Below are 72089 nucleotides of genomic sequence, written 5' to 3'. Positions count from 1 at the left end.
ATGCTGGCTCAGTTGTTTTTATACAGGCTTGCAGAGAAATTGTGGGGATGGAATATCAGAAATGCATCCTCCTTGTAGAGTGTCTGTCAGTTGTGTGTCTACTGAAAGAAACTCAGGAGTTGTGGCAAGCAAGAGGAGAAATATCTGGGGGTTCTTCACACTGAAACATACCTGCAGTGAACTTACAGACATGGGTGTCAGCTAACACAGAGGTTTCTCTACCAGTGGCCTTATTTCTTCTCCTTGCTCACCCCACCCTACACCAGATAATTGATGACCCAAACAGCTCCTTTAATTTGGTTCCTCTGTAACTCAGCTGCCATCTACTCTTGGGTCTAGCATCTTAGCACGTTTCACTACAAGTGCTCCTGAACAATTTGTTAAGATGCTGTAAAAAAAAATAGAAGAAAAGACCTTTTTTCCTTTATATTATAGCAGTTTATTTTTATTTTTATTGGCTTTATTATTTTGGGGGGGAGGTTGTGTTGTTTAGAGATGTCAAAGGGAAAATAGCACGAGACTGTGTTCAGTAGGCCAGGGTGGCTTTGTCTGGAGGCTGCCCCAGCAGAGGAGAGAGTGGGACTCAGCCCCAGGCACGCAGGGGGGCCAGGCTGGGACACAGGTGGATGGAGGCTGCACTGCAGGCGGCCGGTCCTGCCCACGCAGCAGGGGCTCCACTGGGGCTATCACTAGGGCCACTGGCTGTGGGGACTTGGCCACATGCAGTGTGTGAGTCTGGAGGAGAGGAGAGCTGGAGCAGCTCCATGAGGGGCCCTCAGGGCTGGGGAGTGACACTTACAACAGTGAGGGTCTGTGAACCTCCTTTCTGTTTCCCATTTCCCCACAGTCGAAGCTGCTTTTCCTTCCTGTCCCACAGCTGCAAGATGGGCCCCAAGGTTGTTGGGATGGTGCAGAGGGCAGCTGGGGTGCCTCAGCTGACAGTGCTCCTTACAAAGCTGCCTTTAATAATGGGTGGAATGTCTTCCCAGAAGGGTGGCCTCTCTTTTGTCCTGCACGATTCCTGTTGTGAGAGCACCCTCGTATCCTCGGAGGTGAAGACTGTCCAGTGGCACTTAAAGGAGAATCAGCAGAGTTAGTGGAAATGCTCAGTATTATGGATAATTTTCACAGACATTATGTGCTCTTCTTTATTGGTGAAGTTTCAGGAACCCCAATAGCTGTAGTTATTGACAGTGAGCAGGATATTTTACAAACTATATAGAATGAAAATCCATATTTACTAGTAATTGCTCTTCATAGCCTTTTGAGAGACTGCACTTTGTTTTAAATGATGTCATCACTGTACATCATGAGGGGGCCACTCATTATGAAAATGTGCAATAATGCTCCTTACAAAGCTGCCTTTAATAAAGGAAACAATAGAAACATTCTGAAGATGTAATGTAAGGGAAATAGTTAAATGATTACATTAAATCCACAAGATTAAATATGATGCAGCCATGAAGTGTGAGTTTTTAAAATTGTTCCCTTTACATGCAACATCTAGACCAGGTGGACCAGGCAGACCAATAGAGACTGGGAGGAGGTGGCAGGTTGACGGGCTTGGTAGGGGCGGTGTGGGGTGCAGTGTGGGGTGCAGTGTGGGGCATGGCTGGGCTTCCTTTAGGGTGGTGACTGATCTGACATTAGATAAAGCTGTTGCACTGCACCATGAGCATACCAAATGCCACTGGTCACACACTTTAAAGTGGCTAATTTTAAGTTGTGTGAATTCATCTCAATAAAAATAAAGTGCAAATAATCACATGCACAAAGGGTGCATGTTTTATTCAAAGAAATCTAATTTACTCTGAAATTTAGAACACATGTGCATGTGAATATCAATGCTAATAAAAATTTATCAATACTTTTAAATTTAAATGAACATTTGTAGGTTTTTAAAATGCCATTCTATTGAGACATATTCACACAACATACAACCCATCCAAAGCATGTTGACTGCACTTGAGTGGCTACGTACTATGACATCATATATGGTTGCAACCTGGAATTTAAACAAGTTTCTTAGCATAGAATAATGTTCTCATCAATATTTTAAGTAAAAATAAGCAGTAAGCAAATTTGTATCCACAGAATGTCATGATTGTTAAACAGAAGTATGCAATACTTAATTATTCAGGGTAAGTGTTTTTATTTTCTTCCTAATTGCAATTTTTCTACAGTGAGCTTGTATTATTTTTATAGGGAGAAAACATGCAAGTCCTCTAAGAGCATTTAATAAAATTCATCAATTAAAACAAGAACAAAAACTTCTGAAACCACCGAGTTACTTGCAGAGACCCCTTGGTGGTGGCCGCAGGCTCAGTTTCTGCTACCAGGGAGAAACAGGGAGGAGATGCTTGTGCCTCCACTTTCCAGTATTGCTCTGATTTTCCCCACTTCTAGTGATGGCTATTTTCCTTGACAAAAAAGTAAAGACTGGACATCAGTAAAAATGATGGAGAAAAGAACTCCAGATTCTGCCCCTCCATAAAAGGGATTTTTTTTTAATAGGCAAAGTCTGTCAGAATCAACTTTTTCAGAACTCTGGAAATGAACTGAGGACTTGTGGCAACCGGAGGAATAATTATTCAAGAAAAAGAGCTGATACCTGTTTTACAGTGGTGAAATTTGGAATGGTGAGCTTGGCAGTACCAGTCCCATCCCCCAGAGAAGTACAAAAGTAGTTCATTGAGAACTACAAAACCTGCTGAAATAAATTCAATAAGATCTACACGATGAAACTGCATCACATGTTCATGAGCTGGGGACTTACTACTGGTAAGGTGCAATATTCTCCAAATTGATCTACAGATTAATTGCAATCTGCTCTAGTTTGCTAGCTGTCAGAATGCAACACACCAGAGATGGATTGGCTTTTAATAAGAGGGGATTTATTTTGTTAGTTCTTCAGAGGAAAGGCAGCTAACTTTCATCTGAGGTTCTTTCTTATGTGGGAAGGCACAGGGTGATCTCTGCTGGCCTTCTCTCCAGGCCTCTGCATTCCAACAACTTTCCCCGGGGTGATTTCTTTCTGTATCTCCAAAGGCCTGGGCTGAGCTGCGAGTGCTAAGATGAGGTATGCTGAGCTGCTTGAGCTGTGCTACGTTGAGCTCTCTCATTTAAGCACCAGCCAATTAAGTCAAACATCATTCATTGCAGCAGGCATGCCTCCTAGCCAACTGCAAATGTAATCAGCAACAGATGAGCTTCACATGCCATTTGGCTCATGTCCACAGCAACAGAACTAGGTGCCTTCATGTAGCCAAGTTGACAACTGAATCTAACTACCAGACAATCCCTATAAAAATTCCAACTTACATTTTTCTTTTCTGAGATGGACAGTTTGATCCTTGAAAATTCATATGCCATTTTTGATTTGTGATGTATTGGATTAGCTGAAGGGAATAGCTGGAACTGTTGAACTGTGTTCCAATAGCCTTAATTCTTGAAGACAATTGTGTAATGATACAACTTTTACAATGTAACTGTGTGAATGTGTCTGATGCCCCTTTTATCCAGGGTATGGACAGATGAGTGAAAAAATATGGATAAAAATAAATAAACAATAGAGGGGATAAAGGGTAAAATAAATTGTGTAGATGGAAATACTAGTGGTCAATGAGAAGGAGAGGTAAGGGATATGGGATGTAAGAGTTTTTTCTTTTTATTTCTTTTTTCTGGAGTGATGCAAATGTTCTAAAAATGATCATGATAATGAATATGCAACTATGGGATGATTTCGTGAACCGCTGATTGTACACCGTGTGTGGACTGCATGTGTGTGAAGATTTGTCAACAAAAATATTTTAAAAAGGATATTCATATGGAATTTCAAGGAACATGCACTAGTAAAAGCTGTTGATAAGGAAGAACAAAGCTGGAACACTTATGCCTCCCAATGTCACAACTCACTCCAAAAGTACAGTAATCAAACAATGCTATACTGACATAAGGATGGCTCAATGCAATATAATTTAGGATCCAGAAATAAACCAGTATGTTTATTGATAATTGAATTTTGATTAGTTTGTCAAAATAATTCAATGGGGAAATCATGGTATTTTCAACAATTGGTGCTAGGTCAAATGTTTATCTGCATACATAATAATGAATTTGGACACATTCTTCAGGACATGCAAAAAATGAATATGAAATGAATCAAAGACCTAAATATAAGAGCCAAAATATAAAATTCTGAAGGAAATGTAATGGGAATCTATGTGAATTCAAATTAAGCAACAGTTTCTTACATGTGACAAAAAAGGCATGAGCAAAACAAAAAAATGTTTCACCTCATCAAAATTAAAAATGTTTGCCCGTCAAAGGAAACTATCAAGAAAGTGAAAAGACAGCTTACAATAAGAGAAAATATTTGCAAATCATGTATCTGACAAGGGTCTAGTATCCGGAATATGTAAACACATTTTACATTTTAACAATAAAAAGACAAATAGCCCAGTTTTTTAAAAAAAGTGGGCAAAGGATTTGAATAGACATTTCTCTGAAGAAGGCATACAAATGCTGAATGAGCACATGGGAAGGTGTTCAATATCACCAGTCATTAGGGAAATGCAATTCAGAATGGCAATGAGCTACCTCTTCACACAAACTAGATGGCTATAATTTTTAAGAAATGGATAAAAGAAAATGTTGGTGAGGCTATATAAAAATCAGAGCTCAAATATTCTTGATGGAAGCATAAAATGGTTCAGCCACTTCACGTTTGGAAATTCATTGAGCAGTTCACAAACATTTCACCATATGATTGACATATGGCTCAGTAATTCCAGGCTGGGGTATATACCCCAGAGAATCGAAAAAGTATGTGTACACACACACACACACACAGAACTTGTAAATGACTGTTCTACTAGCTGAGAAATGGACAAACAGGTGATATGTCCATACGATGAAGTACTATGGTGCCCTGAAAAGGAATTATGCAGCAATTCACACTACAACATGGATGAGCCTTAAAACATGGTGCTCAGTGAAAAGCCAGTGGCTGCAGATGGTGTGATCTTGGTGAGGTGAAGTGCTCCCAGTAAGCAGCTGTTTCGGGAACAAAAGTAGTTGGTGGTTATCAGAGGATGGTCTGACTTCTAGCAGGCATGGATTTCTGTTTGGGGTAGTGGGAATGATATGGAGTTAGCAGTGATGATGGTTTCACATAGCAGTGGATATGCTAAAAACCACCCAGGGGTACAGTTAAAATGGTGAATTTTATGTTATGTGAATTGTATTTCAGTAAAAAAAGAAACTGAAAGCTTCACCTTTCTCTCAAAACTCAGGGTCTCACTTTGTTTCCAATCCCTTACAGGCTCCAAAATATTATATGTTCTCCTGTATATTCCAATAAACCCTAATAAGAGGAAATATTTGCAAATCATGTATCTGACAAGTATCTAGTATGCAGAATATATAAACACATTTTATATTTTAATCCTGCACTCTGATTAACTCCTGTTTGTTCTGCACTCTGGATGTTTTTTAATATAATGTTTTAAATGAATTTTTATGATAACTTTTTAATTAATTTTGTCAGTCTTGTGTCTCATTTTTCATGACTTTGCCCCAAGTAGGGAGACTCTGTCAGGCCCCTTGGGAAGTGTTACTGTACAGTCAGCTCAGGAAGAATGCTAGCCTCTGTCCAGTTCTTGATTTGTGAGTGCAGAGAGTGTGCAGGGCCCACCTGTGAGTGCAGAGCATGTGCAGGGCCCACCTGTGAGTGCAGAGTGTGTGGGGCCCACCTGTAAGTGTGGAGTGCTTGAAGGGCCCACCTGTGAGTGCAGAGAGCGTTCAGGGCCCACCCATGAATGCAGAGTGTGTGCAGGGCCCACCTGTGAGTGCAGAGTGAGTGCAGTGCCCACCTGTGAATGTGGAGATTGTGTGGGGCCCACTGGGAGTGCAGAGAGTGTACAGGGACCGCCTGTAAGTGTGGAGTGTGTGCAGGGCCCACCTGTGAGTGCAGAGTGTTTGTGGGGCCCACCTGTGAGTGCAGAGTGTATGCAGTGCCCACCTGTGAGTGCAGAGAGTGTGCAGGGCCCACCTGTAAGTGCAGAGTGTGCAGGGCCCATCTGTGAGTGCAGAAAGTGTGCAGGGCCCACCTGTGAGTGTGGAGTGTGCAGGGCCCACCTGTAAGTACGGAGTATGTGCAGGACCCACCTGTGAGTGTGGAGTGTGCAGGACCCACCTGTAAGTGCAGAGCGTGTGTGCAGGACCCTCAGTGTAGGGCTCGGCAGCCTCCCTGAATGCCCCACCCGGACAGGCTGGTGATGTCCTGAGAGTGTGTGGGGCCACAGCATGGAGCTAGTTTTTCCATCCCTTTTATTATAATTTTAATTATCTTTCTCTGGACAGTGGAACCTAAAAATGAGTCTTACTTTTAGTTGTTTTTGTTTTGGCATGGGCAGGCTCCAGGAACTGACCTGGGTCTTCAGCTCAGCAGGCAAGAATTCTTGCCCCTGAGCCTCTGTTGCACTGCCTGTACTTTCAGCTGTGAACATTTTCCATAACTAAAGGATTTTCCCCAATTATACACATAATCCATGTCAGTGCAAAGTCATGATGACGGTGATGAAAAAGGCTGGCAGTGGAGAGAAGAAAGTAGCCTTGCACGTGATTCTATAACAGGCAAAGCTCTGTCAACATTCTTGTCTATTTTTCTAGTCTGTCTTTCTATCTATGAAAAATATATCTTTATAAATTCCCACATGTTTATATCTAAATGTATATCTAGCTCTCTAGCCATTATACATGTAACTAGACACAGATGACTTTTCTTATAAAAATAAACTCAATATATTTTAGGGTTGTTGAGTTTTCTAGCTAAGTGTTGTACTCATTAATAACTTTGAGGGTGTTGGCACAATTCTTTCAATAGGTTTCTGGAAAGAAATATAATGACTATCCCCAGATCCAGTTATCTGACAAGAAGTAGCAGGTCAAATGAGAGTTCTATTTCCTTAATGTTGTTTTTCTTAAAAATCAACAAATTATGTTCAATAAGGAGGAAATAAAATGCAAAAATTAACTTTCCTTTTTTTCCTAAAATTCCTTGCTTTCACCTAATTGCACTGGGAGACCTGAAAATGGGAACCCGCCCCTGGAGGGACACTCAACCAGGATTAGTGGTGGTGCTTCTGAGGCGGCTCCAGGCCTGTAGACCGGGAGGACCTCCTGTCCTCTGAGCAGACGTCTGCTGGGACCACCTTGGGCCCCAGCTCGTCTTTCAGCTGGGAGCTGGGAGGGTCCTGCTCCAGTGTAGGGCCAGGTGGAGACCAGCAGATGGGTCACCCAGCTGAGAAGAAGGGTGCGGGTTAAAGAGAGGCACATCTGGTCCAGCTTTCATTTGGTCATTCGTTTGGGCACCTTCTGAAACTCTGCTTCTTCCTCTGAAGTGGGCACAGTAATAGCTCCCTCCCTGCTTCCTACTTCCCTTCCCCCTCCCCCTTTCCCTCTTTCCCTCCCTCCCTCCCACCTTCCTTCCCTCCCCTCTTTCCCTCCCTCCTTCTTTCCCTCCATCCCTCTTTCCTTCTCTCCTTCCCTCTTTGAGGGAGGAACTAAGATGGGATGATGGTGTCTTTAGTAGAAGACTGCCCCCATGCTGCCCCTGGGCCCCTGTCAGGAGACAGGGAGGGGTCAGCTGAACCCATCCAGGCCACTGCCCTTCCCTACACTGTTCACTGCTCTTTGGCAGAACAACTTCATCTTCTTTCCTCTAGAGCTTCAAGGGACACACCAGCGATGCTGGTGCACCTGGGCCCTGGGTAAGTGAATATCCCACTTTGGGGGTCACACAGGTGAGGCTGAGCAGGGCCTGGAAGTCACCCAGGGAGACTGAGCAGGGGACTCTAGACCAGGGTCCTGGGCTCTGTGGTCAGTGGTGATGCTGTCCCCGAGACCAGCAGGGGGGCCCAGCACTGGGGACGATGGTCAGCCCCCCCTCTTGGTCTAGCTCTTCTAGATTGCCCTGAGGCTCGGGCATGCTGAGACCAGTTTGGCCAGGTTGCCTGCAGTCAGGTGCTGCTCTGCGCGTGACATGGGTCTGACCTGGCCTGTGGGCTCAGGGTGCCTCCCCCATGGGGCAGAGGCTGGGAGGGGTTGTCACCAAGCCCGGACTCCATGCAGAGGACCAGTGGCTTCCACCCAGGGGGCAGACCCACCTGGGCTCCTCGGCCCCATTTCTGTGCCAGGGGAGGGGGCTCAGGATGCTGAGGAGCCATGGCCCGGCCTGGGCGATGGGAGGCAGCGACTCAGGATGGAGGCACCTCGGCGTCGCCCTGGCCTCTGCTGGCGGACGCAGCCACTCCCGACCCTCGCCCTGGCCGTCTGGCCGCTGACCCCTCCCTGGGCAAGCCTGAGCCCACCGAGCACTCACCACCGCCTTTCCCTTAGGGTGGGCCTGGCGCCGTGGGCCCCCCTAGTTGCGAAGGGCCTTCAGGGAAAGATGTAAGTGTGGGGTCAGGGGAAGGGTGGGGCAGGCAGGACCCTAGGCGCTGGAGCCCAGGGCAGTGTGGATGGTGGGGAGGGCGGTGCCGGGCAGCATGCCCCTCAGGGGCTCAGGGAAGGAGACCGAGTGCCCCTGTGTGATGGGCCGAGGGCGCCAGGCCATGCCCAGCCCCCCATGAGATGGGCCCTCTCTGACTGCAGCATTGCTGTGCACAGGTACATGCAGGCGCCCAGGTTTTCAGCCATAAATGGGCTGAACTGTGGCCGTGTCAGGAGGCTCTTGGCAGCTCCGAGGATGAGCCTGGAGCCACCACCTGCGGGCAGGAGGGCGCCGTGTGCAGGGCGTCCCCACTGTGCACACTCAGGAGAGGGTTCTTCCTGGGTCCTGCTCGGCAAAGCGGGGAAGGGTTCCGGAGCGTTTCTCTTTTCCAGGCTGGGGCCTCCTCAGGCCTGCTCCTAAGCAAGGAAAGAAGCAAAAGCACAAATGAAGGAACGAATGCGCATGTTTCCTCTTGGACGTGGAATGAATTGATCTCTGTTTGCAAACACTGCCCACCAATGGTGAAATCTCATTGGTTCTCTCGGCTGCGAATTGGCAGCATTGAGTCCCCTCGTTGGAACCGTGTGTTCGGCATTATTCTGTAATCACGTGACCCTCTGTCTGTTCCAGGGCAACGCTGGACCCACAGGGCCGCAGGGCCCTCAGGGGCTGAGGGGCCTTCCAGTGAGTTTTGCTTTAGCATGATTGGCTCCTTGTTTCCCCACCACGGCTGTTCAGCAGGCTCAGCCCCGTGTGCTTTAAGAATGGCTCTGTGCCTTCGCAGCTGGTCAGTGGCGAATGCCCCAAGCCCCGTTGTGCCCCTTACACACCCCCAGACTCTTCTCTGGAGCCCACCCCTTCCTAGAGAGCAATTTCCTGGTGCTCTGGGGCCCTGCTCAGCAGCTCCGGTGGGTTGCGGCTGCCCCAGCCTTCCTGCACCTGGGAAAACCCTTCCCTTATCTGAGAGCTGCCTGGGGGAATGTGGGGGAAGAAGGTGATAAAGTATTTATGTGCCTGGTGCTGTGCAAAGAGGAAGACTTACGTTTGCCCCCGTGACCCAGATCCCACCTTGTGGCTGCCTGCGGCATCGTGCTGCTCACATGCTGCGAATGGGACATGGAGCAGAGGGGAAAGACCCGAGAGGATCTGACGCTGCGAAGAACACTTCCCTTCCCCACACTCCCGCTCATCCCTTACCCCAGGGGATTCGCTGATAACAGCAGTTCGTCTATGTTTTAAAATATTTCCAGTACACCCAAAAGACATGCACAGATTTTTTTTTATAACTCGCTTATTTTGTGTGCTTGCATGTGCACGTTTTGAGTGAAAAGTGAAATGAATGGCTGAGGGGTTCGACCTGTGAGCCCACGCGCTGCTTTCGCAGCTCCGCCTGCCACAGCTGGTAGGAGGGATTGGTGGGATTGAAACCAGAACTTTCGGACTCCAAACCCGGCATTCTCCACCCCGCCACTGCCGCTGGCGTTTGCTGCACTGGGGGTCTTGCTGAGGGGGTGTGGCCAGTGTGTTAGAGTGTTCCATGTCCTGAGGACTCACTGGGTGGACTTCATTCCTGCCACCATGCCTTGGGGGCCTCTGCAGCTCATACCAGGCACCGACCTGAGCCAGCAGTGCTGGGGGTGCAGGGTGCTACTGCTGGGTGCTGGTGATGAAGGAATCGGGTCAGGGACATGGGCCTGCGCAGGAGTGGGCAGCTCCAGGCCTCAAGGCATGAGCCAGGGGTCCTGGCTTCTGCTGCAGCACCCCCAGGCCACCTGTGAGCTGGAGGCAGGGCAGTCATGCGACTCATCCATCCCCTTCCTGGGGCCAGGTGGCCCACTGTCCAGCTGCCCGCCATCTTGAGTCCACCCCATTTCCTCCTTCTAGAAGGAGGACAGGCCAGCGTAGGCCCCGCATAGCCCTGACACTGCATCCCTGCTTTCGCTCAGGGCACTCGGCCACCTCGCCAACCCCGGGCCAGTGCTACGAAGGAAAGGGAAGTGACATTTTGGGGTTGTGTGCTCAAGTACAGATGTCAGAGGTCAGGAAGGTGGAGGGCATCCAGTAAAGCCAGAGGTCCCAAAAGCATTTTGTGATTTTCTGTGTTTTTCCAATCAATCCTGAGGCATATCACATGGAATTTGTTCCCAACAAAAAATGAAAGTTTACCAAATACTTTTCTTTTTTTAAACACACAAGATAAGTTATTTCTCTGGCAAATTGGCTTTCCCTCAGCTGGACTTTTTATGCTTTCCTGAGTGCAGACAGGGTTCCCAGCAGCCCCGTGGTGCCCACACATTTAGAGAGACACAGGGTGGTTGGGGGACACAGGGGGGAGCCAGCCTTGTGCTTTCACTCAGAGGGATGAAGGGCAGGCACCCTTGGCGAGGGCAGCCTTGGGGTCCAGGGCCGCGTGCAGGTCCCAGCACTTACGGCTCGGGGTCCCACTCAGCTGCCGTGCTTTCCTCACCTGTGACACCTTCATGGCTGGACTGGTAGGCCCAAGGTCAGTGCCCAGTGAAGGTGCGGCGGGAGCTGCATGTTCCACAGCCTGGCCGTGCCCCCAAGGAGCGGCGGGTGCAGGAGCACCCGTGTCAGTGCCACTGGGTTCATGCCTCAGCTCCTCCACATCCTTCTCAGGCCTCTCTGTGCCTCGGTTTCCCCTTTGTGGAGTGGTGGTGATCTCAGTGATGTGATTCCTGCTAAGCCCTTAGAAAATGGCCAGAGTGTTGGAAGTGCACAGCCTGTTAGCGCCTCTTACCATAAAGTGCCCCCACAGGGCGGACGTGCTGGCGAGCTTGTGCCTCACTGGAGAGTTACAGGCATGAGTGCTTTGGATGAAGGACTGGGGATGGGGTGGGTGGGGGATTCTGTTATGTGCCTCATCTCTGGTTGGCGGGGTGCCTGCCTCGTGCTGGGTGGAGATGCAAGAAGCACAGGCAGTGCCTTTGGGGTCCTGAGGCAGGGAGGAGACCTTGCAATACAGGGCCCCCCATGGGAGTCCGCGAGCTGAATGCACAAACCCTGTGTGCAGGCAGGAAACCATCGGGTGAGAGGCTCTGTGCTGACTCACTCAGTGGCCCGAGGACAGTCTAGCAGTGAAAGCAGGTCCTTCCTGATTGGAATCTCTCTGCGCCGTTGCCCTGCCCTGTGAGCCCCGGCCAAATTGTTCCCTCTACTCCTTCCTCCAGGGTAAGAATGGATGCCCTGAACCCCCAGGAAACCCCGGTGCCCCAGGAAGCCCTGTGAGTATCTAGAGGTGTGAAGTGAGGGGATCAGGGCAGGCTTTGAAGGGATACGTGGCTCATATCACAGCTTGTCTGGTTTCGACCCCTGGAAGCACTAGGAGGGATGGATGTGGGGTTTGAGTGTAAGATATAGGAATGGATGAAGGATGTGGGGTTTGAGTGGAAAGAATTGGCCAAGGCAAGAGGACCCAGGATGGATTTCAAAGAGTAAAATACATATTCAATGCTTGTGGCTCCCTGTGTTTACAGCTCTAGGTGCCCAAAGGGATGAAGCTACTAAAAACGTGAGATAAGTGTAAATGGTAGTTTCATGTTCAGAGGATGAAAGGACAGGGTCGGGCTGACCAGCCTCCCCTTCTCAGAGGACAGGGAGTGTGCAGCCGGCAGAACTGGAGACCCATCTCTCCTGCTGGTGAAGAGGTGGGTGGGGAGTGCAAGGAGGGGAAGTGGGAAGGCAGTAGAAGGAGGGAACAGCCCTGAGCCCTGGTCTCTGGATAGAGGATTTGGGTGGAGGAGACAGCTATTCAGTTATTCAGTGGGCTCTAGGGTTTGTATACATCAGAATTTGCCCTAGTCTCCACTCACCCCAACCCTCTGTTTTTTTTTCCTAAACCTGGCAGCCTGCTCAGAAGGCCACCCAGGTGTGAAGACAATTGCACAGGGCAGTGGGACAGACCAGTCTGTCTTTCCTGGTTGTAGCTCTGAAAGTCCTGCAGCCCAGGACGCCCATCTGTCCCAAAGAAATGAAGGCAGTGGGTCACCCTGGTGGACCTCACTTCCTGTTGGACCAGGGACCGCTGGCCATTGCTGACTGCTGTAGGAACCCCACTCACCATGCTGTCCCACTCCCTGGCCACAGCTCAGGGACCTGCTGTGCCTTTCTCAGCCTCTTTCCAGCCACTGTGGGAAGGGGATCATTCCTTCTCCTCTGCTGATGACCTCTGAATGCAGAAGGGTCACAAGTTCCTGACCCTGCCTGAGTTTGCACCTGACCCCTGGGAGAATGAAGGTCTTGCTTTCTCTCTGCAGGGCCAGAAAGGGAACAAGGGAGAAGGTGGCAGCCCAGGACTTCCCAGCTTCCGGGGTCCCCGTGGGCCTCCAGTAAGCAGTGACCACAGCGTGGCTGAGGTGCTGTGTTGCAGGTGTAAATGTCAGCTTCTGCACCTGTCCCTCCCCTCTGTGTCCTCGTGTCCGTCTGCTCCAGTCAGAGGGGCATGATAACGGGAGATGGCGGAGTGCATGGGTGAAACGCAAGCATGGTCACAGCCGGTGGGATTCTCAGCCCTGGCTCCCTAACAGTGAGACCTGAGGAGCGGGGAGATCTGAGGAATGGCTCATGGTCTCGCTGGGCCTTGGGGCTGATCCCTCAGTACTGTAATCACACCACCTACCTCGCAAGATTAAACAGAATGACCCATGTACAGAGGTCGGCAACGGTGCCTCCATCCCATGTACCCCACAGTTACAAATACTGCACCTGTGGTTGTGGTGGGTTAGCTGTGCTGATGGAACTGGGAGGGATGAGTGGGCTTGGGACTGCAGGTCCTCACACAGAAGTTTGCTTTCCAGCTGGTGCTGGGGTCTAGGTCTCCAGACTCAACAACGAAGGCAGATGAAGCCCATGGGCGATCCTTATGGAATTTCTCGCTGCAGCTCCCCAGTGCAGCAGGGCTCCTCTGAGTGGCTCAGGGACTCAAACATTCTGACTGCAGCTTGCTGTCCTGTTCTGTCTACAACAGCCCACCCAGGACTGCTGGCCGATGGACGGGGTTGAATGAGCTCTCAGGAGTAGAGACCATCTTCCTTCCTGTCCCCCCTCCTTCCTTTTAACTCTGTCCTGTCCAGTGGCCCCTGCAGTGCAACCTGGCCCCCTCCAGGTGGTGAACCCATCCACCTTGCCAACAGTTCGACCCTGAGCCTGACTCTGGCCACGTATTTTCCTTGAGGCTGTTGGCTCAGTTGCCCCTGAAGGTTGAAACTTCCTGTCTGCCCCCTTATTAATAAGTGTCAGCTCCCACTGAGCAGCCAGCCCAGCCTTCAACACCGCACCTGCCCTGTCCTGGCACGCTGCATTCTCAGGCAGGCCTGTGACGCAGGCAGGGTGCCGACACACATAGATGAGGAAACCAAGGCACGGGGAGCTTGGGGAGGGTGTGAGCAGGTCATCCAAGCCACAGAGCCACAGGCGGAGAAGTCATGGCTAAGACCGAGGACTTAGGGCTCCTTCCCCAGGAGGCCCCTCCCTGAGACCATTTGTAGCGGTCCCAGGATCCTTTTGCTGGAGTCACCACTCACCCACTGACCAGGAGCCCAGGCCCGGGCCCTCCATACCCAGCAACGGTGTTTCTTTTCCCTGCATAGGCTGACCTAAGACCCCTGCTTGGGGTGTCCTTGGTCACCAGGACCATCCCCCACTGTCCTTGCTGAAACAGGATGGGTTATCATTCTTGTTTGAAGGTGGGTGTGTGCATGGCACACACTGGTGCTGCAGCCCAGCTGACGCTTTGCTCTTTTCTCAGGGAGAATCAGGAGAGAAAGGAGCTGCAGGGACGAAGGCAAGTGCACCCCAGGCTTCTCTTCCCCCAGGGCCCTCCCCATGGGCATGTGGGGCTGATGGTCCCAGCCCTGCCCAGGGGCCACCTTGACATCCATGCCACAGTCTGAGCAAGGGGGCCACGCTGTGATTTTGCTCCAGGCCTACGAATCATTTCCCAGTCCCGAGGGAGGCATCTTGACACAGCTCTGCAAGTCAGCCGGTGGCATGGCCTGCTAGCTTGGACCCCAGGTTCCGCAAGGTCCAGGCCCACTCCCCCCATCTGCCACCAGGACCCCACTTGGCTCTTTCACCACCACCTCTCTCTGGGACATCTTGGTGGCTCCTCAAGGGCAGTCCCTTGCCATACCGCAGCAGGGTGACCTGTGCAGACCAGGGCAGAAGCTGTGGCCCTTTTGAGTTTGAGGCTCAGACCTGGCAGAGGATTGCATACAGCATGCAGTGTGCAGGGCACCATCCGGCCGCTTGGCCCTGTTGACCCTCTCAGCCTTTTTGTTCCTGAAATGTGCAGGCAGCTTTCCTGAGGACCACCCACACATTTTTCAGAAAGCCTGCCCCCACTCCCCCTCATTCCCTCTTGGGCAGCCCCATTCACGTGGGGTCCCCTGGGCAGGGCAAGGGCCCATTATCGTGGTGGGAAGAATGGAAGGGGAAGTCTGTGGGCTGGAGAGCAGGAGGGGGCTGGTGCCACCAGTCAGTGGCTGCAGGAAGGGGAGGCATGAATGGCCCCTGCGCACGGCACTGTAGGGCACCAGGAGGGGCCGAGGGGCCAGGCCGAAGGTCAATGGCTGCCCTGTGGGTTCTATTGCAGGGTGCCCCCGTAGAACCAGGGTCCCAAGGAGAGAGGGTAAGTGTGGGGAACAACCAGGGGCTGGGGTGGCTGGGGTCTGCCAAGGGGGCCAGCCCAGCAGTTTCTGCAGCTCTCAGAGGAACTCACCAGGTCCCGGAACAGAGGCTCAGCCCCCAGTACTGCTGGACTCGTGTTATGGCCTCTTTCCTTTTCTTCTCCTTGTGTTTGGCTTTTATTTTAAGGAGTAACATCCTCACAATTACAAAATCAAAGGCGGGCATGGAGACACACTGACAGGTGTCCCTCTTCTTGTGTGCCAGCCACCTGTGGCTGCAGTTGCCTGGCTCCAGGCTTGTCACCCAATGTGGCGGTGGGGAGGGTGCAGACTTCCCCAGAGTGACACATCTTGGTGCTGCACTCAGAAAGGCTTTCCTTAAGTTTCACACCGGTGGGGAGGGAGCTCCAGCTGCAGCCCTTGGGGGTTGCTTGACCTTGGTGCCTCCTTGCCCAGCCACTCAGCTGCCTCTGCTGCCTCTGCTGCCCCTGCCCGCTTGTTCCCCCCGGGCCTGCAGAGACTTCATCTCATTTTTCAATTTTCTTTGCGAGCTGATGGCTGTGGCATCCCTCCTGCAGCCCGGGAAAGTGGAGGTGGAGTGGACATCCTGCCTTGCATTCCTGGGTCCTCTCAAGTCCTGGGCACCAGGGCCAGGGAGTGGTCAAGCAGTATTTGAGGCCCCCCAGGGGCATGTCTCCCAGAGTCCCCCAAGCCGTTACTGGGGAGTATGGACTCGAGTTCTATCTAGGAACTGGAGCTCAGGGTCTCTTCTCTAACACCTTGACCACTAAAGCAGAGTGCACCTTCCTCCTGCTGAGCAGTTTAGGGTCACAGCCGGGGGTTACACAGCCTCCCTTCATGCTCCTGGGGGTCCGAAGTGCAACCAGCCCCCACCACAGACAGGCCTCAGCACTGAGGCGCTCTAAGAACGTACATATTCAGAGCCCTGAGCGTAAGACCACCATATACCCTAAAGGGCTTCACACCTGAAAAATGGGTGCAGCCACTTGAATTTGGCTAAACTCATTTTTCCAATTCTGCAGTTTTTTATTGGCATTATAAAAGCAATATAGACATGTTTTTAAACAATATGAATTGTATGAAAGTGAATGCAGTGAAAAATGTGCCTCAGTACCTGTCAGCTTCAGCCCCCACCCATTACAGGGCGCCAGGCCTTTTGTCCCTGCGGAGAGATCCTCTGTGCACACAGCCAGGCAGGCACGTGCCAAGCAGCACCCAGCTCTCACTAAGCCCCAGGGTGTGCTGTGCTCTGGGCAGTGCGTGTTCCGCATTTGCACGGACTTGTCTGCCGGGCACAATGGCATGACAGCACCTGCCTCCTGTCCCGTGGCTCCCGGGTGTCAGTGAGCTCAACCCCTGCCCCTGCCCCTCTCGGCCGCAGCTGGAAAGGGCCGGTCACCACTAAGGCTGTCCAAGCGACTGCAACATCACGGCCTTGGCCCAGGGCCTCGCAGGGCTGGCAGCTGCCCTGTGACACAGACATCAGAGGCTGGGTCTGGCCTTGAGAGTCACTGTGGTTCTCAAATGCATGGATCTGGCACCCAAAGCCTGGGCTGGCAATGAGGAGAGAAGGGTACCAGGCAGGGTTTTCCCTAAGCTGCTGGATAATCTCTGAGGCTGGAGGGGGTTCAGGGCCCCCTGAGAGCCTGGGGCCTCTCTCAGCTGGGCACCCTGACCTTCCTGCTGACACTTTGGAGCTGGTGGACTGAGTCTGGGCACCCACCTGGGCACTGGGGACTCGGGGTGGGTGGACTGAGCCTGGGCACTGGGCACTGGGGACTAAAGGTTGCAGGCTGAACCTTGCCGTCCCTTCTGCCCAAGTTGTGCATCTTCCAGGGCTCTGGGGGCTGGGGCACAGCCCCTCCTGCAGCACTCCAGCCCCACCTGGGCAGCACACCTGCAGTGATGCATCTGCTAAAACATCTCTTTCTTCCTCTAGGGAGATCCTGACATCAAAGGAGACAGAGGTCCTCCCCGTGGGAAAGGCCAGCCTGGGGACCCTGGAATCCCAGGTCACAAAGGCCACACAGGCCTGACAGGCCCCCAGGGACTGCCTGGGGAGAGTGGCCAGACCGGACCCCTGGGAACTCCGGGCCCGCCGGGATTCCCAGGACTCAGGGTAAGGGCACTGGCCCCTCTGGACCTGAAGGGAGCCAGGGAAGTGTGGGCACTGGGATCTGACTTACAGGTCCTGGCTTGTCGGTGGCTGTGTGGCCTGGGGCACATTATTTAACCTCTCTGAGCTGGTCCTTTCTTGATTGCAAAAGGGATGAGAATATCCTCTTCTGACAGGTTTTTCATGATGATTAAGTGAAATTGTGGGTAACATAGAGGGGCTCCAAAGAAAAATAAAAGCAGGTTCTTCTTTGGTTCTGCCCCTGCCTCAGTGATGAATCCACAGACTTAATGATTCCTCTGGCTCCAAGCTCGGGAATTTGAGCTCCTGGATGCTTGGCCATCCAGTCCCTGCCTGGCTTGGCCTCTCTTCTGTCTGCCTGCCAGAGGTGCATTCTTCCAAAGGTTTGCTTAGTGTGTGTGTGTGGACACACGTGTGTGTATGTGCTTGTGTATGTATGTGTAAGCATATTTATTTTAGTGGCAGAATGCTCATGTGAATTCTTAACAGCAGCACACAGGCTTCACTTGTGTAAGCACTGGCGGGAGCTGGCCTCCTGCTGTGGCAACCACTCTCCCCTGGCTGCCCACTGTCCCCCAGCTGCTTGTTGTCCCCTGACCACCCACTGTCCCCTGGCTGCCCACTGTCCCCTGGCCACCCACTGTCCCCTGGCTGCCAACTGTCTCCCAGTTGCTTGCTGTCCCCTGGCCACCTGCTCCCGTGGTTTCATGCTATCCCCTGGCCACCTGTTGTCACCTGGTCACCCACTGTCTCCTGGCCACCCACTCTCCCCTGGCTGTCCACTTTCCCCTGGCTGCCAACTGTCCCCCTGGCCACCTGCTGTCCCTTGGCCACCAGCTGTCACCCTGGTTGCCCACTACCCCCTGGCCATTCACTGTCCCCATGGTAGCCCACTGTCCCCTGACCACCCACTGTCCCCTGGCAGCCCACTGTTCCCTGGCCACCCACTGTCCCCTGGTCACCTGGTCTCCCATGGCTTCTTCATAGGCCCCTGGGGGCCCCATGTCCCTAAGAGCATAGGCTTAGGGGACCACATGGCCATGTGACTCTAGGGCTCAGTGTTCAATTGCTTACCTGGCTTCCGTGGTCAGCCTGAGATTCAGGTGCCCCAAGGGGCAGTATTGCCAGGGCCTGATCTCGGCCAAATCCAGGGGTAGCTGCAGGATGCGCTGGCTTCTGAAGCCCCTGGGCCACGTTCAGCATCCCCCATCATGCTGCTGTGGTGGCGATGGAAATTTTGGAACTGCCATAAAAGACTTGACCAAGAAAGGAAAGAAGGAGGAACTTGACCTTTTCCAAGGATCCATCTCAGGCCAGGTGCTGGGGCTGCAGAGAGGCGACGGTGGAGCTGTGCCTGGGAGACAGGACGCCATGGAGAAGGTGGCAGGTGACATGGGGAAGCATCCAGTGTGGCGGCCCGAGAGCTGCCCTCCAGTTCTTGAGAGACTCCCCATCACCGAGTGACTCAGGGGGACCGCTGTGCCTTCTGGTCAATGAGCTCAGCTGTGTTGCCACAGAGCGGGGAGCTGGGTGGGCAGCCAAGCAGAGGGGCCAGGGAGGCACAGGGCTCAGAAGGGGCTCGCTGTGAGCAGCGTCCTGCAGCTAGGCAGGGGGGCAGGGAGGGATGGGAGCCAGACTTCAGGGATGCAGGAAGCAGGAGGGCTGCAGGGTACAAGAAGGGCGGCCAGGGAACGCACTCCCGAGGCGCGTCTGGTCTCCTCCTTCTGCTTCCCGAAGTGCAGGGAGACCTGACGCCCCTCCCTGTCCCTTCCAGGGAGAGTATCCATCCCTGGACACCCTGCAGCGCCTGGTGCAGGAGGAGCTCAGCCAGCAGCTGGAGGGCAAGTAGCTTGACGCCCCCGAGGCCCTGTGGATGAGGGCAGCCGTGCAGGCAGCCATCCCCACATCTATCCTTGGGTGCTCTGACAGCACAGCTCCAGGAGGCACCCACCTCCACCCATCCACTGCAGGAAAGCTGCTCTGGAGCCTCTCCCACTGTGGCTGTGGTAGCCTGTGGATGCTGAGCGTGTGTGCACCCCACACAGCTTTCCATGCATGTCGCCCTGGGCCACCCTAGTGCATTGCCCCATCTGTGCACAAGGAAGCTGACGCTGCCCACAGCAGGGTCAGGCTCCAGGGACAGTGAGGGCCACTGGGCGGAAGAGCCTCTGGTCAGCTCCCTGGGCAGTGCAGCCTCTGGTTACCCCCCAGCAGTGCAGCACAGGCCAATTCAGTTCAGACCCTGCGGGTCCTAAAGGTTTGCCCCCTTCCCAAAATGCATCCCCCCTGCTCCGCAGACAGACTTGCTGACCTGCTGGCCCAGATGCCCCCGGTACATGTGAAGGCACCTTTAGGCAGACCTGGGCCCCCCGGAGCCCCCAGCAAAGATGAGTTTCCAGGCCGGGTGGGGACCATGGGGGACCCTGGTCTGCCTGGGCAAGGGGGCCTGGAAGGACCTTCTGGACTGATAGGCCCCAAAAGGTGAGCAGAGGCCACAGAGGAACAGGACACGGCATGTGCAGTGCACACTGCGGCTGACCACACGTGTGAAGAGAGGGGCTCGGGGTGTGCAGTGCATGCTGTGGCTGTCCAGGCATGCTTCACTCCATTTTCATTCCCTGCAGCCTGATAACACCCTGCATTTTGACATCATGTAATTTTTCATGCATCTAAGTGGTTTTCATACTTGATATTTTTTCAAAACTATGCTTTTGCTAGGAAAATTGAATTAGATCCCTCCTACTTTTCTTTTCTCCCTCCATGTCTGTTGAAGTTTCTCAGGGGTTGATGCAGACCCCTTCTTCTTCCTCTCTGAATCCAGAACTAACTGAGAATCGAGGCACTTAAGGACCAGCCCAGTGGAGAGTAAATATCAGCTTTATGACTGCAGGAAGTGGCTTTAGAGTTGCAGCCAGAAATGGTAGCTAACTCTCCAGCTCTCAGCTGGAATGGCTTACCTGGATACAGGTGGCTTACCTGGATACAGGTGGCTTACCTGGACACAGGTGATTTATCTGAACACAGATGGCTTATCTGGACACAGATGGCTTACCTGGACATACATGGTTTATCTGGACACAGGTGGCTTACCTGGACACAGGTGATTTATCTGGACACACGTGGTTTATCTGGATACAGGGGACTTACCTGGACACAGATGAGTTACCTGAATACACATGGTTTACCTGGATTCAGGTGGATTACCTGGACTCAGGTGGCTCTAAATGTGGACAGCTCTAACAGTAGGTCTCTCCTTTAAGGTGAGGACTGTCCCGCTTCACTGAGCACATGCCGGCAAGCGGGCAGGGTGCCCTCTCATGACAGGCAGTCCCAACTGGAAGGAAGAGAGGGGCCTGAAGCCAAGGCTGGCCAACCTGCTAATTGTCTACTTCCTGGTGGGGAGGAGGAGCCCGGGTGGCAAAAGGTGCCCTTAATGCGGTCCCAGCTGCAGCCCCCCACTCGCTGAGGCCAGAAGTGAAGGTCCCTGATATTTTCCTCTCCAGCACCTTCCCCTCCTCATTAATTAATTATTCATCAGGCATTTCCTGTAGTGTGTTTCCAACTTTAAAGGCCCTTCATTAAGTTTTGTGTTCCAAGTCCTCCCAAACGTGTTCACAAAACAAAAGATATGAAATAAATGCCAATTACAAGGCATAAAGCATAGAAAGCAACTAAGAGGATGCCAGAATTCTGATAAAGTGAAATAATTATAAAAATAAATGTGAATGGTCTAAAATTCCCATGAACTAGCAGAATTTAAATTTGAATTACAAAAGAAAATATGTGGCATATAGGAAATATGCTAGAAATAGCTTGACAAAAAAGTAAAGATTAAAAAATTTTAGGAGAATAAGTTTAATCAAATCTGTACAATTCTACTTCAAATATTATTTCAAATGTCCTCCCAGAGGAGGATATTTCCTGTGCTTGAGTGAGTGTTCATGTTTATATTGCATGCACACTCAAGTACTAAGTGTGTGAATGTGCATAGGTGTGCACACACACAGGCACTATGCACACAGGTGCTAACTATGCGAATGTGCATAAGTGTGCATGTAACCGAGTAGACAGATTTCTGTGTCTAAACATGCATATATGAACATGCATAGGAGGGAGTGCCATGCACTCTGAATCCACATTTGCATTGCTGCATGTGAGTGTGTGTGCATGAACAGAGCATGAGTTGGAGTGAGCATGTGTGAGCATGGGGCTCTGCAGCAGGCCCTGGTGGAGGTGGCCCCCAGAGGGTGTCATCTCAGGTCCCTGCACCCACAGTGCATGTTTCCCTCCCCAGGTGAGCAAGGAGCCAAAGGAGACCCAGGTGCACCTGGAGTTGGCCTGAGAGGTGAGGTGGGGCCCCCGGCACCCCAGGTAGGACCATGCACTTGTGGATGCCCGTTGTACTTGGCACTGCCCAGAAGGGGCAAGGTCTGTCCCACCCTCCCAAGGTGAGGGGCTCCCAGCATCACAGCTGTGACGAGTGAGTCCCCTGCTCTGGCTGCGTGTGAAGGTCTCCAGGTTGCAGCTTGAGCCCTTCCTATGACCAGGTGTAAACAAAGGAGGTGGGAGAGAGGTGACCGAGCACTGAACTCCATCCCCTCATGGCTCCTACTTCTATTTCATTCTCACCTTCACGCTCACCTGAGGTCATTTCTGAATGCTGGACCTATAGGTAATTTTAGTTTTATTGTTTATACCTTCATAATTTTCCAGATTTCCTACCACAGACATGTGCTGTTATACTGATCAGAGAAGATGCCTACTTTCAACTAGCTTGTAATAGTAAATATGCTTTTAAAATAAGAGGATATTAAACAAAGATGAAAAGGCAGAGCAGAGACCACATAGAAGGGGGAAGTACCTGTACCACAAACCATGAGATGACATGGGGATCATCCCCAGGAGCTCCCAGAGACTCTGCTGGCCTCTGACACTGGTCTAAAGCAGACTATATATTAAATTGCAATTAGCAGAGCCTCAACAGAGTTCCTCAAGTGTATAAAGATATTTCCAAAGGGAAATGCCTAATTTCTGTGTATTTTATGGTGGGAACTAAGATTTTCTGACAAGATATTTATTGAGACTTATGAGGAAGTATCACTGCTAGAGCTATAACTACCATATTTAGCACTGAGCTCCCCAGGTGCCAAAGTGAAAAAGGGAATAAGTGTTTATATATGATGTCATGATACTCAATCAATAGAAGTTTGTCTGTAGGTAATGTTTTCCAGCTTCAAATTCTGGGATATATAAGGGTCAGTTATTTTTTAGCCTCGGTGTTTCCTTCGCTGATTGTTTTACAGAATATGCTAATGTAGCCCAATATGTGGTCCAGATTTAATACATAGATAAAGTGCAGAAAATAAGGATTTGTGTCTAGTTGGATTTTTGGTAATGGACTGTCACCAGTGTCTCCAAGGATCCATGAGTTGGGGCTTCAGCCACTGAGCAGGACTTAATGCCCCACCACCTCCCCAAAGTGCAGGCATCTCCTCAAGCCAGGTGGGCACAGAGAAGCCTGGTTTCTCACCCGCTTGTGAGTGGAGCCCACATTTCTCCCTCACTGACTCCTGGCCCAGCCTGGGCGCTGCTCTAATTTAGTCCACTCATCCTGCCACCTGGCCTTCAGGGGAGCCGAGCTGCCACTCTAGCCAAGCTCAGCCCCACGCCAAGGGGATGGAAGCTGTGAGAGGGCCTGCTGTCCCCAGGGAACCTGACAGCTCTCTGTTTCTCTTGTTGCTTGGGCAGGTCACCCAGGGGAACCCAGCTATGCAAAAGATGGACTTCCGGGGAGCCCTGGTCCTCAAGGAGAGATGGGGCCGGTGGAGCACCCTGGCACCCCAGGCCCCCCCAGACCCCCTGGCTACTGTGACCCCTTGCAGTGCACCTACTTTGCCAGCCTGGCTGCCCAGCCTGGGAACATGAAGGGCCCCTAGAAGTTTCCAAAGTGCCAGGAGAGTGTGGGGGACTCCTGAGGCCTGAACTCAGCCAGCTCACACACGCACTTTTCCTTTTCTTTTCTTTGTCATCTGCTTTTCTTTTACTTTTTTGGGAGACCTCAGAATTATTAAAAATGATGGATGCTGCCGGTCGGCCCAATTGTTGCTGATGGTGCTATTGTAGCTGACATGTTGTGTGTCTCACACTCAGAAGCTTGTGTAACCTCCCTCTGGGGCTGGGAAGATGTCCCTCATGGGTGGGGATTGGGTCAGGCTCTTCTGACAGCCGCAGTGGGAAGTGGAGCTGGTGCTCCTAAGGGTCTCCTGGAGCTGGGAGACCCCGAGCTGACTCACCATGGTCACCTCTTTCCTCAAGGGAGATTTTAAGAACATGAGCCAGTGAGTTTATTTTCTCAGTCAGGCCTAGAGGTGCCCCAGGAGAAATGCTCCCTAAATCCACTTCCTGGAGAGAGGAATGAAGGTGGAAGAGGAAGAACCACGGACACGGAAACCGGCCTCGCCTCTGGTGGGAGGTGCACAGGAGGGGTGCAGGCTCGGTGCTTGGACCACGGCCATGTCTGCTAGAGTGGAGGGCTTGGGTCAGCTTCCCAGGGTCCTGGCTGGTTGAGGACAAGCCACCCCCTGGTCACCTGGCTGCCATGGCTGGTGAGGACCCCTTCACGTGCCCCACCACGTGTCAGTCTCAGGCATGTAACATGTGCGTGAACATCCGTCAGTGTCCTCCACATGGTGGCCATTGCTCGGACCCCTGGCTGCAGCTGGACCATCCGGACACCCAAGTTCTGTCTGCAGATGACTGCACTGGGTGTGTGTGTGGGGGTGACTTGCGGCAGGAACAGCTGCTTCAATAAATCTGAGTTTGCTGCCCTTGGGTCCTGTTGCCGATCCATTCTTCCCTCTGCCATCCATGTGGCTGCCCACGCCTCAGGTCAGCGCGTGACTTTCTCCACAGGAGACCCAGCCCAGGGCCCGTAGCTGCATTGACAGGGACGCCCAACTGAGCTGGCCCTGGGGTGATTTGTAACCAGGGAAGAAGCCATCTGGGGGCCAGAGAGGGTGCCTGAGGGTACAGTTGTGAAGCTGCTGATGGTGGCCTGGCCGCACTGCCCTTGCTCAGTCAACCAGTGATGACCCTGGGGTCGCAGGCAGTGTGTGGCATTACTGTCCCTGACCGGGAGCCACTTAGGCAGTGGAGATGGGACTGAGAAGGGCCCTGGGCTCCTGGTGCTGGAGAGGCAGCTCTGATAGGCAGCCCTCAGTCCCTCACCATCCTGGGGAGGCCCAGTGGCCCATGAATGGACTGACCCAATAATGGGCACTCACACTGCCCCAAGATGACCCCCAAGTAGATTCACTGCACCCCCTGGGTCAGGCTCTGCTTTCAGGGTCTCCCAAGGTGCCCGCCTGAACCCCAGTTGACTGAGGGGGTCTGCTGCAGGTGGGGGGCCAGCTGTTCTCTGGGACTCCGAGAGGGTGCGTCCAGCTGAGCCCAGGGCAGCTATGTGGGTGAGGGGCAGGTGGCCCAGGCATGGTGGTCACGCTGATGGGAAGCCCCACTGCCCTCCCGGTGCCCTTCCAGGCCACACTCTTTGGGTTTGAGTCCATCATACCCATCCCTCTTTCCCGGGTTCGCCTGGAATTTCTGGTATGTGGAAGGGAGCACCCCAGCACCTCGGGGCTGCATCTGCATGTTGGGTGCATTGGCCCTGGGGTAGGAAGTGAAAAACCCAGGTGGAAGGGTGGTGCCAGTGAGGGGCTGAGGAGGCGAGAGCAAGCCTGGGTCCCTGCAGGGAGGACTCCAGGGGCTGAGCCTAGCAGCTCACCCGACGCCCGCCTTGGCTGCTGGTGTGTGAAACTGTCCCCCATTCCCCTGAAGTCAAGCCCTGCCGAGGGCCTGGGCAGCATGACAGGGGTAGGTCTCCCCTTAGAGAGACCCCGAGATGTTGCTGCCACCCATTCCAGCCCCATGGGGGAAGTGCCAGCACAGGGGGGCAACTGGCCTTCCAGCAGCAGACACCTAAGCTGAGAGGCATAAACAGATGCCCCCAGGGTAGGGGAGGTGAGGGTGGAAGGTTTGGCCCACGGGTGCACCTGGTGCTGTGGCTGGGATGCAGCTGGGGGTCCCTGCCCCAGGTCCAAACCCCCCGTGACAGGCTGGGCAAAAGGCTTCATGCAAAGGCTCTGGGCTCGCAGAGGGGGACACAGGGCTTTGCAGTGTGACGGCATGGCAACCCAGCTAGGAGACATTACCCACAGGGACCAGGGAGCTTCTGGAAGGTCCCTGTGTACCAGAGCCAGCAGGCAGCCCACTTCCCACTCAGGCCCAGAGAGGTGCAGGAGCTCAAGCCCACTTCAGTCTAAGGTTGGCGTCTACCTGGAACTTAGGGCTCAGCATATTTCCTGGTGTGTGTGTGTGTGTGTGTGTGTGTGCGTGTGTTTGTGTGTGTGTTCACGTGTGGAAGAAAAGGGGACATTTGTTTGTGTGCATTTTTTATTTCCTTACTTGTCAAAATAAAGATCTGGCTATAGTATCTGGCTATCAGCCACCAGGATTAAAGAAAAGAGCCCCTGCTCTCATCCTAATGCAGATGATGACATTACTTCTGACAGATGGGGAAGGAGCCAAAAGGTAGGGTCAGCCTGTGCCACCGATGCAGAAGCTGGTCCCGACACAGGGCTCATCCTGCTCCCCAGTGTGTTCCCAGCATGCCTGGGGATCACAGCTTGTGGGGGACTTGTTCCTAACGCTGCATTTCTGAGGTTGTGCTCTGGGACCATGCGATCAGGTGCCCAGGGACGTGGTGAGGGAGGGGCTCAGGAAGCCGGGTGGGGGCAGTTTGGGTGTGACACCTTCGGGACGCTCTATCCAGCCACACCCTGTATGGCCTCTGGGTCATCTGGGGCTGCCCAGCTTCCCGAGAGCATCCACCTCACCCCAGCCTGGGACTCAGTGCTCAGGTGAACCCAAAATTTAGCCCAATGCCAACAACCTGAGGGTTTTAGGACATGCAGAGAAGAGGTGCTGCATCCTTTTCATTCTGAGAGACTGGCGGATGCCACAGCGTTTGGAAGAGACAAGGACTTTGGACCAGTGGCCAGAGATTTGGGCTCCCACATGCTGCTGAGCCACCTGGGGTGGCTACTCGCCAGTCGCTGTGGCCAGGGGACTCGGCCTACAGCTGCTGCTCTTCCTGGACCCTGGGAGGCTGCCCCAGGAGGAGGGGCTGGTCCAGTGTCCGGCATGGCAGGGGCACAGATGCAGACAGAGGAGAGGCCCCCAGTGTCCAGCCCAGCTGTCCCAGGATCCCTGGGAGCTTTCCTAGGACAGTCCTTGTCCCTACCCTATGAGGAAACTGCCCCAGAGGATGGGCCAGCCTCCCGGCCATCATTCCTGCACGGCTGCAGCTTGTGGACACTGTCCCCAACTCCCTGCACTCTGCCGCTGGGGCTCTGGCCGGGCTGAGTGTCCATTGCAGCCTGGGGACAGGTGGTCTTTCCCCAGCAGCTCTCCGTGAGAGCTGGACCCCTTAATGTGGTTTAACTTGAATTTTTTTATTTTTAAATCGTTTGCTATTACATTAAATTTGATATTTTTAAACATTTTTATTGTGAAGTAGAACATATGTGCAAAAAAGTAATAAACCTCAAAGTACATGGTAACAAATAGTTACAGAACAGATTTGGGAGTTTGGTGTAGGTTACAGTTCCACAATTTTTATGTTTTCCTTCTAGCTACTCCAAGACCCTGGAAACTAAAAGAAATATCAATACAATGATTCAGAGTCATGCTCATTTGTTAAATCCTGTCTTCTCTTGTTATGATTCCTCCTTCTCCTTTGATCCTTCTCCCAGTCTTCAGGGGTGTTTGGGCTGTGCCCATTCTGACTTTTTCATGTTGGAAAGGGCTGTCTATAATATGGGGAAGGGGGATGGCACTAGCTGAAGTTCTGGAGAGGCTGGGCACTCTGGGCTTCAGGACCCACCTGGCCTGGGAACCGTCTGGAGGTTTAGGTATCTGGAAAGTAAACTGAGTGTGTGAGACTTTTGTAGAGTCCCAGATGGAGCCCTGGGTGTTTGCTGGGGTTGGCAGGAGTGGTTCAGTTGGGGGCTGGAGCTTGCATAGACATAGCCTCCAGAATGGCCTCTCGACCCAATTCAGGCATACATGCTTCAGACACTCCCAAGGGAGGACGACGCTCTTTGTTGACAGTTGGACTAGGTAAGGGTGGGGCTGGGGCAGTGCCCGTGCTGAGGCTGGGGAGGCTGTCCCAAGGTATCCTGCTTCTCTGCCTTTCCTTTCTTACACGTTGGGCACATCTGCTCCAATTCCCCTGCCGACGTTATTCTGTGAAGCCAGTGTTATTTGTAAGTGTGTGCGTGTGGCTGTGATGCTGGGTAATTAAACTCACTTGAAACCACGGGGCTAGCTGGGGGGCTCATTTAGGGAGGGAAGAAGTGTGGGGTTAGGATGCCTCTGTCCCTAAGATACCTGAGATCTGAAACTGTGTGCAAAGCTAAGTAACCCCAGGCACAGACTGAAGCCGATGTCCTCCTTGTTCCCACATCTTCCTCCTGAGGGGTGCTGGGTTGCAACCCAAGGTAGGGGAGAGCGGGTGAAGGAAGGGTCACCAACCCCCTCTGAGAGCTGCAGCCAGACTTGTTCCCGAGTGTGGATGCCACCCCGTTGTTCGCTGGGCTCCTGCCCATGAGCCATCAGCCTGTGGCAGTGGACATGGTGAAGCTGTGTCTGGCTCAGGCTGACCACCTGAAGTCACAGAAGGAAGGAGGACTTGGCCAGAACTACTGAGCTGCCACCACTCCTAGCAGGCCTGTTGCCCAGTGGTCAGAGCTGGGGGCACAGCAGGCAGATGCGAGGCTAAGGCAGGCCGGGGACTGGGTCAGGCCCAGACAGATGCTCACCCAAGGACAGACATGGTGACAGACATGGTGCCAGCGCTGGGCAGACCATGGCCAACTGAATGTAGGAGCCCATGCTCAGGAGCCAGGAGAACCCAGAGAATGGGCTCTGCCCAGTGTGGCTGAGGTGCAGAGGAGGCTGCATGTTCCCACAGAGAGTGCATCAACTGCTGTGTCTGGGACCCGCAGTGACCCATGTGCCGGGAGCCTCGCCTTCCTCGCTCAGCCTTCCTGGGACGAAGGGGGTTTAGCCTCATTTTTTTTTCTTTTCACTTTCTTTTATTGTATAATAAAGATCCCAGAGTCTGTCATAAGCTACCAGATGATCCTCTCAGATTTTTCCTTCTAGCTGTTACAGAACACTGGAGGCTAGAGGGAATAAGTATCTTTTTATCATCACAATTGACATTTTTGGCATGTGACAAATAACATATACACAAAAAAGCAATAAATTTCAAAGCACATCACAACAATTAGTTGTAGAACAGATGTCAGAGTTTGGTATGGGTTACAGTTCCACAATTTTAGGTTTTTCTAGCTGCTCGAAGATACTAGAGACTAAAAGAGAATCAGTTTAATGATTCAGCCGCCACTTTCGTTTGTTAAACCCACCCTTCTCTGTATAACTCCGCCATCCCCTTTGATCTTTCTCCCACTCTTTAGGGGTACTTGGGCTATGCCATTCTAACTTTTCATGTGGGAAGGAGCTGTCACTAATATGGGGTAAGGGGATGAAACTATCTGATGTTCTGGAGAGGCTGGGCCCTGTAGGTTTCAGGACTTATCTGAACCAGGGACCCATCTGGAGGTTGTAGGCTTCTGGAAAGTTACTCTAGTGCCTGGAACCCTTGTGGAATCTTATATATTGCCCTAGGTGTTCTTGAGGGTTGGCTGGAGTGGTCCTGGTTGGGGGTTGGCAGATTATGATAGGTAACAAGGTCTACCTGATATAAGAGCAACCTCCAGAGTAGCCGCTCATCTCTATTTGAGCTCTCTCTGCCACTGATACCTTATTAATTATATTTCTTTTCCGCTTTTGGTCAGGATGGCATTGTTGATCCCACAGTGCCAAGGTCAGGCTCATCCCTGGGAGTCCTCTCCCACATTTCCAGGGAGACTTTCACCCCTGGACATCATGCCCCACGTAGTGGGGAGGGCAATGATTTCACTTGCAGACTTGGGCTTACAGAGACAACGAAAGAGGTCCTCCTGAAGTAACTCTTACATTTTTAACCTCATTTTTATTGGCTGGAACATAGATAGATAGATAGATAGTTACCTTCCCAAGTAACACAGCTTGTTCGCAGCCCAATCCTGACATACGGTACGGACTCTCTGAAGCAGCGTCTCCTTCTACCCAGCTGTCCTGAGTGTCCAGACACGGCAGTGGTGCCGAGCTGTGTTTGGGACTCCTCTCCATTTCCCCCACTCAGTCAGCAAGCACTGTGCGCTTCCTTTCTGCAAGATGCCACTCTCAGTCCTGCTCCAGACCCTGACCCAGAAGAGGCAGCTCATCAGGCAACCTGGAGACACAGGGGGAGAGGACGGCTGCCCCTTTGGGCCCCAAAAGAGCTAAGCTCATGACCAGATGCAGCCACAGGGTCAGAGCATCCTCCAAAGCTGTATTTACTTCCTCCCCCTTCTGCAGCCCCTGCTGCCCTTTTCTTCCTCCTTCCTCCCCGCTGCTGCTTCCCCGCAGGTCTCCCCTGGTGTTTTCCCTCTTCTCTCTTCCCTCTCGCACTGTCCCATTCTCTTTCTCTCGTCATTTCCAGTGAGAAATAAAGCACAATGGGTCAGCTTAAAATTCATTGGCTCACAGTTCTGAGGCTATAAGAAGTCCAAAATCAAGATGTTGGCCAGGCTGGCTTTCTGCCCCAAATGTGTCACCCTATGGTGCTGGCAGGCTGGCCACCTGGGTTCCTTGGCTTTCCTGTCATGCGGCCACATCCACTCCTTTCTCTTCGGACTCCTGCTGACGTCCTGCTCTTCCACCCCCTACTGCTTTCTCTTCAAGAGGTCCCAGGACCCTGGATCAAGGTCCCCATGCACAGGACCCTCACGGACTAACGTCTTCATGGGGCCCCAGTCACTGCGTCTGAAGGAGCCTGTCCTGGCCAGTGCACAGGCCAGCCCACCACATGCGGGGCTCCAGGGTCCAGCCCCAGCCCATGCACACCTCTCTCCTCCCCCATCCTCCCCGCCATCACCACCTCCCCCACTCCCACCTCCCTCACCTCACCCTCCTCGCCCCTCCTCTCCCCTCTCTCCTCTGCTCTGTCCTCCCCTCTCTGACTCCCAGCTTCATGTCCCTCATCCAAACATCTGTGACAAGTGGGCTCCTCTCCCAGACCCCTCCCAGCCCCCCTCCTCCCCAGGCCCCTTCTCCCCTCTCCCAACTTCCCTCATCCCCCCTCTCAGCCCCCCTCCTCCCCCAGACCCCCATCCCAGGCCCCTCCTTCCCCCAGCCCCCACTTCTCCCCGACCCCCCCTCCCAGTCCCCCTCCTCCCCAGGCCCCTTCTCCCCTCTCCCAGCTCCCCTCATCCCCCCTCCCAGCCCCCCTCCTCCCCCAGCCCCCCCTCCCAGGCCCCCCTCTTGACCGCCCTCCCACATCCCCTCCTCTCCCATCCTGCTGTCTTTTTCTCTCCTCTCCTTGTTTCTCTGGTTTTTCAGTCTCTCTCCTTTTTCATGCCTATAGTTACAGCCTTGGATTTTTTCTTTTATAACTTAGACTTTATTCCATCCTTTTGCTCTTAGCCTTTTTGTGTCCTCATGTTTCTTAAATGCCTCTTGCAAACCACATGTAGCTAGAATATTCAAGTCCAGTCTATCAATTTTTGTCTTTTAACTGAAGCATTAATCTTTTATATTTAATATAATTATTGACGCACATGGGTGTTAACCCACCCAGTTATTTTGTGCTATTGCTCTATCCCATCTTTTCTAGCTATCTTTATATTCTTCTTTGTCATTTTGGACTGATGGCTTTTCCATTCCATTTCTGCTCCAGCCTTGCCTTTGGCTTCCCCATCCTCTCCCTTCCCATTCTCTATGCTGGGCCAGCCATGTGCAGGGGCCGAGCCAAGATCCCACATTCTCTGGAATGTGGGGGCAGAAGTGTCTTTATTAAGCAAGTGGGAAAATTTTCCTGGTCTGGGTGTCTGGGGCAGAAGTTCTGAACTTTCTGGGCCCCACACCTGGCCTGGCCACGGGGGTTCAGGGCAGGACTTGGGGACACATCAGACATTACTGACTAGCTTCGGTTGTTTTTAAAACCTGCATTCAGTTGGCAGAGTTAGGGAAAAGTGTCCTTTCCTTCTAGTAAAAAAGAAGAGCTTTGGCTTTGATTGAATGCATGTTTTGTAAGAGACTTTCTCTGTTTGCTACCCAGTTTTAAGGGTCTCTGCACAGGAAATCTCATAAAGCTTGGCAATTATTGAGTATACTTGCTGTATCTGAAATTTATTGATCTTCTCATGTACTCACTGTGGCTGAGGGAGGGACGTTGCCTGGTGGGGGTGTCCAGCCTCAGTTCTTCCTCCCACCCCGGGGAAGAAAAGGGCCCTCAGAAGGGCTTTATGGGGAGCTGGGCACCTTCACGTGTGTCCACGCCTGACTTAGGGGCTGCAGTGCCATCAAGGGCACATCCAGTGTGTCTCCCCAGCCGTGCCGCGGGTCCCCTGCCACCCCAGATGGCACAACTGGCATTCACTGCCTGCCCGTGGCCAGGCCCCAGGACCCTCCACCCAGAGGTTCACGCAGACCCACCCCCATGCCCCTGCCAGTGACTCCTGCCCTGTTCTGCAGGGGCTGCTCAGCCTTGTCACACCCAGCATGGCTGCCGTGCCCTTGTGCCATTCCTTCCTCAGAGAGGAAGAAGAAGGGGTCTCCAGTGCCCCCCTCCATCCAGCAGTAAAGCCTGGGGGAGAATGAGGGACCCTGATGCCAGAAGCCCAGCAAAGAGAAAAGGGACCTGGCATCATGGGACAAAGAAAGCTTCTTGGCCAAAAGAGGGAAGAGAGAAGTGAGACAAAGTGTCAGTGGCTGAGAGATTTCCAACAGTCAAGGGCTTACCCTGGAGGTTATTCTTATGCATTATGTAGATATCCCTTTTTAGTTTATTGGAGTGGAGAGAGGGAAGCACCTGAAACTGTAGAGCTGTGTTCCAGTAGCCTTGATGCTTGATGATACTTTCATGAAGATATAGTTTTTACAGTGTGACTGTGTGATTGTTAAAACCTTGTGTCTGATGCTACTTTTATCCAGGATGTGGACAGTTGAGTAAAACATATGGATAAAAATAAATAAATAATAAGGAAGAAATCAGGGATAAAAACAATTGGGTAGATGGAAATGCTGGTGATCAATGAGAGGAAGGGGTAAGTGGTATGGAATGTATGAGTTTTTCTTCTTTCATTTCTTTTTCTGGAGTGATACAGATGTTCTAAAAATGATCATGATGATGAATATATAACAACAATATGTGGTGATATTGTGAGCCACTGATTGTATACCACGCATGGACTGCATGGTGCATGAACATGTCTCAATAAAAATATTCAACAAATAAAAAGAAGAGGGAAGCTGGCAAGGGGGTGCAGCATGGGAGGGATGGATGGTGTGTGTGCAGGAACAAGAGGGGCAGTGGGGGGCCGCACCCACGGGGCTGTGCACAGAGCTGACTCAGGTTGCACAAATGAGGATGCACCCTTATGTCTGCACTCCTCCGTGGGCTGGGCGCGAGTCAAGCAGCATCATTTTAACAGGAAGGAAAGCATGTTATTCATTCACCCAGATACCATTATGTCCATATTTATCCTTATCTTTCTCCATGCTGAAAAGGACATCAACAACTTCAATGTCAGTTCAACACTTGGGGTTCATCCAAGTTTTCTCTTCCCATATTCATGACTCCCCTCTCCACTGTGATCCTTCCTCTATTTTCTCATTTGATCGATTCCCCTGCATGCTCCACTTCTCAGCTCCAACACCCATTCAGCCCACCCCAGCCCCGGGAGAGGCTCCCTCACTCTCTCAGGCTCCAGCACCCTAAGCTGATGTTGCCCTCTGTCACATGCCTCAGCTCCACCTCTGCCCCTGCTGCAGCCCCCAGCAGCCCCCTGCTCCCCTCCACTTCCCCTCTGCCCCTTTCTGCCCCTGCCACAGCCCCCACCCTAGCTCCCCCACAGACCCCCACAACCCCCAGCTCTGACACTCCCCACCTGCCTAAGAGAAAAATCGTCCTTACCGGTCTTGGGCTCTGGCCTCTTGCTGCAGCCTCACCCCTCCAGGAGGAGACCCTTCTCACCTTGCTGGGGCTCTGGCACCCACACTGGGCACACCTCCTGCATACTTCTTGGAATCTCTGCCTACCTATTTTTTTTTTAATATCCTCTCTCATTTCCAGAAAGATGGCTTATTCCTTAAGGCCTCAGCAGACCAGTACACTTCCAGTCTGCAGGGTCAGTGGCCTTTTTGTGCAAAGGCACTGACTCCACCCATGTCTGAGCAGACAGGCTCTGCGAGGCTTCCCCGGGACCCTGGAGCTCTGCCCTCCCCTATAGGGCCTCCTTCTCCTGTCCCTGCCCTGCCCCAGCACTGATGGCCTCCACCCGAGGGGTGGGGGCACATCAGGGGTCTGCTTCATGGACAGGAACAGCTGTGCCGAGAGAACACTTCCAGGAGCTTTTGCTAAATACTGGGCAGCAAAAGAGGAGACACAGGAGACTCAGGTGGGTGCTGCACCTGGGGCACCCACAGTCCCCATTTCCATTCAGTTACACACCAAGGGCTGAGCCCCCCATCCCAATCAGCAGGTCTCCACATGCAAATACCTCCTGGAGACACGTGGAATGCTCCCCCACTCCAGCCTCTTCACCTTCCCTTCCAGCGCTCTGCCCTGGCAGAGGAGCTGTCATCTCCTGGCTGAACAGGCACCAGAGCCTCGTCCTCTCATCTTGGCCTTCCTTCACTGCTGCTTTCTTCTGAAGGCAAGACTCCGAACAGTCTGCTCCCAAATCAATACTCTCCAATGACCCCATATTTTCTGAGGCCTTCCATCAGCCACCATCTACTGATCCCCTGCACATGCCCAACTTTCTGGTAAAGTCTCTGGCAAATGTTATTTCACTTAATTTCTCAACCACATTGTGTGCAAGGCAGAGAGGTAGGCTTGTAGAAAATGCAAACAAAGAAGAGGTGAAATGACTGGTTGAGAATCAGCCAATGCGGAGTGGAAGGGCCGGGTCAAACCCAGGTGTCTGCCTACAGAGCAGACCTCTATGCTATGACCCACTCAAGACAGAGCTTCCTGGCCTGGAAAGGGGTGACCCTCAGGCCAAGCGTATCCTCTTGTCAGCTGTGCCTTCAGAAAATGGAGCATTTTCTTAAGGGGATGCCAGTGCATTTTAAAATAAGTCATAATGCAATCATCCAGGCAAAGATGTTCTTTTCTATTTCCCCCCATGGCTCAGTTAGCACTGGTTTGGAGAATACCATCTCCCCGTGCAGACCAGAGTGAAGCTCTGGAGAACCTCAATCCTGGCTCGCTGAAAAGGGCCTTGTACTCCAGAGGAAGAGCAGGCACAGCCTAGGGTCCCTTTGGACTGGACCACATAGTCTATGCCACACGCATGTGCTGGCCCACTGGCAGCATGGACTTTTTTCAAAGGACAGCACCTCCTGCCTCTTTCCTGCCACCTGTAAGGCTCCAGGTACAGTTTATCCAGCACATGGCAGAGCCAGTTTCTTAATGCACCCTCCAGATTGGGCAGCATTCCTGACATGGAAGCTCCCTGACTTCCAGCCCTTCCAACATTCAGACCCCAGGTGGCCCCCCTTGGCCTTCTCTTCACGGGGCCAGACTCCCTCATGCTCCCATTAAATCCAGATGATGGACTTTCCTTTCATAGTGGCTTGTGAGAGTGATGAGTAGATTGTGGCATTCGAGGGTTCAACACCTTTGGAAACACGTTGAGCTGAGCCCTGCTGCCTGGCACCCTCCTAGAATGGTCTTCTGGGGAAAGAAACACAAAAGTGGTGGCAGAGACATGGGACTTGTTGCTGGGCCAGGGCCCAGATTCTGCAAATTCAAGATCAAAGAGAAGAATCCATATTTTTTTTCAAAGGACAAACAAAGCAAGACAGGGCCACGGATGTGCCCTAAACCACACAAGCATATGCAATCATCATGGTTAATCTCGATAAAAGATATGTCTGCTATCCCCATTTAAAAGAGGATGAATTGAGATTCAGAGGTAGTAAATGTCAAAAAAGAAGGAAGAAAAGAACCCTGCTCACTTCATGTACCAGTAAGCAGAGTAAGTGATATTTTCTATGCAGGCAGTGTTGCCAGTGAAGGCTCTCCCTCCATTCTTTTATTTTATAGCATTTGGCATCTGAAAATCTTTTCATCAAATGATGCACGTTAACAGATCAATGGATGCTTCTGGATGCATGGGCAAGGTGATTTTCAGTGGCCTTCTAGGTCAAATTCTAGGGCTGTGTGTAGCTCTGTTAACTTTAATTTCATCGTCAAGTTGGCCTACTTACCAAGGGGCACCATTAAAATGAACAAGCAGCAGATTCAATAGCTAAAACATAATTATTCCAGATTTTAAGAAAGTTTTATTCTAGTGGGTATAGAAGGCCATATAGCTCTTACACAGATACAGAAACACAAATGCACACATGACTTACACATATGTGGAAAGGAGTACAAATACGGTGCAGAGTGTTTGTCTAGAGTGTTTGTCTCAGAAAACTCGCTGAGAAGGTAACTTTTGAGCTGAAACTTGAACATTTGGAAGGAGGCAGACAAGCCGAGGTCAGAGGAGACAACTGGGGATTCTAGGTGAAGGCACAGCAGATGCACGTGTCCTGTGTTAGAAGCCAGCGTATCATGTTTGAGGGGTTCTGAATGTAGCTTTCAGGGGGAAAGCCACAGAGTTGAGATCAGAGTGAGGCTGGAGCTGGTCATTAGGGCCTGCAAGGACTGGGCAGGAGGCTTGGGTTTTGTTCTAAGAGTGACAAAAATCCACTGAAGGGTTATCAGCAATGTCTCTGATGGATCTGTGAAAGCAAGTGCTGGGAGAACAAACAGGCAAAGGGGTGTGTAAAGGGATTGCAGAAGTCTAGGTGAGAGACTGGGAGCTTTGGACCTGGTAGAACTGGGGGCTGATGGACAGAGACACTGACTAAACTAAACAAGTCTTGACAGTAGACAAAATTGGGAAGTGGTTGAGTGGGGGAACTAATGGCTCTGTTTCAGAAATGTTAACTTCAGGATATGTTAAGCCATCTTAGCAGACACCCCTTAGTGGAATTGGATATATGTATCTGAGTGTAGCATCCAGCTCAAGATGCACATTTGAGAACTTTTAGCCCAGAAATTCTGTGTCATGGATGAGACCTCTTCTCCACATGCATTCACTCCTGGGCAAATGGCTGATCCCCAGAGTATCACAGCTTTTACAGGTCCTAGAGAAGGGAGAGCCTAACTAAAGACTGAGTAAGACTCATTGAAGAAGGCAGGACTCATCCTGGTTGGTGTCAAGCAATCCCAGAGAACAGAGGTTTTCATAGAGAAATGAAGGCTCAAAGGTTGGGTCAGGCAAAGATAGATAATTGGCCCTGGCTTGATCAAATGGAAGAATCACTGATTATAGTTGTTACGATCGATTTTTTTCCAAGTAGTGAGAGGTGTGAATTCCAGAATCAGTTGGAGACATGTCAGAAGGCAGGGAATAAGCGATAGTAATGCAGAGAACTTATTTATGGAGTTTTATTGGGAAGAAGAGCAGTGAGGCCTGTGGGGATTATCTTTCTCTCTCCTCTCCTTCTCTTTTTCTCTTTTGCTATCTCTATCTCTACCTCAATCTCTATCTTTATCTCTAGTTCTGTATCATCTACCTAACTCTTCTCTCCAGCAAAACTCCTTAATGCAGACCTTTAAATCTAGGTGCACAAGTTCACGTCTGTCAACTTGCCAAGCCTTCCTTTTGACCTCATCGCTAAGATGTGGCTCTTGATAAAAGTTTCCCATCTTTTAGGACCACAGAAAAATGCAAGGAGTGGTGAATGGTAGCAGGTACTGAGTTTAGAGCTCTTGCAACATGAGGCAACAAGGGGCATTTCAAAGGTAAATGAAGGCTGATCATGAAGCATCCTGAAATGAGATAATATGAGGTTTATAATTCTGTAGGTAATAAGAAGCCATAAAGCTTTCTTGAATACATAAATTATGTGATTTCCTCTGTTTTAAAAAAGCAACCATTCTTAGATGTTAGATAAATGAACTAATGGGTAAATGAGAGAAACAGAGTTTGAGGGATAAAAGTTAATGGAAATAATTGAGAGAAATGAAAAAGAGAACAAAAGCAGAGTGAGAGACAATTTCGGCCACTTGGAGGCTGGAGTGGAGGAGAGGGGACCAAAGGCCAACCAAGACATCTTGTAGTAAGTGAGAAAATGAGTCTTAAATGGAGAGATTCAGTAACCTAGAGTGTCTGAAGAATAGAGAGTTGGAAAGGCTTAATATTCCAGGGACTCCAAGTAGCAGTTCCCACTAGGAAATGTCTTGCAGTCTTCACATCAATTCTACTGGTCAAGGACTCTTCACTCTTCTCTGTCACCAGTGAGAATTTTTGTCCCCAGTCTTCTCAAGCACTGAATAATCACAGGTCCCCAGTTGAGAGAGTTTTGTAAGAAGATAAATGGCATAATTACCGATGCGTCAATCCACATGACGTTATTGCACCAAACAAACATTAACTTGAGTTGCTGCTGCTAAAACAAGATTAAAATCTAATCAGGATGTTCAAGAACTGCTTGTCCTACCTACAACTTGCAGTATGAATCATGGTTAACGTTTCCTTTTTTCCCCAAGTGCTCATTATAACCTCTGCTTTTCACTTCAGAAATGCAATCATCTGTGTCATGAGCCCCAGGTGTAAGGACCAAGTGATAGTTCACATCCATGTGCACAGAGGGGTAAAGAGTCTTTTTATAGCCCTGGAGTTGTCCTTGATGCAGCATAGGGTGTATTCTCCAGAGCAGGGTGAGGAGGAGGTGACAGTCTAGGAAGATTCCTGGGCATCCTTCCATTCAGAATGGTCCAGAAGCAGTGATAAGGCACCTAAGCAATGATAAGGCCTTGAAAGAAATTTTAGTGGGGAAGACGGATAGGATACAAGAACTCTGCAGGGCAAACTTGCAGAAATGTCCCCCCTGAGAGGCAAGGAGCATGGGTCAGCCTGGAGTCTAAAGCCAGCAGCAAGGATAGAAGATGAAGTGAGCATTCCTTCAACCATTGTGGACTGAGTGCCCACTCTGCATAATGTGTCAGGTGCAATGGATTCAAGGATAAATGGAAAATAAACAGCCCCTGGTCTGATAGAGTTTACAGTGCAAAGAGAAGAAAAAGCTTGAGCACATCATTAGAAGTATGTTGAACATTAACTTCTTCAGATGTAGTTTTCATATAGCTCAATTGCTTCTGACTCTCCTTTTGAAGACACGAAGGGGTTCTTTGTCTGATTTAGCTTTTGAACAATGTAAGGGCGTTCCAGATATTTGACTCCACCCTCTACCATGTAACCCCACCACCACCACCGCCACCATTCCCTACCAGCCTCTATTCACAGGCAGTCATTACACTCATGGAAACTCAGAAAACATTCACACCAGGCTCCAGGTACTTCCTTTCTTGAGCCCTCAGAGTTATTCCTTCTCAAAACAACTTGTATCCCCACTTCTTCCAGACACTTTCTTTAAGGAAACAGAAGTAATATCACGAACACATTTTCTTGTGAAGTTTTAGATTTTCTTCCCCTTCCTTATTTGCTAATAACACACAACATTCATTCTAGACTGTTTGTCTATTCATCACCCATCCATCCATCTATACTTCCATCCATCTCTATCTATCATCTTTCTGTCTCTCATCTATCTAGCATGTGTCTGTTTGTCTACAGAATGCTTCCACACTTGATATCTCATTTGATCTCCACAATGACCTTTCCAGCTTGTGAAAACAAAGCAAATGCAATTATGTCAATAACACAAAGTTAAGATGGTATGCCTAAGAGGTTGCTTAGGAGAATCATCAACTGGTTGAATAAATATATCTCAGCAAAGCTCTGGAAGATACCAGAGATCCTGAGTTTCATAGGAATCATGTATGAAATTTGAACCTATTTTGAGACTTTTGATTGGGAGTTCAATGGGAAATTTGTGCTGGTGGTGTCCTTCGTCTTGACACTCATGGTTTGTAGGTGTTGATTTCCGCCATTCCTGGTGGATGAATGCCTGTTTTCTTTGAAGTGTCCCTCCAGACCTCCCACAGTAAATTTTCTGTCAACCACAAAGTTTGCATTGAAGTCAGATCATTTGAGAAAACCCAAAGCTTAGTTTCAGCCTTCTGGAAGATTAATCCTTGGAGTTTGCTAAAGTGAATTTTGACCATGATAGCCTGCCCATTTTAAGTTACATCACCCCCAAATTTTTTTCTCATTAAGAAAAATCTATCCTTGAGGGAATTACAGACTAACGGAATGTTCAGAGAAGTTTAGGGAGTTGTTCAAAGTCACAACTGCAGATCAGAGCAAAAACTCAAGCACAGATCTTTTCAAGTGTATTCTATATGGTTTTACTCTTTGCAATAGCAATTTTACCCAATGCTGATGGATTCAGCATGTATGGGATCTGTAATTCGAGTTTTGAGAAGCTATACACTTTTCATGACACAAATAAAGGGCAGAGGTGTGTTTTAGTTTGTTAAAACTTCCAGAATGCAATATACCAGAAATGGAATAGCTTTTGAAAAAGGAATTTCTTAAGTTGCAAGTTCACAGTTTTAAGTCCATGAAAATGTCCAAATTAAGGCCCCAACAAGAGCTTACCTTCACTTTTGAAAGGCTGATGGCATCTGGAACACCTCTGTCAGCTGGTAAGGCACAAGGCTACATCTGCTAGCTTTCTCTCCTCATTTCTGCATATCCAAAGGTCTCTTGCTAGGCGGGCTCTAAAGCTGTTTCCAAAAAGTTTCCCTCCTAGAGGACTCCAATAAGTGATCCCACCTTGAATGGGTAGAGACACCTCTCCATGGAAACCACCTAATCAAAAGGTCCCATCCACCATTGGGTGGGTTACATCTCCATGGAAACAACTTAATCAAAAAAATCCCACCCAGCAATACTGACTGAGGATTGGAGAACATGGGTTTTCTGGGGAACATAATAGTTTTGAACTGGCACAAGGTGGTAGCCCAGTTCCCTGGACATTGAACATGAAGTCCTGAATATAAGGAGAATGATCACATTCTAGGGGGAGCAAATTTTAATTCCATGGCTCCCTACATATGGGTTGTTCTGATTTTATAAACCTTGATGAAAGGTGTGTAATAAATTCTTGGGAATTTTTTTTTTGCATGGGCAGGCACCGGAAATTGAATCCGGGTCTCTGGCATGGCAGGTGAGAACTTTGCCTGCTGAGCTACCATGGCCTGCCCAAATCTTGGGAATTTTAAATCACAGCAAACTCAACAAGTTTTTAACTCAACATGATTAAAAAAACAAAACCAAACAATGCAAAGCTGGCTTCAGGATCAGTGGTGCTAACAGGGGTAGAGTATTCAGATGAAGGTGGCGAATGTCCCACCTCAGCTCTGGTTCATGTCAGATCACACCTGGAGACAGATGCCATATCTGGTAACTGTGTCATAGAAGGACATATATTTACATGTGTATCTCCTGAGCAATATCAGGAGAGAAGAGACTCTTTAGCCCTTGACAGTGATTAATAGACAAGAGAAGGAGGAGATGGAGCATTGAGAGCAAGCTTCAGCTGCTTGACAGATCATCACAGAAGGAAAGCTTTGATGATCTTGATGTAGACATGCTTGGGGGGAAGAATGTAATATACTTTGTTAGGTCAATATAAGTATTAGATGTCCAACAACTAGAGTTGATCCATGATAGACTAGGGCATTTGGTGACACAGAAAGCTTCCTGAGAAGATGAATGCTCAAGCAGATCCTGGAAGTCACTCAGCATGGAACCTTTAGACTTGTTAAAATGTTACTTAAGCTAGAAACTTCCCTCCTGAAGCAGGAAGGAAGAATCATCTGCTAGCAACATTCTGCTGTCCCCCAACCTCATGTGATCCCTATAACCCTCCTAGGATACTTTTAGGATGGACCTGTCCTGCCCTAAGCCCTGGTTTAGTGGATTCACCACAAGAAGCCCAAGACTCCCAGGTTGTTCCTCTCCTGGACTCTCACCCCATCCTGCTCTGTACACCCTCCAACCTGGCCCCATCTCCCATCTCTCTGGAGCCCTAAAATCTGCCACTCATCTCCCATCCCTCTGGAGCCCTAAAATCTGCCACTGTAGCCTATGAACTCAACAGTCTTCATTATACAGATCTATACATGCAGTGCTTTCTTTAAACATTCCTTTTGTAGTAAACGAGACCCACTCCTGAGTATATTCCCTTTCTAGCTTCCCGCCATTGAACCTGTTGCCTGTCCCTTGTCACCCCTGCCTCCATTTCTTGACTCCATGTCCTGACTGATACTAACAGATGCACACCCATAGTCTCACCCTCAAACATCCTATCGTCTGACCACCACCTCCATGGCTCAAGCACATCTCTCTAGTACTCCACACCACCATCCATTCTGCTCGCACACGTCTCACAGCCCCACACCCTACACTACCCTTCTCATCAGCTTGGGTTCTGTGATCCACCATGGTGACACCCCATAGACCCTTGGCCCCTTGCTCCTCCTGGGAAAATGCCAACCATGTTGTTTAATTCCCATTCTTTTTGTCTTCTCTGAGCTTTTACTAGAACAGCTGACCATGGTGGAGAACATCACAACATCACACCAACTTGCCTCCTTTTCACTTAATCACAACCGATACCAGGTGCTGCCTTGTGATCCTGTTATATTTTCCTAGCCCAGTCATAGTCCTAGGTAACTATTTCACATGTTTCCCCCCTCAAACCTCTGTCATGTTCTCCCCATCATCACTGTCAGCTGATGAAGTTGCTTCCTGTTTCATTGAAGTGATGAGAAAAGAGCTTCCACACTCACCATTGTAGCTACCTGCCTCCTGCACCTGTCACATTGCCTCCTGCAGCTTAGGAGACCTGTCCTTGTTCCTATAAAAACCTGCTCCCCCCCCCCCCCCACTTATGCCCTAGCTCCCAATCCTCTTCGAACACAAGAACTTTTCTAAGTTCTTTCCTCTGTCTCTTCTGTATCAAATATTTCCCCTTTATCTTAGATGTTTTACATCAGTGTATCAGTATAATATCTACCAACTTAAAATAGCATGTTGACCTCTCTTGAATTCACATGCTCTTCCAGTCTTGCTCAGTTTCTATGTTCTGTTTCATAGCAAACTTCTTAAAAGAGTTGTCAACATTCACTGACCTCTAATTCTTTCCTGGAACCTGCTCCATAAAGTCACAATTTCAACGAAGCACTTCTTGGCCAGGTCACCTGTTTTATATCAATGTTTCTATCTAAATGATCAGTTCTTAAACTTCATTTTACTTTTAAAAATCAGCAGAATTTGACACAGTTCACTGTTCCTACCTTCTTGAAAGTCTGTCTTCACTTGGCCTCTGGGATGCTGTCCCCATCTCACTTCACTGGCTCCTCCTTAGTCTCTGTGTGTGTTTCTCTCTGTCTCTTTGCATTTGTCTCCATCTCCACATCTCTATCTAGCTGTGTTTTCCAGCCTTATCTCTCTTATCTCCAACTAATTCTCTTCCACTCCTTCTTCCTTCTCTTACCTCTAAACACTGGGGAACCCAGGGCTTGTTTCTTAGACATCTTCTCCATTGACATATCTTCCCTTCATGATTTCATCCATCTTGTGGTCTTTAATACCAGCATGATGATATTGCACTCATTTATATTGTCACTTTGGACATCTCCCTGAGCTCCACACACTTTTGCCCGTTTCACTCTGGATCTCATCAATCAATAGGTTTTGACATGTAACAAGTCTGAAGCCCGTGATCTGATCCTTTTCCATGTGCACAGAGCTGCTCCTCAGGTGTTCTTGCTGTCCATGCATGACAGCTGTGCACCTTGACTGCCTGGGCTCAAGCCTCAAGGTCATCCTCAACCTCCCTGGTTTTCTCACATTCCATATACAATTGACATGCAAATCCTGTAGCTCTGCCTTTAAAACTTATCCAGAATCTGGCCAATTCTCCTAATCTCCACTGCGACCTGCCTGGCCCCATCCACACTCTCGTGTTGCCTACCATGCCATGCTTGCCTCTCTACCCACTGTTTGCTTTGCTTGTGCCCTCGAACCACCACCTCTAGGAAATCCTCTAAAAAGTGTAAATCCAACCTTGTAACACCTCCATTCCAGTTCTCTCACTGGCTTCCCATATCACTCTAATTACAAGTCCAATTTCTTACAGGGCTGGGCATATTGGCACTGGAGCCCTCCCCATTTATTTGCTACCCACCTTTGACACCGTGGCCCATTCCTCGCCCACACACAGGTTCCTTCTTGACCTCAGGCTGGCTGGCTGGGGCTTTGCACATGCCATTTCCTCTGGATACCTAAATGACTATCACACTATCTTTTGTCTCTGCACAAATGCCAACTTCTCTCTGTGGCTTTCTCTGAAAACCCTTTGCATATTGACTTCCATGTTGACCACAGGCTCCTTTCCCTCTTTGTTTGGCTCCATGGCAGCCCTCACGGTCTCATATGCATGTTGTCTCCTCTCTGCCTCCCTGCTCCAGGAGGAGGTGAGGATGGAGAACAGGCCCGTTCCAAATGGGCACACACCACCACGTGGCCACTCACAGCCCCCGTGACAACCCTCAGACTGAGGTTTTGCTGCACTTGTGACTTTTCCACTAGTGAGAAAACACAAAGGCACAAGAAAGTCAGCATCTCAGGCAAGGGGCCACAGCTAGTGGATGCAGGAGCTTGACCCAGGGGACCCATTCTCGGCTGCCCTGTTCCCATGGGCTCACAGAGACCCTGGCTCCTCCCTGAGGCCTGAGAACATGGTTCATTTCCTCAGCACCTCGGAGCCGGCCCAGCTGGGTGACGTGTGGGCAACAAGCACCCGGGCTGCAGCACCCAGAGCCATGTGGCACCGAGGCCTCCTGTCACACAGGCCTGAGGACGGGTATCTGCCCCGACCCCAGTGCCCCTCCACAGTGGCTAAAGGCCAGTCTTAACCAGCTACGGAAAGTTGGTCCAGCTGTGTGAAGCTGCCACACACACAGCTGTTGCTGCCGTGCTGTCTAGAGCTTCCTTGCTCATCCCGACTGGCCAACTGCCCTGTGATCAGACACACTCACTCCCCAGGAATAGGGGTGCCATAGTGTGAGGGGAGCACCCATCTTAGTCATGTCTGTATCCCCGAGTTTATCCAAGAGCCTGGCACATGCCAGACATTCAACGAGTGTTTGCAAAGTAAACACAAGGAAGACAAGTCAAGGCCGGTGGTGGCATCGAGGGAAGTGGGTGTTCTCTGCTTGTTGAAGGAAGCATTCTGGGAGGAGAGCAGCTGAGGGTGAAGAGGTGGGGAACGTGCACAGAAGGAGAGGGGACCCAGTCTGGAGGACACAGGAAAGGGGGCATAGTAGCAAGACTGGTACCTCTGCCAGGCTGCTTAAAGAGGTGGGGCTGCTGACTCAAAGCCCAAGGGGCAGGCTGGGAACACACATCTGCACCCACTGAGGACAGTGGCGTCTTCAGAATTTCTCATCTTGCCTCTCAATGACAAGCTCAGAACTCCAGTCCAAGTGGTGAAAGCTGTCAGAAGGCATCAAACAGTAAAAAGCAAGTGTTAAATTACAGGTCCCCCCCCCCACTAAAAATACAAAACTTAAGCCTGACAATCATTTTAGGCCAATTTTTTTTTGAGTCTTAAATCTGAGACCCTGATAAGGATTATTTTGGTCTGACAATTGGCTGTGATATGAGCTGCCAGGACACACATGCACATGCATGCCCATAAGTACAGCACACACACACATGCACACATGCACAGCACACACATATGCACACATGTACAGCACAGACACACGTGTGCACACACACATTTCTGTTTACCTTTATCTGCTCAAAACTCCAGACTAAAAAAATGAGCACATTCAGGGTTCCAAAGCCAATGGCCTGAGGCTTGAAGCTACAAATAATAGTAATAATAATAATAATAGTAATACAGCTTTTATTTCTCTAGTTGCTACCAAGTGCCAAAGCCTTGCATGTGTTGCCTCACAGCACTATTTAGGGTCCTGGCTTGACAGTGGGGAGATGAAAAGGTGGGGGGCCACCTGACTCTTCCAGAATCATAGAGGGGCAACTGGTAGACCCAGGTTTTGAACTGGAGCTGAAAAATTTCAAAATCCATGCTCTTCCCACAAAGGCAAAGTCTTCCAGAATCACTTCTAAATAGGTTGTAATTTGGGGATGTAGAAAGCATGTCTATTAGCTCATATGTTTCTCCTAAATATTTGAGGAGAGATAGGGTATTTCAAAGACAAAGAAATGAATGATTATAAAGATTGAATCATACCTCCTGGTCTTCTGTCCTTTAGCCTTCCTCCCTCTCCCCTCACTCTTTCCTTCCCTCCCTGCTTGCCTCCTGCTTGCCATCTGCTCGCTTAGTATCTTCCCATGTTTACTGATAATCTAAAATGTAAATTTGATGTGCTAGCTGGGAGGCATTCAAGAATGAATAACACAGTCCCTCAGTAAGAAACACAGAATCTGAGATAAAGACTGATTTAGAAATTCACATAGTTGTGGTGCAAAGTGATAAATGCTGTGATAAAAGAATGAAATATTTAATGGGGTCACAGGAGAGGGAGCAAACAACTGTGTCCCAACATTGACAAATCTTTCCAGGGTGGCAGAAGACTAATGGATGGGTGGAGCTTTCCAGGAGGCTAAACACATGGAGGTTATTGCAAGAAGCAGGAACTGTTTGCTTAGAAATAAAGATTCTTCATTCATTCAGCAGTAATTTATTAGTCTATGCCAGGCTGTGTAAGACCCTGGGACCAGTGGTGTCCTAGAAGAATGTTTGTCCCCTATGCTCATGGAGTTTAGCAGAGTCAGGAAAAGTCCAGGTCCTTTGAGAAACAAGCATCTAGGTGGATTAAGCATACAAGGATATTTTAAAGCCAGTGCCTGTGAACAGCAAAGGGGAGGGTATCTGAAGGGACTGGGAAAGCTGCAGCTACTGTGCAAGTCAGACTCTGAGTGAAGGGGAAAGGAAGAGAAGGGTGGGTGGAAACTTTGGATTGCTATGCACCATGCACACGCACACATATGCACACACACACACACTATGTGTGGACTGCTATGCAGTCCAAGGTAGGTTTGGCAAAGAATTTGGTGAGAGGAGTAGTGGTGGGTTCTTGAGCCAGAGCTGGCTGTGAGAGGATTCTCACGTATCCTGGGAACATGTTTATCTTAGCATCCCTCCTGCACTCTGTCACTGGCTTTAGAGATCTGTGGGAGGGGTGACCTTGGTGCAAAGGCAATGATGATGTCAAAGTGCAGGAAAGGGGTCCCTCAGACTTCCATGAGCCCCCGTAGTTGAAGGATGATGAGGTGCCTTCTTATAGTCACCACAGGGACAGAAGTCAAGGAACTTCACATGGACGTGTACAGTTCATCTGCATTAGGTGCTGAGGACTAGTGCACAGTTCTATGAAAGCATAGGGTGTTGAGAATTGATCTAATCAGAGATCATGAAGACCTCTCTGGGAGGTGATGACCTGTTGAGCAAGAAGCAGCAACTACTTTAAACTTACTAGTAAGGCATTTGCATGTCAGGGATGAGAAATGAATCCAACAAAAATACAGGGGGTTTCCATCTCAGTGAAAGTCTGTGTGTCCAGTGGTGTGGGGCATGTTGAGATATTCTTTCTCAGGGGAAGGATAAGCTGTGGCATCTGGACCATATCACTACCAAAAGAGAAGCACAATGCCTAGTTGGTCTCTTTGGATTTTGGCAACAACATATCCCTCATTTGGGTGTGCCACTCTAACCCATTTATTGAGTGACCAGGAAAGCTGCTAATTTTGAGTGGGGATCTGAACAAGAGGAGGCTCTGCGATAGGTCCAGGCTGCTGTACAAGCTGCTCTGCCACTTGGGCCATATGATCCAGCAGATCCAATGGTACTGGAAGTGTCAGTGGCAAATAGAGATGCTGTCTGGAACCTTTGGCAGGCCCCTATAGGAGAATCAGAAAAGTCTTAGGATTTTGGAGCAAAGCCTCACCATCTGCTGCAGATAACTACTTTTCTTTTAAGAACTAGCTTTTGGACTGCTACTGGGACCTAGTAGAGACTGAAGACTTAACTATAGGCCACCAAATTACCATGAGACCTGGGTTGCCTGTCATGAATTGGGTGTTATCTGACCCTCCAAGCCACAAAGTTGGGCGTGCACAGCAGCACTCCATCATAAAATGGAAATGGCATATAAGAGATAGGGTCAGAGCAGGTCCTGAAGGCACAAGTAAGCTACATGAGGAAGTGACACAAATGCCTATGGCCCCCACTCCTGCCACATTATCTTCTCTTTCCCAGACCAGAGCTATGGCCTCTTGAAGAGTTCTTTACAGTGAATTGACTGAGGAAGAAAAAACTCGGGCCTGATTTACAGATGGTTCTGCATGATATACAAGTACCACCCAAAAGTGAACAGCTGCAGCACTACAACCCCATTCTGGGATATCTCTGAAGGACAGTGATGAGGGGAAATCCTCTCAGTGGGCAGAACTTAGAGCAGTGCACTGGTTGCTCAATTTACTTGGAAGCAGAACTGGCCAGAGATGTATTTGTATACTGACTCATGGGCTGTTGCTAATACTTTGGCTGGATAGTCAGTGACTTAAAAGGAGTATGATTAGAAAATTGGTGACAAAGAGGTCTGTGGAAGAGGTGTGTGAATCATTTTTGAGTGGGCTACACACATGAAGATATTTGTGTCCCATGTGAATGCAGAGAGTGCATTCACATGGGACACGGAGAGTGACTTCAGCAGAGGAAGGGTTTAATAATCAAGTGGATAAGATGACCCATTCTGTAGATACAAGCCACCCTCTTTCTGTAGCCACTCCTGTCATTGCCCAATGGGCTCATGAACAAAGTGGTCATGGTGGTAAGAATGGGGGTTATAAATGGGCTTAGCAACATGGACTTCCACTCACCAAGGCTGACCTGGCTAGAGCCACTGCTGAGTGCCCAATCTGCCAGCAGCAGAGACCCACACTAGGCCCACATATGGCACCATCCCTAAGGTGATCAGTCAGATGGTGGCAGGTTGATTACATTGGGCCCCTCTCATCATGGGAGGAACAGAAATTTGTTCTAACTGGAATAAACACATACTCTGGATATGGTTTGCTTTCCCTACTTGCAATGCTTCTGCCAAAACTGCCATCCATGGACTTACAGAATGCCTTATCGACCATCATGGTATTCCACATAGCATCACTTCTGATCAAGGAATGCAGTTCATAGCAAATGAAGTGCAGGAATGAGCACATGCTCATGGAATTTTCTGGTCTTACCATGTTCCTCATCATCTAGAGGCAGCTGGATTGATAGAACAGTGGAATGGCCTTTTGAAGACCCAGTTACAGTGCCAACTAGGTGGCAATACTTTGAAGGGGTGGGGCAATGTTCTCTGGGAGGTCAAGTAAGCTCCGAATCAGTGCCCACTGTATGGTGCTATTATTCCCATAGCCAGGATCCATGGGTCCAGGAACCAAGGGGTGGAAATATCACCCCTAGTGATCCACCAGGAAAATTTTGCTTCAGCCACTGAGACCTTAATCTCTGCTGGTCTGCAGGTCTTGGTTTCAAAAACAGTCATGCTCCTACCAGGAGACACAACAATGATTCCATTGAACTGGAAGTTAAAACTTCCACCTGGGCTTCTCATGCAACTGAATCAACAGGCACAGAAGGGAATAACTGTTCTGTCTGGGGTGACTGATCCTGATTATCAAGGGGAAATAGCACTGCAACTACACAATGAAAGTAAAGAAATTTCCTGGAATACAGAAGATCTCCTAGGGTGTCTCTTAGTTCTACCATGCCCTGTGATTATAGTCAATGGAAAACTGCAACAACCCAATCCAGACAGGACTACCAATGGCCCAGAAACCTCAGGAATGAAGGTCTGGTTCCCCCAACCTGGCAAAGAACCATGGCCAACTGAGGTGATTGCTGAGGATAAAGGGAACATGGAATGGGTAGTAGAAGAAGGTAGTGATAAATATAAACTACAGCCACATGGCCAGTTACAGAAATGAGGATTGTGATTGTATGACTATTTTCTCCCTGTTTTGTTATAAGTATGTCTGCATTTGTAATTAAGCAAATATCTTGTTTTCCTCTTATCATGTGACACAAGTTGGATTGTTTATGCTATAGTATTTAGGTGATAGCATATGAAGTTGAAGGGTGAATGCTACCTAAGGACTTGCACCCTAGTCTGGAGAGATGCAGTGCATTTCCAGTTGTACACAGGACTGTTGAGTATTGTTAAGTGAAACATGTCTGTTATTGTGTTCCATTTGGAAATTAAGCATGTTTCAAGGCATTGTGTATAGCTACCAAGTTGACAAGGGATGGACTGTGATGGTTACATTCTGGTGTCAACTTGGCCAAATAATTATGCCCAGTGGTCTGGTCAGGCAAGTACTGGCCTGACCTTTGCTGCAAGGATATTTCCTAGCTGGTTGATAAACTTTAAGGCTGGTGATTAAATCATTAGTCAGTTGATTCCATCTGTGGCTGATTACATCTGGATCAACTAAGGCCTGTCTCCTATAATGAGGTAATCCAATCAGTTGAAGGCTTCATCTCATATTTACAGATCTCTTCTGTTGGTTCTGTTTCTCTAGAGAATCCTGACCAGTACAAGTACCAAGGTAAGGCTAAGGGGCAGTGGGTAAGGTGAAGGAAGGGAATCACAGCAAGAGAACACAGATGTTCAAAGGGCCTATAGAGGGAAGAAGTCCATTCAAGGAATTTAACATAGACCTGGCTGGAGCAGAAACATCAAGGAGAGAGGAGGCAGGAGTTGGGGTTGGCAAAGGAGGCAAGGGTGTACCAAGCAAGTTGCTGCAGGCTGAGTCAAGAGTTTTAGCTTTTGTTTCAAAGCAGTGAGAATATTTTTCCAAAGATGGCTCTGGATGCTGCCAGTAGACTAGATTTAAAGAGACTAAGACAAACACTGGAAAAACAGTTAATGGAATATTTCAATAGCCCAAGCTTACAGAGGAAGGAAAATTGGACTAGCATGGTAGAGGCAGGTGGCAGCTGGTGAAAAGTAGGTAGAGTGCGAAGTTTAGAAGGCAAAGTCAAAGTTTGGTCTGGTGGTTGACCTGCAAGTGCTGGGTGTGCTGGGGAGGTGGGGGTAGCTGCATGTTAATGGGGAGAGGGCCAGGAGAAGGCTTGGTGGTTGATTATCTCTGCTCTTCTTACCCAAGATGCAGTGTCGTGTCTTGATGTCCAACTCTTAGTTCTGGAGAGACCTTCACCACGGGGCCATTCCCAGGGGAATAAGGACTCAAATATTTTCATCCCACAATCTGGTCCAATAGTTCCTTCTATACAGAGGTACAAATTCTGTCAAAAATGTTACAGGAGGGAGCACGTGTAGTTCAGTATAGAATGCTCACCTGCTGTTGCACTTCTCCCCCAAAATGTTACAAGAGCGTGATCTTTCTGGAAGACAAACTTCAAATCTTTGTTCCATTGCAAGGGGGCTTGTGCTTGGAAAGCATGAGAAAGGGTTCCCATCTGTCACCGGCAGTGTGGCCCTCACTGAGACGTGATGAGAAATACGACCATAACACGAGCCACAGCATAGGTGCCATGTTTCCACACACGGACTGGTCCTCACTAGTTCTGTGGCCTGGAGCAGCTCACACTATCCCTTCAAGCTTCTGTTTATCCATTTGAAAATAGAGGCAATACCCACATCATAAGATTACAATGTAGACTATGTAAGAGCTTTTTAAAATGACATTATATTCACATAGCTCATGTTACTTCCATCTTCTTACTCTCTTCCTTCTTCCCTCCTTCCTTCCTTCCCTTCCTCCTTCCTTCCTTCCCTCCTTCCTTCCTTCCCTCCTTCCCTCCCCAGGACTCAGGCTATGCTAATCTTCTTGGACTCTTGACAACATGAGTCCAACTCCTGATGGTTCTTGATTATCTTTATTAATAATTTATACAATTTGAATGTATTTATTAATTCTACCAGTAGTCTACAACTCTCATTCATCACTTTTTCCTTTACTACATACTACTTTCTTCTTTTTTTCAATTTACTTTTTGGTTATATATTCATAAGTTTTTGAGTTATATCTTTATTTGTATTTGTTTTCCATTTTTGTGTTTTTTTAAAACTGTATGAATTTAAGACTAGATTATTTTTCTCAACAGTTCTTCAGTGAACCTCACAAATTCTGAGTGTTTTTATCAAGAAATTTGCTAGATTTTGTCAAATTTCCTTTCAGTGCCTTTGAGATAATCTTTTTTCCCTTCATTCTGCATTCATGTAGAGTACATTGATTTATTATTTATTGATTTATATATATATACACACACTGTTTGTCTGTTTGTTTTGCATGGGCAAGCACTTGGAAATGAACCCAGGTCTCCTGCATGGCAGGTGAGATTTCTGCCACTGAGCCAACATTGCCCAACCCTTACATTGATTTATTTTTAATGCAATTTTATTTAACTCTATTCACTCTTCAGAGAAATGCCTATTCATCTTTTGCCTATTTTTAAATTGGCTTGTTGTCCATTTTATTGTTGGGTTGTGGAATTTCCTTATGTATACTGGATCTCAAACCCTTATCACATATGTGTTTTCCAAATATTTTATCCCATTGAGTCAGTTGCCTTTTCACCATTTTGACAAAGTCCTTTGAAGGACTAAAGTATTCAATTTTGAGGCATACTAATTTATCTAATTTTCTTTTGTTGTCTTGTGCTTTGGGTATGAAGAAACTTGTGCTAAGAGACTATGCCTGTCATTAGATCTTGAAGATGTTCCCTCCATTTTCTTCGAGGAGTTTTATGGTACTGGTTCTTATATTGAGGTCTTTGATCCATTTTGACCTAATTTTTGAGTAGGTTGTGAGATAGAGGTCCTCTTTTATTGTTTTAGTTCTGGATATCCAGTTCTCCCATCACCAGTTATTGAAGACACTGTTCTGTCTCAGTTGAGTGAGCTTGGGAGCCTTATCAAAATTCAATTGACTATAGATTTGAGAGTATACCTATGAGCTCTCAATTCAATCCCACTGATCAATATGTCTATCTTTATGCTAGTATCATGCTGTTTTGACCACTATGACTTTATAATATGCTTTAAAATCAGGAACTGTGATAATTCCTACTTCACTCTCTTTTTTCAAGATGCTTTTGGCATCTTGAATTTCATTTGAGGACCCTTAGCCTTCCAAATAAAATTGTTAATTAGCATCTCCATTTCTGTAAAGTAGATTGTTGGAATTTTGATTAGTATTACATTGAATCTGTACATCAATTTGGGTGGAATTGATATCTTAACATTTAGTTTTCCAGTCTATGATAGCCTTTCTCTTTAGTCAGGTCTTATTTGATATTTTCAGCAGTGTTTTATAGTTTTCTGTGTACATGTCCTTGACATCAGTGCTGGTTTGAAACTGTCATGTACCCCAGAAAAGCGATTTTTCTTTAATCCTCATTCAATATTGCTGGGTATCAGCTTTTTGTTTATCCATGGAGATGTGACCTACCCAATTGTGGGGGGTAACTTTTTTGATTCGTTTTCTCAAAATGATGCCCTCTTAAATGCTTCCAATAAGGAAACACCACCTTGAATTGGCTTGTTGAATGGGTAAAGACACATCTCCATGGAAACCATCTAATCAAAAGTGATCCTTGTTTTAAACTGGCAGAAAACTTAGCAAAATTGACTAATGGTTTTGGCTGGAAAGCAGATTTTGAAAGCCATGGACTTGGAAATTTAGTAGAAGAGATTTCCAAGTTAAATATGGAAAGTGTGGCCTGGTTTCTCCTCACAGTTTGTAATGAAAAGCTCTAGAAAAGAGATAAGCTGAGAATTGAACTCTTAGGTACAAAAAAAAAAAAAACAAGAAATGTATTGTCTGAAAAATTCTTGGTTTCCAGAAAGTGAGACTCCAGAGCATAGTGTCCCATGTGAGAGTTTAATCTAACTTGGAACCAGGCAGCACTTTCAGAAGAAGCCAAGATTGGAGAAAGAGTTATCCAGAAAAGTCTTGTGGAAAGTCCTATTATCTGATGGTTATGATCCCTGCCTACTACATAGAAAACCAACAAGAGTGTCATGGGATCTGTATAAACAGAACTACTGCCAGTCTGTACTAACAGGGAGAGAAAAGGGACCAATGGAAGGAAAAGTAGCTTCAAAGGAAGAATGATAGAAGCTAAAGTCTGAAGCCAAGAAATCTTGGACCAGGAGAGTGTACCCACCCATGAGCTTGGAGAAGGTGAGTTTCCCTTGAAGACAGAGAAAAGGAATTTCAGTGCCCCAGCCACTAATGGAGTTTGTCCTGCAGGTTTTCAAAACTGGGTCCAGTGACCCTTGTGTTCTTTCCAATTTCTCCTTATGGAAGTGGGAATATGTACCCTATGACCCTTGCACCTTTGTATACTAGCAACAGATAACTTGTTCTGAGTTTTACAGGGCCACAGCCAGAGGAGAATTTTGTCTTAAGACAGACCATACCTGTAGCTGACTTTGATGAGATTCTGTGCTTTTCCGACTTTGTATTGTTTTTGTATTGTTACTGAAACGATTTAGGCTTTCTGATATTGATACGGGATGAATGTATTCTGTATATGGAAAGAACATGTCTTTTGGTGGCCCAGAGTGTGTAATGTGCCAGCTTGAAACTGTCGTGTTCCCCAGGAAAGCCATGTTCTTTAATACTCATTCAATATTGCTGGCTGAGATCTTTTTTACTGTTTCCATGGAGATGTGATCCACCCAATTATGAGTGGCAACTTTTGATTAGTTGGTTTCCATGGAGATGTGTCTCCACCTTTTCAAAGTGGGGTTGCTTACAAGAGCCCTTTAAGGGGGATCCAGTTTGTTAAAAGCTTCAGATCCAGCAGAGCCCACGCAGCCAAAGAACCTTGAAGATGCAGAAGGAAAACGTCCTCTGGGTAGTCTTATGCAATAAGGAGAAGAAGCTGGCAGATGTTGCCATGCACCTTTCCAGACGCAGAGGTGTTCTGGATGGCATCAGCCTTTCTTGAGTGAAGGTAATCTCTTTTTGGTGCCTTAATTTGGACATTTTCATGGCCTTAGAACTATAAACTTAATGAATTCCCTTTGTAAAAGCCAGTTCTGTTACTGGCATATTGCATTCTGGCAGCTTTAACAAACTGAAACAATATCCTTGGTTAGGTTTATTCCCAGATAATTGATTCTTTTAAATGCTATTGTAAATGGAACGTTTTTCTTGATTACCTCCTCCAATAGTTCATTACTGGTTTGTAGAAACAACCATTCATTTTTCCATGTTGATCTTTTTCCCACCACTTTGTTGAATTCACTTATTAGCACAAGTAGCTTCGCTGTCATTTTTTCTGGGTTTTCTAAATATAAGTTATTTTGTAAATGCTTTATATCAGAAATGGAACAGTTTTTAAAAAGTGAATTTATTAAGTTACAAGTTTACATTTCTGAGATCATGAAAATGTCCAAACTAAGGCATCCAGAGAAAGATACCTTGACTCAAGGAAGGCTGATATCTGTTACATGGGAAGGCATGAGGCTGGCATGTCCCTGCCCTTGCTCCCAGTTCCATTGCTTCCATCTTCTGATGCTAGTGGTTTCCTCTCTAAGCATCTGTGGGCCTTGACTTTGCTCCTACGGGACACAACTCTGGGTTCTTCCTGGCTTAGCATCTCATGGGAAGGCACACAGTGACATCTTCTGGGCTCTGCATTTTCAAACATCCATATCTAGGCATCTTCTCTCTCTGTTGAGACTCCAAGCATCTCCAAATGTCTCTGTCTCTGTTGGCTATTGCTTCTTTCTTCTGGGGTTTCTGCACTTCCAAATTCTGTCTGCATCTGCATCTGAAGTTTCTCCAAATGTTTCCCCTTTTAAAGGAGTCCAGTAAACTCATCAAGATTGACCTTTAATAGGTGGCATCACATCTCCATCTAACCAAAGATCACACCCACAATTGCATGTGTCATATCTCCATGGAAACAATCCAATTAAAGGCTTTTTGCCCTATGATATCAAATCAGGATTAAAATAAACATGGCTTTCACCACAAGATTGGATCAGGAAAAAGACATGGCTTTTCTGGGGTACATGACACATAGGATCATTTCATCTGCAAATAGTGACACTTTTCCTTTTTCCTTTCTAATTTAGATGATGTTTATTTCTTTTACTTGCATAATTGCTCTAGCTAGAACTTCTAGCACAGTGTTGAATAGCAGTCATGACAGGGACCATCCTTGTCTTGCTCTGATTTTAGAGGGAGAGACTTCAATCTCTCACAATTGAGGATGATGTTAGCTGTGTGTCTTTCATATATGCTCTTCATCATGTTGAGGAAATTTCCCTTGATTCTTACTTTTGAAATGTTTTTATCATGAAAGGATGTTGAATTTTGTTTAATGCCTTTTCTACATCAATTGAGATGATCACATTCCTTTTAATTTTTAATGTGGTATATTACACTAATTGATTTCCCTATGTTGAACCACCCTTGCACACGTGGATTAAAACCCACTTGGTCATGGCATTTAATTCTTTTAAGAAGCTGTTGGATTCTATTTGCAAATATTTTTTGAAGATCTTTGCGTCTATATTCATTAACAAGACTGGTCTGAAGTTTGTTTTGTTGTAGCAACTTTGTCTAGCTTTGGTATTGTTGGCAATGTTGACTTCACAGAATGAGTTAAGTAGTGTTCATTCTTCAAATTTGTGGAAGAATTTGAGCAGGAATGGTACCAACTCTTCCTAGGAATGCTTGGTAAAACTCGCCTGAGAAGCTGTATAGTCTTGGACTTTTCATTCTTGATAGATACTTGATTACTGAATTGATCTCTGTACTTGTGGTTGGTTTTTTGAAGTCTCCTATTGCATCTCGAGTCAGTGGAGGGTGTTCATGTGTTTGTAGGAAGTTATCCATTTCAACCAAGTACTTAGACTGTGGGCATACAGCTGTACATGGTAACCAGTCATGATTTTATTTCTTGAGGGTCCATGGTAGTTCCCCCCTCTCTTGTTTCTAACTTTATTCATTTGTAGCTTCTCTCTTTTTGTCATTGTCATTCAGGCTAAGGGTTTGTCAATTTTATTGATCTTCTCAAGGAAAGCAACTTTTGGTTTTATTGCCTCTCTCTATTGTTTTTTTTAATTTTCAATTTGATTAATTTCTGCTCTAATCTTTATTACTTCTTTCCCTCTGCTTTTTGTGGGATTAGTTTGTTGTTCTTTCTCTAGTTGTACAGCAAGTTAGTTGATTTTAGCTCTTTTTTCCTTTTTAATGTAGGTGGTTACTGCTATAAATTTCCCTCTCAGCCCTGTAATCACCACATGTATAAGTTTTGATACATTATGATACATTATGTTGTCATTTTCATTCATTTCAAGATATTAACTGATTTCTCTTCTGATTTCTTCTTTGTCCCACTGATTGTTTGAGTGTGTTATTTAAATTCCATGTATTTGTGTATCTTCCAGTTCTCCATTTGTTATTGTTTTTCAGCTTCATTCTATTATAATGAGAAAGTACATTGTATGTCAATCTTTTTAAATTTAATGAGACTTATTTTGTGCTCCAGCATGTGGTCTGTCCTTGAGAATGTTCCAGGAACACTTGAGAATAATGTTCATCCTGACACTTTAGGGATACTGTATTCTAGTATGTCTGTTAGGTCAGTACATTTATCGTTATTTAAGTTTTCTGTATCTTTATTGAGCTTCTCTTTAGTTGCTCTATCTATTAGAAAGAGTGGTGTGCTGAAGTCGCCCACTATTATGGTAAGAATCATCTGACTCCCTTCAATTTTGCCAGTGTTTTCTTCATGTACTTTGGGTGCATTGATTAGGAGCATAGATATTTATGATTGTTATTTCTTCTTATTGAATTGTCCCTTTTATTACTATCTAGTGTCCTTCTTTATCTCTAATAACTTTTTTTTCGCATTTACAGTCTCTTTGTCTGATAATAGTATAACTACCTGTATTAGTGTGCTCAGCTGCCAGAATGCAATATACCAGAAACAGGAATGGCTTTTAAAAAAGGGAATTTTAAAAGTTACAAGTTTACAGTTCTAGTGCCAAGAAAATGCCCAAACTAAGTCACTAACAAGAAGTTACTTTCTCTCAAGAAAGGCTGATGCCATCCGGAATGCCTCTATCAGCTGGGTAGTCAGTGGCTGGCATATGCTGGTCCCTTGCTCTTCAGCTCCATTACTTTCAGCCCCTGTTTCTGTGGACATTCTTCATTTTGCCTTTCCAAAGCTGGCTTTCATCTTTTGGCTTCCCTTGGTTCTCCCTAGGTTCTGGTTTGCTTAACATCTCATGGGAAGGCACATAGCAATGTCTGCTGGTCTCCAAGCATCTCCAAACATCTATATCTCATTCTGAGCTCTCTTCAAATGTTTCCTCTTATAAAAGACTCTAGTAAACGAATCAAGACCCACCTTGAATGGGTGGAATCACATCTCCATCTAATCAAAAAGTCACATGCACCATTGGGTGTGTCACATCTCCATGGAGATAATCTAATCAAACACTTCTACCCTGCAATATTAAATCAGAATTTAAAGAAATATCTGCCCCCATGAGATTGGTTTAGGATTAATACATGGCTTTTCTGGGGTACATGATATTCTTAAACCAGCACACAGGTTTTCTAAACAGGCTTTCTTTAGGCCACCACTTCTGTGGAGTATTTTTTCCCATCCTTTCATTTTCAATCTATTTGTATCTTTGGGTTTAAGATGGGTCTCTTGTAAACATTTTATAGAGGAATCATATTTCCTAACCTATTCTGCCAATCTGTATCTTTTGATATGGAGTTTAATCTATTAAATTCTGTACTGTAAAGACAGTTCTCAATTTATACTTTCTTTTTTATTTGTCAAATCTATTTTTCTCTTTTAATCCTTTAAAATACCCTTACTAACATTTTTCCATTCTGTTCCCTTCTCCAGACCTCTCTCTCCTGTCTTTTCTTTTCTCTGTCAGAACTACCTTTAGTAGTTTCTGTAGGCCAGGATCTTATTAATGAACTCTCACATTTTCTGTTTACCTGTAAATATCTTAAACTCACCCCCATTTTTGAAGGACAGCTTTGCTGGATAGAGAATTCTTGGTTGGCAATTTTTCTCTTTCAGTATCTTATATATATCATAACACTACCTTCATATAATTGTGTATGTTGTGTTGTCAATCATTTCCCTGAGACCCTGATGAAATAAAAAAAAAATTTTTGTCTGCTTCTTCTTTTGTCTTTTCAAATTTTGTTGATCTGTCTTTTGTATCACTGTTTCTACCTTCTGCTTTTTCAAACATGCTATTGTGTATCTGCAGTGTATTTTTAATTTCATCTATAGTGATTTTGATTTCCATAATATCTCTTATTTTTCTATGTATTCTTTCAATTTATTCTTTAAGCTCTTCCAATGTCTTAATATCCTTTATCTCTTTATCCACATTTTCCTTCATTTCTTTGAATTGATTCAGGAGATTTGTTTGCACAACTTTGATTAGTTGTTCCAGATTCTGTATCACTTCACAGTTTTTGATCAGTTCCTTAAATTGGGCGATTACTTCTTGAGTTTTAGCATGTCTTGCGATTTTTTACTGATATTTAGTCATTTGATTATCTTGATGGTTCTGTTCTGAAAGTTGATTTTTTCTCTCTTGTCTAGAGTTTAGTTGTTGCTTGGGTTTGCATCAGGGCTCTGCTTTGACAGTTGAGTCATCAGCATTTCTCAGCTAAATCAGGGCCTAGTTCCACACCAGGGGTGTCACCCAGCTCCAGTGGGCCTGGGACAGGGTCTGTGGAAGCTCTGAAAGACCCTGCAGTTCCCCTGTACTTTCCTGCCTTCCCAGCAGATGGTGCTGTTCAGTGACTTAATGGTCCTCAGTAGCTGTTTGCCTTCTGGGGCCCAGGTTGCATCTGACAAGGCAGGGCTGAAACTATGGGTTCCTGGGCACTCACTTCACCTGCTAAAATCTGGCTCAATGTGGTGCTGTGTCCCCCATTTTTCTTGGAAGGGAGGACTTCCCCAACTCCCCTGTCTGCAGCTATTCCCAGGCTAAGGTCAGGCTGTCCACTGCTATTTCCCTTGTGGATGGGGCAGGGCACCAGGACCCAGGGCTGGAAACACAGTGTTCTAGTTTACTAGTTTGGTTCAAGAAGGCTGAAGAAGTTCAGGGTTTCTCTCTCAAGTGGAAAGGCACATGGTGAACATGATCAGGGTTTCTCTCTCAGCTGAAAAGGCACATGGTGAAGCTGGTGTGTCATCTGCTTTCTCTCCTGGCTTTCTAATTCATGAAGCTTCCTGGGAGGTGTTTTCCTTCTTCATCTTCAAAGGTCACTGGCTGGTGGACTCTCTGCTTCATGGTGCTGCAGCATTCTCAGCTCTCTCTGAATCTCTTGGCTCTCTCTTGTCATTCTCTTTTATAGGATTCAAGTAAACTAATCAAGACCCACCTGAATGGGTGGAGACACATTTCCACCTAATCCATTTTAACACCTACTCTTGATCACTCAAGATCACATCAAGATCACATCAAGATTATATCAAGAGGTGACTCCCTAAGTCACAGCTCCAGGAAGATGATCTAATTATAGTTTCAAACAAACAATACTTAATAGGGATTAGAAGAAATGGCTGCCTTTACAAAATGGGATTAAGATTAAAACATGGCTTTTCTAGGGTACATACATCCTTTCAAACCAGCACACACAGTCTCTGTGTATGTTTTCTCAGGCTCTTTGTTCCTGGTTGTCCTAGGCCTTGAAATGTCCTCCTCTGTGCTGTAGGTCCCCAAACAGCTGACTTAGGCATTTTCTGCCTAGTTTTTGCTGATTTGGGGGAAGATTTTGAGGTTCCCTTCCTGATCCTTCATTTTGGAAGCCCTTCCTTGTTGCTCTTCTGTGTTCTGCCCTCCCAGGCTGAAGTCCTGCTGAGAGTCCCTCTGGTAGATTGCTGTATCAAACCATCTTTGCATTTCTAGAATGAATCCCACTTGGTTATTATGTTTAAATTTTTCAGTATGCCATTGGGTTCAGTGGGTTGGTATTTTGTTAAGAATTGAGCATAAACAAAATTTGGTATTTAAAATTTCAACAGAGTTTGCATGGAGAATTCTTGCTATTTTAGTTTTTATTTCTTCTTTGACTCAAGAATTAAGAGTTTTCCTTTTCATTTCCTGGTGGAAGAGATTTTTACAAAATAATATTGCTATTTCCTCTGTTTTCAACTATAGAACAAATAAGAAGTACTCATAATTATACTCCTGCTTTATTGCTACTAGAATTCTCCTTGTGATTTAAACTAATCTGAAATTATCATTTTTTGCCCATAGAATATACATTATGCCCAATACTCTGATACATTGAATGGTAAGTCTACCTCTCACCATTACTGCCATCAACCTGCTCCCTTCAAGAGGCAGCTATCTTACTGATTCATATGCATTTTTCCAAAGAGGGTCTGTGTAAGAAAATTACACATAATATCTTTATACCATATTTTGAACCTTACTTTTTTCTCTTAATATTCCCTAGAGATTCTGAATGTCAACATCTCATCCCAGGTCAAAGCAGATTAGGGCTAGCCTCTCCTTTACTCTGGTCACCAAACCGCCAAGGCATAACTTCTGACACTTTTAACTACTGGACTTACATCCTGGTGCTCGACCTTGACCAACTCTCCCAGTGCCCAAATCTGTGCCTAGATCTTCCCAACTCTGCCCTCTGTCTCCAGACTCAATGGCTTGCCCAAGATCCCATGGGAAGCTCACTTCTCATCTAATCTGCCAGCATTACATCCACTTCCTTCCCAAAGCCTACCTATAGTGACCTCACTTTACAAAACACAAAGTGTTACGTTATTCACAGAGACAGTAAAATTCTCTTCATGCCTTAGGGTGGGTAGAAGAAGTGGGCTTATGGAGCAAATTCACTTTCCCTCCTTCCCTCTCTTCCTTCTTTCCCTTCCCCTTCCCCCTCCCTCTCAGGAGTATTTCTTGATTATTTACAATATCTCAGACTAAGATCGGGGGTTAACCGTAGCAATGAACCCCAAAGGCCCTGCCTCTGACACATGGAGTTTACATTGTAGGGGAAGAGACAGACAGTACACCATAAAATAAAACACAGTTTCAGAAAATAACTACTTCAGTTTCCTAGAACTACAGGAACATAGTTCTTGCTAAGTTCTGGATGCTCTGGAGGCTGAGCTCTAGAATCAAGGTATGGCCTTGGCTCCTTCAAGGCCGGTAGGTGAGAGCACTTCCTTGCCATTTCTGATGGCTAATGGCTGTCCTTGGTGTCCTCTGCCTAGGGCCACCTCAAGTCATCCCTGCCTCCCTGCCTACAAGGCCTTCTCTCCTGGGATCTCTGTCTCTTCTCTTCTACAAAGAACTGTCTGTATGGGGTTGGGACCCACCTTGATGCCATTTGACCTCATCTTAACTAATCACATTTGCAAAAACCTTATTTCCAAATAGGGTCACATTCATGGGACAGGAACTTAAGCATGACTTTCTGGGGCATCATGATTTAACCCATACCCATAACTTCATGGGGAACAACCCAAGCAATGGATAAAACATGTCAAAACTGCTGTACATTAGTTTCCTGGCTGCTAAAGCAAATAGCATGTATGGGTTAGAATAAATGATAGGAATTTATGGGCCCATGGTTACAAAAAGTCCCAAATCAAGGTGTCATAAAGGTGATGCTTTCTCATAGAAGGTGGTGGGGTCTGGCTGCCAGCAACCCTTGGTTTTCATTCTCTGCCACATGGCAATGTATAGGGCAGCCTCTCCTGGCATCTCTGGGTTATGTTAACTTCTGGCTTCTATGTGTCTGAATTGCATTCTACTCATAAATGACCAGAAATAAGAGTAAAAGCCATCCTGATTGAGGTGGGCCACACCTTAACTAAAATAATCTCATTGAAAGGTCCTATTTACTATGGGTTCATATTCACAGGCAATCATTAAGATTATGGACTTGTTTTTATTTGGGGGGGGGGGGTGTAACTCTAAACCACAGTAGAAAGTGACTGTAAAAAGATAATAGATGAATGGTACTTTCAGAAGAATAAAAGTATTGACCAATGGAATCAAATAGAGAATGCAGAAATAGACCACCAAATCTACAGTCAGCTGCTCTTCAATGAGGCCCCCAAATCCACTGAACTGGGACAAAACAGTCTTTTCAATAAATGGGCATGGGATAATTAGATATCAATAGCCAAAAGAATGAAAGAGGGCCCCTATATTATACCCAAGGCAAAAGTTAACTCATAGTGTATCAAACACCTAAACATAAGAATTAGCACCATAAAGCTTCTAGAAGAAAACGTAAGAAGCATCTTCAAGACCTAGTAACAGGAGGAAGCTTCCTAAACTTTATGCTCAAAGTACAAGCAATGAAAGAAAAAAATAGATAAATGGGAATTTCTCATAATCAAATGATTTTGTGCCCCAAAAGACTTTATCAAAAAAAGTGAAGAGGCAGCCAGCTCAATGGAAGTGAATATATAGAAATCACACTTTAGACAAAGTTTTGATACTCTATATTTATAAAGATATCATATAACTCACCAATTGTAAATGGGTTAAAGATATGAATAGGCATTTTTCTGAAGAGCAAATACAGATGGCTCAATAGCACATGCAGATAGGCTCATTTTCACTGGCTATAAGGAAATCCAGATCAAGACTACAATGAGATGCCAGCTCACACTTATAAGAATGACTGATATTAAACAAACCGGAAGTGATAAATGTTGGAGAGGATATGGAGAAATGAGGACACTTATGCACTACTGGTTGAAATGTATAATGGTGCATCCACTATGGAAGACTCTTTGGTGTTTCCTTAGGAAACTAAATATTGGGTTGTCCTTTGACCCAGCAATAGCACTACTTGGTGTATATCCAGAAGAGCTGAAAGCAGTGACACAAACCGGCATTTGCACACCAAGGTTCATAGCAGCACTATCCATGATTGCCAAAAGATGGAAACAAACCAAATGCCCATCAATAGATGAGTCAGTCAACAAAATGTGGTATATACATATGATGGAATATTATGCAGTGGTAAGATAAAATGACATCCTGAAGCACATGACAAGATGGATGAGCCTTGAGGACATAATGCTGAGTGAAATTAGTCAGACACAAAAAGATAGATACTGTATGATTCCACTTTTATGACCAGCATAAAGGTGTATTCAGTGGTTTATAATACAAAATATGGGGGATTTAGAAATACATAGAAGCTAGAGATGGGTGACCCATTAGCTAATGAGATTGAACACCAATGTAAGGGAATAGGAGTGAAGGTGATTCTCTAGTGGGTCTATAAGTAATATTGCCATATTGAAGATGAAGAAGGTTGAAAGGGGTTGTAAGATCTACATGTTCCCCTGACACATACTAGAAATATGAATGAGTTCTTGTAAGAATTATTTCAAAGATATGATCCTTGTATAAAGAGTGTATAAGTTCAGGGTATAGGGGAAACCTGCTATTACATGCTGTGAGCTATGTTCAAAAGGAAACCATCAGCACCACCACGGCAACAGCAGAGGTAAATATTGGGGTGAAGGACAAGTGTTAAGAGAAGGTTTAGATTTCCTATTTGGTGAGGGTGTGTTTATTGGTTTTCTGTCTTTTGGGAATGATGAAATTATCTAAAATTGAGAATGCTAATGGACTGTGGACTTTGGGCCCTCTACATGATGCTCAATGAATGCAGGTGTCTGAAGGATGCATTGATGGAGAAGTAGATTGGTGAATGTTGGTGTAAACTTATGAATGAAGGTTGTGCTGCTATGAAAAGGAATAATCTCTTGAGGCATGAGACAAGGTAAATGAACATGTGAGACCTTTGGTGAGACAAAATAAGCCAGAAACAAAAAAAACAACAATGGTATGGTCACCTTTAGAAAATGTTATAAGAAAGCAGAAGCCTAGATTGTAAGCTTTTAAAGCAGACACGTTAAGTCTTGAGTGGTGATTATTATGTCTGGATTTTGAGAGGCTGTTTTATATACATGATCTGGTATTTAGAGATAAAAACAAAGACAAACAGGTTGGGATTAAAGTAATTCAGAACATAGGGGTAAGGAACACAGTGTCTATGTTTTATAACCACACATACTCTTTGAGACCAATGGAAGAAAGGTTTACTTTATCTGGAACTGAACTTTTCTGTAGTGCATAATCTAATTCAACCTATCTGTATAGCTTATTTGAGCAATTGAAACACAGGGAGCACAGAATGAGAAAGAGGTCCTTTAACCCTATATAGATTGTTGTAATGCCTGGAAACATCCTAGAGTAATTAAGGAGATAATCAAAAAGTATTGACAAAGTCCCCTGAGTGATGGGAGAAAAATATGAAACTATTAAACATTACCATCAGGGAATTCCCTGATACTGCATCAAACTTTAGGGATATCCAAATCAATAGGCCATGCCCTCGATCATGAGGCTTACTCTTGTGAAGCTTGTGTAGGTAGCATAGAAGCTTAGACTACCTATAGATATGCCTAAGAGTTACTTCTGGAGGACCTCTGTTGTTGTTCAGATGTAGCCTCAGTCTCTCTTAGCCCAACTCCGCAGGTGAAATCATTGCCCTCTCCCCTACATGGGACATGACATACAGGGTGAAAGTCTCCCTGGCAACATGGGAGATGTTGCCATCTCCCATGGGATGAATCCAAACCTGGCACTGTAGGATCAACAATTCCATCCTGACCAAAAGAGAGGAAATAAGTGTAATTAATAAAGTATCAGTGGCACAGAGAGTTTAAATAGAGTTGAGAGGCTACGCTGGAGGTTGCTGTTATGCAAGCTTCAGTTTAACCTTGTTACCTATCATAACCTGCCAAACCCCAACCAGGACCATTCCAGCCAATTCTAATAGAACACCTTGGACAATGTATAAGATTCAACAAGGGTTCCAGGCACTAGAATAACTTTCCAGAAACCTACAAACTCCAGATGGGTTCCTTGTCCAGATAAGTCTTAAAACTTAGCCCAGCCTCTCCAGAACATCAGATAGTTCCATCTCCCTACCCCATATTAGTGACAGACACTTCCAATATAAAAAATTTAGAATTGCCATAGCCCAAACACCCCTAAAGAGAGGGATGGAAAGATCAGAGTTTATGGTGGAATTATACATAGAAGATAGGACTTAACAAATGAATATGAATGCTGAATCATTAAATTGATATGTCTTTAAGACTCCAATATCTTAGAGCATCTAGAAGTAAAAATCTAAAATTATGAAATTGTAATCCATGTCAAAGTTTGAAATATGTTCAACTAATTGTGGTACTGTGCTTTGAAATTTATAGCTTTTTAAAATGTATGTCATTTGTCACAAAAAAGAAGGAAAAAGTCAACTATGATGATAAAAAAAGTAGTTAAGCCCTCAAACCTCCTATATTCTGGAGCAGCTAGAAGGAAAACATGAGATGATGATATGGTAGCCCATGACAAACTCTGGGAACTGTGCTGTAATCACTTGTTGAAGAGTGCTTTGAAAATTATTGCTTTTTTATTTCTTTGTTTTGTGTATATGTTATACTATGCAATAAAAAAGTTAAAAAATAAAACAACAAAGAGATCAAACAGTTTTATTGACAAGACTATGAAACTTTTGGGATGATTGTGAAAATGCTGATTGAAAAAGATCCTTCATTGGAAGAGTCCATATAGTTTGCTTTGAGGCAAAATTTACATGAAATTGGTGAGCAATGTGTTGAAACACTCAAGCAATTCATTGCAGAATATGACACTTCTAGTCAAGATTTTGAAGAGCCTATTTAGAAGATTTCTTGCTCAGGTAAAAGAATGTTTCTATATGTTTTTGTTCCTGGAAAGTGTAAATCAGTATATAGAATTTTTGTGATGAAGAGAAATACTTTATGCTAGTTGAGCACATTTCCTATATCAGATAAACATGAAAAGAGTCTGTTTTAAAAAATAGGTTTCTTACAGTTGGTTTTCTACTCTGACTGGACTCAAAGGCACTGATGATGCTGTTTCCTGTAATCAGGATGACACTGTCAATCCTTGGGATGAGCTGTTAAAAGAGAGAGTCAAAATATCACCATTGGAATCTGCTAATTTTTTGCTTGTACAAAGCCAGACTCTGGGTGATAATCTTTTTGACATCTTTGCAGAGTTTTGTGGAATTAAAGGTATAGAGATTTTGGCTGGTTGTTGTTAGATAAGATGTTTTCATTGATGAGGGAAAGGATGAGCTGAAGCCTTCAAGTGAGAAGCTTACATGCCATATGACAGATTTGAGTTTCTATGAGTGCCCTGAAGGAAAATCTTATTTCCTGTAACTGCAGGCTTGAGATCTCTGAAAATCAGACTCACAGTCTTATTGTTAGAGTATCAACTTTACAATGTAAACTGAAATCTCAAACTTGCATGGTGTTGCTAAAGAGATGACATTGATTGGAAAGGAGTGGGACCCTGAAAAATGGGATGGCGACATATGGATTGATAATGATGGCTGTGGAAACATTGAAACCCTAGATTGTGCTGAGTCTTCTCTGGATAACCCTGTAATAGTCTTCCCTGAGGACTTAGCTGCCCCACCTCCAGCTTGCCCTGAGGAGTTGGCCACCTAACCTCCATCTGGAGGAATTAACCCTTCAGTGCTTGTGAAAGATATAATTATCTCCCATGGAGAGGCAGCCTTTGCTCCTTTGCCTGGAACGATTGATCCTGTTTCACCAGATGAAACTGTGAATGAATACCCTGAAGTAAATGGCTGGGAAGATATTTCTAATTCTTTTTCTGACCCATCCCCACCACCCCTCATTTCTTCCAGACCTATAACTAGACTAAAGTCCTCCAAAGATGAGATACAAAGTGTCACCCATGAGGAGGTATACTATACTTCAAAAGAACTGCATAAGTTTTCCAATTTATATAGATATAAATCAGGGGAATATGTTTGGGAGTGGATTTTAAGGGTGTGGGATGATATTGGGAAGAATTTAAAACTGGATCAAGCTGAATTTCTTGAATGAACATTCATTCAATGTTATAGCTTGAGGGGTTAGAAAAAGCATTAACAATTTGTTTGGATGGTTGGTTGAAACATGGATGAAAAGGTGGCTGACATTACCTGAGGTTGAAATGCTATAACTGCCCTGGTATAATGTAGATGAGGGGCTCCAGAGGCTTAGAGAGGTTGGAAAATTAGAATGCCTTCATCATGCAAAGCCTGCTCTTACACCCCAGGAATGTCCAGAGGATGCACCTTTTACCAGAACTTTGAGAAATATATTTGTGAGACTAACTCCATCATCTTGAAGAGCTCTGTGGTTGCACTTCTCTGTAGGTCAGATATTACTGTAGGAACTGCTGTCACTGAGCTGGAATCCTTAAACACAATGGTGATGACTGGATCCCGAGTTGACAGAAGCCAGGGGGCAGCACTTAATCACCAAAGACAAGGTGGATATGGCTATCACAATGGACAGCAAACTCAAAGCAGGAGTCAAATAATCTGCCTTGTAGAGACTTGTGGTGTGGGCTAGTAGATCATGGGGTACCTAGAAGTAGAACAGATGAACAGTCTACTAAATTCTTGTTTGAGCTGTATAAGAAAAAGTGTTCTGGGTCAAATGAACAGAAGTCTAACTTGAATTACAAAGACAGGGAATCATGGCTCCTCAATCAATTTCAAGACTTGAGACAGTTTATAGACCCAGAGCCCCTTGAATGAGGGGGAGGCCAGGTCTCTTTGGGGGTGGAACATGTTACATTGCCAGACATTTATACTGTTATTCTTCCTCTAAGCCTTCCCAAGGAAACTTATGGCCTTTTACCAGGGTAACTGTGCACTGGGGAAAAGGAAATGATTGGATATTTGGGGGATTATCAGACACTGGTTCAGAAGTGACATTAATCCCAGGGAACCCAAAACATCACTCTGGTCCACCAGTCAGAATGGGGGCTTATAGAGTCCAGGTGATCAATGGAGTTTTAGCTCAGTCTGTCTCACAGTAGGTCCAGTGGGCCCCCAGGCCCATTATCTAGTTATTTCCCCAGTTCCAGAATGTATAATTGGAATAGACAAACTGAGCAACTGGCAGAATCCCCACATTGACTCTCTGACTTGTGGAATTTGCTTTCAACTGGCAAGGTCAGCAGTATACCTTCACTGTCCACCTCAGGAGTATAGCAACTCTCCAGTCCTATGTCATAATCTTGTCCACAGGGACCTTGGTCATTTCTCCATCCCACGAGACATCACACTTGTTCATTATACTGATGATATCATGTTGATTGAACCTAGTGAGCAAGAAGTAGCAGCTACTCTAGACTTACTGGTAAGGCATTTGCATGTCAGAGGATGGGAGATAAATCCAACAAAAATACAGGGTCTTCCACCTCAGTTAAATTTCTAGGTGTCCAGTGGTGAAGGATAAGTTGCTGCACCTGGGCCCTCCTATGACCAAAAAAGAGGCACAGTGCCTAGTTGGTCTCTTTGGATTTTTGGCAACAACATATTCCTCATTTGGGTGTGCTACTCCAGCCCATGCTCCCCAATCCCTGGGGCCAGGTGACTGCTGGAGGTTTGGAGCTCATGTTCCCCACACCCTGGGGACTCTGCTGGGATGCTGTTCAGCCAGGGATGCTTTCTGTGTCCCCTCCTGGTGAGGTTGCATATAAGTACACAGAAAATCAACATCCTCCTCAGATTTTCACTTCTGCATCAATCAAGTTGAAATAAATTCATGTTTTCAAAATAAACATAACACAACTGACCCAGTACTAGTCCGCACTTTCACATGGATGCTGTTTAACTAATATAAAATACAATGCTGGGTTAGAAATGGATGCAAAATTGATTCATTTCATAAATAGCAATTTAATTAATAAATTCAACATATGTGTACTTAATATCCATTGATTCAATGTCAGGGAGAGATTATGTTCATAGAAAACTTCAGCTACTGTGCATTTCTCAGTGAATGGATCCTTGGGCATAAATCACTTGTTTTTCAAAAGGGGTCCTCATACTTGAAAAAGATTTTGAAACTACTAATTAACCTCCTAAATGATGCCTCAAGGGTGTGGAGAAAAATATGACAGGCTTCTTTTTACTCAAGAGAACTGAATATGAGTTTATTTCTGCAACTTTCAGAAGCTCCACTAATATGATAACAAACATATAAAAAGGCTCTTAATCCCCCAAAATGCCAAATGGACACAAAGAAAAGATTTCCTTTGATGTGAATTATTTCTCTAGTGTTGGAGCATTTGCTTCATTGATTTTAAAGTAGATCAGCTGGATGCTTTTTTGCTTTCCTAGAGGTGTGAAAACTAACTTTTGTTGATGAAGGGTAGCTATTATCCATCTAGGCGGTTTAGGCCAGCATCCCTCACTTTCCAATAATTTTGATACATTTTCTTTGAAACTTTTAGGTACCAGGATCCCTGCTCTTGAGAAGTTAAAGCATAGTTACCTGGAAAGGAATTTACATGGTCAAGACAATGTCTGCCTTTGCCCCTGCCTTGGGCGGTGATCTCTGGGTGCTCAGAGTGTCGGGCTGGACATGAGCATTTTTGTTTGCCTGGGAGTTTGGGACTAAACCAGGCAGTAACACGGTGGTATGGGAGCAAACCAAGGGGCTGGAGGCAGACCAGCCACGTGGCCAGTCACCCAGGCTATGGGCTGGGGTGCAGGGTGACCAGATCCCTGGGGCTGGAGCATCTTAGAGGATGTAACCTCAAATGCTACGATTGGCTCAACTTCTCTCCCTGGTGAAGAGTGAGGCATTCTTTACAACTTCTCTGAATGAAAGGGAAGGAAATTTCAAGATTTCTTTTGTCCATTTAAAAATTTGGGGCACCTCCTATGTGTCAGGCACTCTTCTTGGGAATGGGTACGGCAGTGAGAAAAATGCAGATGCCTGCCCTTGTGGAACTTATGGCATAATAAGGGTGATAAATAAACAAATATTTAATATAATGTAAGTAGTGATGCATTTGATAAAACAGAACAAAGCAGTTAAGGAGCCAGGCTGAAGGGTTAACATTTTAGGCAGAGATGTCAAAAGGCATCTACGCATCAGTGACATTTGAGCAGAGACCTGAATGAAGAGCAGAAGTAAACCATGGGCTTGCTGAGACTCTCCAAAAAAATGTGTGAAGCCCTTTCCAGCAACAGTAGGGAGGTCGGTATGGCTGAAGAGTGGGAGACCATGAGGCCAGGAGGGGAGCTGGAGCAGCTCACAGGGTTTGAAACCTGGGGAAGGGTTCTAGTTCTACTGTGATGAGATGAGAAACGACTGCATGATGGAGGGCAGGGAGCTGTGCTCTGATACCTTAAAGGACTTGCTCTGGTCAACACATGGAGATGAGGGGCCAGGGCCAGGGAAGCTGCAGGAGCACCGGTGGGCAGGCTGTGTGAGAAATGGCACTCCTCCTTCCAGGAGTGGTAGTGGGTAGGGGAGGTGGTGCATCTACCCCCTCTGATGGGTGTGAGCCAGAGGGCCGAGTGTGTGGAACGTGAATAGCAGGCAGGAGCTGAACATTCTTAGGGATCTTTGCCCTGGTTCAGTATCTAGCACAGCCCACTGAGCTCAGAAAAGGAGAGGAGCTCAGGACATAAATGGGCACCAGGGTGTCATTTGGCAAAGTGGTTAAGCATATAAGCCCTTGGCTCATCCTGGTTTTGCCACTATCCAGTTGGGTGACCTTGTACATCTGGTGTCATATCCCCAAGAGTCTCAGTTTCTTCAGCTGCAGAATAGATTAGTCTTGATTACCAAAGGTCTTGACAAGGATCAAATGTAATCATGCAACAAAGCATGGCACCATGCCTGGCACAGAGACACACCAGGAAGGTGTTAGGATTATTGACTCCATACTTTATTTGGATTATATAATGGCACCCAGAGCTGGGCTGGCAAAGGGAGAGCTGTGTCTGACAAATGAGTGACTTTGGATGAAGAGTCAGAAAATGGGCTTCTAGCCTGACTCTGGCTGCCCCTGGGGGTGTCAATTTATGTCTTTGTGCCTTGCTGAATCATTGTAAAGGGGCCCAGTAGTCTTAGTCTTAGAGGGTCTGAGTGAACAAGAAATAAATACAGTCTGAGTTAAAGTGCTCAGCCTGGAACATAGCACTCAGCATGTACTAGTTGTCTGTCAAAGGTAATGAGTGCACTAGTTGGGGAGATTTTATGTGGTTTAACAGGGGAACTTCTTGAAACAGAATTAGGAAATCTACTTGTCATTGATCTTTTCCAGATGACTGTATCATAACTGCTAATAACACATCCACAGAATCCCCTGGAGCCCACAGTCCTGCCAGGGTGGAAAGAAATACTATTAAGAAAGATTGACCATCAGACTTGAGTACATTTATTTTGCAAACTCTTCAGGTTGACTAGCAACCATTGAAACTTCTATCATTTTTTTATTTTTAAGTTTTTTTTGTGTCCCTAAAACCCACGTTCCAACCTCTTAGAGGGGCAAAGAATGTTTAGGAGTTTGTGACCTTGATATCATTCTCCCTCTTTCAACATTCTGGCTGCTATGTATTAGTAAGTTTGCCCCTGAATGAGTCTG

This window comes from Tamandua tetradactyla, chromosome 3 (assembly GCF_023851605.1).
Source record: "Tamandua tetradactyla isolate mTamTet1 chromosome 3, mTamTet1.pri, whole genome shotgun sequence".
Lineage (NCBI taxonomy): Eukaryota > Metazoa > Chordata > Mammalia > Pilosa > Myrmecophagidae > Tamandua > Tamandua tetradactyla.
This window is presented reverse-complemented; position numbering follows the sequence as displayed.